Source organism: Hirsutella rhossiliensis (genome assembly GCF_020360975.1).
Source record: "Hirsutella rhossiliensis strain HR02 chromosome Unknown scaffold00001, whole genome shotgun sequence".
NCBI classification, from domain to species: domain Eukaryota; kingdom Fungi; phylum Ascomycota; class Sordariomycetes; order Hypocreales; family Ophiocordycipitaceae; genus Hirsutella; species Hirsutella rhossiliensis.
This window is the reverse complement of record NW_025408667.1, coordinates 11,488,058-11,554,632: the sequence shown is the minus strand read 5'-3', so window position 1 is coordinate 11,554,632 and position 66,575 is coordinate 11,488,058. Positions and strand designations below refer to the sequence as shown.

Sequence of the window (66,575 nt, the reverse complement as noted above, 5' to 3'; positions counted from 1 at the left end):
CAAAAAGACAGCTCGAAGGGATTATCCAACGGGCACAATGTCTTGGATCGTCCCGAATGAAGGAGTTACAGAGATGGCAAACAAGGAACGGCCCAGACTTCGCAACCTGTGTTGAGCGCGTGATGGCTATAACAGACGGCGAACCAAGGATGGGTCCGAAAGTGACTCTGCAAGAAGTTGACGATGTGCTCGATCGGATTGCAGCCTTGTCACCGTTCTCGTCCGCTGATCTACAAGCAGAAACTGAGCGGAAACATTGTCAATCCAGCAGCTCGGGTGATCTGCTTTCCAGTTTTTTCCGAAGACTGAACAGCTCTGAGTCTAAATGGCTGGTTCGCATGCTATCCAAAAACTACAATCCGGCCTGTGTCCCGGAAAGATTGGCGATGAGCAGGTTTCACCCGTTTTTGTGCAATCTCCTCCGTTTTCAGAATTCAATCCCAGTTGCCGTAAGTATCCTAGGGGGACCTAACATCCGGAATACACCCCTCCAGGCCGTGGTAAACCCCTGGCAAGCTTTGACGGAAGTTCTACAGCCGCAGGTTGGAGTCATGATTGAGCGACCAGCCTATGCGAAAGCAAGGAGCATCAGGCATTGCTGTCACTTAGCTGGCTCCAGACTAATGAGCGTGGAGCGGAAATACGATGGAGAATACTGTCAACTTCATGTTGATCTAAGCAAACCCGGAGCATGCATCAAAATATTCTCCAAGAGTGGGAGGGACTCTACCATCGACCGCATCGGCCTTCATCGCGCGTTACGAGACAGCCTCGAACTTGGCACGGCAGACTGCAGGATCAAAAAACAATGCATATTGGAGGGCGAGCTGCTGGTATGGAACAACGACAGAGAGGCAATCGAGCCCTTCCACAAAATTCGTAAACACGTCAGACGATCAGGACGGCTCCTTGGTGCGGCCCAAGACCCGCCCGCCAATGTGAATGAACATCTCATGATCATGTTCTACGATCTTCTGTTACTGGACGACACGGTCTGCGCTCGAGAAAGCCATGATAAACGGCGACGACTACTTCACTCTCTGGTTCGTCGGATCCCAGGTCTTGCCGAGGTCGGATTCCGCGAAGTGGTTGCATTCTCCTCAGCTAATGCTGCCGAGCGGCTCACTGAAGTATTCGCGCGAGCCATTACACAACGGTGGGAGGGACTGGTGCTGAAAGGTTGCAACGACCCTTACTTCACTTCCGATTGCGACAAATCATTCATCAAACTCAAGAAAGACTACATTCCAGGCCTCGGTGACTCTGCCGACTTCACCATCATCGGCGGAAACCACAGTGCGGAAGATGAGCAAGAGACCGGAATTGGGAAGCTCTGGTGGACGTCATTTTATATCGGATGCGTGGAAAATAAAAATGAGGTCTGCCGGTATAATTCTAAGCCACGACTTCGCATCATCGACATCATCGACAGACATGGCATCCCGAAAGACCATATGGAATATCTCAACCGACATGGATACTTCACACAAATACCCTTTATTGAGTCCACGCCAGATTTTGACGTGGTCTTAGACCCCAACCGCGGACTGCGCCCAAAGGCGTTATTTCAACATCCGTTTATAGTAGAACTCGTGGGAGCTGGCTTCGACAAGCCCGCAAATGCTCGGTACTATACTCTACGGTTTCCACGAGTGTTGAAGATCCATGACGATCGCTCGTTTACTACTACTACTAGCTTCGAGGAACTGCAGGAAATGGCTCAAAAATGCTCAGAGATATCCGACAATTGCGAAGGGGAAGAAAAGTCCTGGCTAAGAAGGTTGCGAGGTCACAGGCATTGGGTTGGGACATCAAGGCCATCCCCTAGCATCGACTCAGTTTCTTTGGACATTCGAGACACTAGCCGAGGTCAGAGGCAACAGGAAAATGGGGGAAGAGCGGTTGAGCTCCTGGGCCCTGATAATGTTTCCGTCGATTCATCGAAGAGAAAGATGAATTCGGACAATGCATGGCATGGTACAGTCAAACGCATAAAACAGGACTAGAAAATATGTGTAGCCATATTGAAGACTTAGGTACGCAATGGGTGAGTGGTCAAGATTTGGCGTTTGGCAAGAGAGCAAGTGGCTGGCTGCCTTGTCTAACAGCATTCAAACCCGGCAGGGCGATTGCTCTGCTACTGTACTGTACTGTACCGTGTTCTGTGAATGTTGGCCATGCGACGCAGTTGGGATTCCTACATCCGTAAATCTTCTTTTGGCTCTGTCACACATAGGATATCAGCCTCCAACAGTCTGACCCCCTATTCGCACAGTCCGTTTCCACATTTCCCCACAGAAACTTCTAGGAGGCATCATCGACGCATCAGTGGCTTCCAGATGATCTGATCAGATGCTTCCATTCACTACCATTCCCTTCCATTCTCATATTCAGGCAGTCTATAAAGATCTCGCCTCTTTCCCACCTTAGATAGCAGAATCAAGAGTCTTCCAGTCCCTGATCTTTATGCCCACTTGCTCATCCTCCGTGCGATAGGCTCCGAACACCTTGGCCTGGAACTTCACATAGTGTAAACTATTGTCATCAATTGACCACCTTCACACAGGACACATCTAGGCTAGGGATGTCCGTGTGAGTCTGGAAACGCAGTCCGAAACCTCCGGGCTGCTCATCTGTCGCAGGCTGAGTCCTATCTGTCAAACGATATTCCGCCCTTGCTGCTTTATCTTTTTATAGACCAATAATGCCCGAAGGCCTTGCTGCAGAGGCGGCGCGGATTTAAAGAGCAGGTCCAGGCGGCGGAGATGTCCCCACTTTACGGGGTAGAGCTGTGCCCGCAGACACGACACGTTTTCCCTAGGCGACACGTTTTCCCCTAGGCGACACGTTTGCCCTGAGCGACACGTTTGCCCCGAGCGACGACCATTGGCGACCTCTTCCCCTCAACGACGGCCTTATGCTTCCGCACAATATCCCCGCCAATCTCGGTCCTCCTTATAGAATGACTCTAATACCTTGCCCTTGTGGCAATTGGTGCCTAGGATGGCAATTGGCAAGAGAATCACACCGCACGAAATCAAGAGATCCGAGCCGGGCAACCACCACTACTGCTTGATCGACTTCGAGACCAAAGAGGAAGCCGGGGCTGTCAAGAGCTGAACGCTCGTTCACGGTGCTGCCTACTGCCTAGCAGGCAGACGCCACTAGTCGGGCTGCTGCCTACGGCAGCAGCACCATTGCTTTTTCTATCGGTGTATATAGGAAAGATGAACTTCCGCTCATTAGATAGAAACCAAGAGTTCTCCAGTCCTTGATCTATGTGCTTGCTTTGCTCATCCTCCGTGAGACAGTTATGAGCCCGGTCTGCCATTGACTGGGTATCTATTCTCGTTCACTTCCACTGCGCAGAATATGTTTCCACAATGAGCTTAGCTTCAGATCTCGATGGCTCTTCCAAGGGTGCCGTTCTCAACGGACCTTGCGACTGGAAACAGTGGATTTCCATCATCAAGAAATTCGCTTCATCTGTCACGAAAAATCAAGCCACCTGTTGTTCAGGTGGTATGTTCAATTGAACATCAAATCTGCTTCGCGACACACCCCCTCAGGGAGGCCGGGACGATCCCGGGATTCCTGGACCCTTATGCTTGAAATCTTCGCATCTGAACAGACACTCGCATCTTGGGACTTTTTACACAGCGGATCCCCTGTTCTTCCTGGGCCCCTACTAGGCAGACACTTCGGGGAAGCCAGGCGGGACTCGAACACCGACTCCGTCGAGTGCGCGCTAGCCTAGGTGGTCGTGCGCAGCTACCGGGAAGTTCCAGGAGGGGTAACCCCTCCTCCCGGGCTCATAACTGTCACGAAAAATCAAGCCACCTGTTGTTCAGGTGGTATGTTCAATTGAACATCAAATCTGCTTCGCGACATCATCTCACAACGTGTGGGAATACCTCGACCCTTCCATCAAGGAAGGTAAGCCGGTTCTTCAGCAGCCAGTTGAACCGACCTTCAGCCAGATCAATCCAGAAGCATCTGAACTTGTGGATTTGACCCTAAAGGAGTTTCGCCTTCTCGAGTTTCTTCATACCCAGTACCGCAGCAAGCTGCAAGGGCACAGGGATCAAGTCAAGGCCCTCGCCAGCCTTCAACAGCACATTGTCAAGACCATCGGCAACTACTACAGCACCATTGCCGAAGAACATGACGTTGCCAAGCAACTTTCTCTCTTGCAAGCTCGAGTAGCACCAACCGACTGGGCTCTCGAGAGAGAAGTGTTACAACGCTACCGCTCCACCCTACAATCGCCTGAACGAACCAAGGTCGAAGCTTGGATCACGCAGTGGCAAAAAGTCCTCACAGAGGCAAAGCAATTAGGGCTACCTGACGTTCAAGGTCTCCGCCCTACGCAAGATTTCCTACAGGCCGTCTCACTCATAAACGCCCCCTTCACGGACTATTGGGTTAACAAGATGGGGGACGATGCCGCATGCGGCAAGCCTACTTGGAAAAACGAGTTCCCTGATGGCATTAAGATCAGTGAGATCTTTGAGAGAGCTCATCGAATTAAAGCTGCCAACAACCAAAAGGGATCATTCGGCGCTTCCTTCCAAGGAAAGGAAGCAAGCGACAGCAAGAGCAAACACGACAATAATCAGAGAGAAGAAAACGGCTGGAAATCCAGCAGAAACTCCGCTGGAGTTCCCTTATGTGTTTGTGGCAAATATCACCGCTTCTCGGAATGCTTCTACCTTATCGAGTTAATCAGACCTGATGGGTGGAAGGCCAATGAGAAAGTCGAGAAGAAAATCCGAGATGTACAGGACTCCACTCCTTGGGTACGAAAGGTTATTGCCGATACACAAAAACGCATGCAGAAAGAGACCGAGGACTCGAGTCTCAAAGGTGCAGCTTTTGCAAGCTTTCACACAAAGTCGTCACCACACAATCCTCCATCACCTCCCCCTACCACTACAACGAGTTTCTCGGTGGGAAAGCCCATCTACCAACTCAGGGATTCCTTCATCCTCGATTTTGGTTCCGACACACACATCTGTAACGACCAGTCTCGTTTTCTTGAATATACCGCACTTGCAGAGCCAGAAGAGCTGTTCGCAGGCGATAGCCAACTTCAAATCCTTGGCTACGGCATGGTTCGTATGAGACTTGAAGACGGACTTTTTCAACTAAATGACGTTGCCTTTGTGCCAAACTTCCACACCAACATCGCATCTCTTGACCGCTTTCTGGCGAAAGGATATGATGCATTTTGCATATGGATGAGATGAAGTGGGATGGTTGTCTCTCCAAATAAGCTAGGACTGCCTCATCCTTATGTAGGAGGCAGCCAGGTCGGACTATCTAGGTGATCCGGCCGGTTTACCAGGCAGCCACATACCGATGCCTGTTCACACGGCTGCCTGTTTCACACGGCTGCCTGTCTCACACGGCTGCCTGTTCACACGGCTGTGCGTTCGGCAGCCGGTGTCCTTGATGCTTGGTGCCGTGCCCAACGCCCCAGTGTGCGTAGGGACACGCAAAAACGCATCAGGATACAACTGGAATCCATCATCTGGTTGCGTTTCTAAGGACGATCAGGAAGTATTTCACACCATTCGCCGATACCGACAACCGGTTATCGAGTACAACCCCATTGAGGAAGAAACACACTCTTCCAACTTCACTTCGTCGTCGCAACGACCGACTCAAACTGCGGATGCCACGCTCTGGCACAAGCGTCTAGGCCACTTGAACCCTCAAGCCCTAGAGAATCTTGTCGAGAACACCACAGGATCAAAGATCAAAGGCCCAGCCACTATTGACTGCAAGGCCTGTTCCCTTGGAAAGGGAAAGAAGGTTGTTTCACGCCGACCTTCTCAGAACAAATCACCACGACCCTTCTGGAGAATTTACATCGATATCTTCTCTATGAACACTGCCTTTAACGGCAAAGGAGCCGTTCTTCTTGTCAAAGATGAGTTCACGTGCATGGTATTCATCTATTTTCTCAATAATGCGACGCAATCTTCAGTCTTGTCTGCACTCAAGAACCACGAGGCCATGATCAAGCGCCAGTGGAATCTTAGCATCTGTGTTATCCATCGAGATAACGATCCAGCCCTCCAAACGGCCTACGAAGCCTGGGTAGAAGGTCAAGGAATTCAAGATGAGCCGACTGCGCCCTATACATCAGCTCAGAATGGTCCTGCATGTTACGATCAAGGCCGATATGGATAACCAGAAGGGACTTGGAAGAATAGTTAATTATCGACTTCTTAAGGAAGAAGGGAAGAGGAAGAGGAACTGAAGAAAAGGAGGAAGCGGTCTATATACGTAACGGTATGTGGAAGTGGATACCGTAAGGTATGTGGAGGTGGATACCGTAACACCAACTCGCCGAGAAGTTTTTCAGTTCTTCTTTTCTTCAATGCACTGACTTAGTTGGGTTCTAAGCACGCTTCTGGCTAGATAAACCCTGTGCCCCTTCCGCCACCGACATGGCGGCTGCTTCCCTTTTCCATCAAATCTACCAAACCCATCAGTTTGCTAACGGTACCCCCGCAGCCGATCTACCTCTCTGGATTCCCCTATTATCCTTCCTCCGGGCAAGCAGTACTATCTCCCCCTTCCCTAATCGTCTAGACCTAACCTAGCTACCTCACAGACAGCTTCCCTATCGAGATCTATCACGGTATTAGACCTCCAGGCTGCCAGACAAATATACGGCAAGATGGAGGACGATATACCCCAGGCAGTTCGCAACTGCCGTACTTGCAAGCAAGACTACCCGAAGTCGACTTTCGAAGCGTCAAGGACCCTACGAAGTTTACAGTACAGTGCACTAGCTGTAGGACACGCCAAAAGGAAAGGGTAACCGAATCTCGAGCCGCCGTTGCCGCGATGCGGAATATGGCCTTGAGGCTATCGCCACGCAGAGCCACGAAGAGGACGGATTCGCTAGCTAACCTGACGCCTCCAAGGCGGACTGTGCCATCGCCTTCGTTTGTGAACGGCTTACAACCTCCTGCCACGCCTGGTTTATTCCGTCGCCTGCCGCCCGCACTCCTGGGACGGCCTAGCCCTCCTCCACTAGGGCCATCTACCCCAAGCGTTGTAGAGGGACCTTCCCCTATCCCTCCTACCCTTAGCCTGCCAACAGTAGTTCTGGGCACGCCGATTCAAGACACTGCCCCTACAGCTCCTGTTGTGCAAGGCACTCCTATACCACGGGAATCGCTTCCTACCACTCCTTCATTATTGCCACATGGTCATCGCCGCGGCCATTATACGCGTCAAGGCACACAGCCTCAAGAGCGACAGTTTGATCAGAGTATTGACCCGCCTTTGACGGGGGACCTTAACTTGCCTGCCCTTAGTGAGGAAGATCAGGCCCTTGTGCGGGAGTTCTATACTGCCCTGAATGATGATGAGATGCATAGTTGCCTTCGTTGTCATGAGCGTTGGTTCGATATGAAGCGAAACAGCTTGAAAATCTGCAGCCGCTGCATTGGTCGAGACAGGAAGAAAGCCCCTAACGAGCCCTACTTCTTTAGCGCTGCGAATAACCTTGACTTTGGGGAAGTCCCCGGTAATCTACCCAATCTAACGATGGTCGAGGAGATGCTCATTGCTAGGGTTCACGTACACGTGAAGGTCCTGCAGGTACGTGGCGCTCAATATAAATATCGCGGTCACGTTGTCCACTTCCTTCGCAATGTTGGCAGGCTATTTGAAGAGCTCCCAGTCCTACCTGAAGAGCTGGATATCGTCCTCCTGCGGCCTCCTACTATGGAGGGCGACCCTCGCTTCTGGCAACAGTTTGCTCGCGATTTCCGGGTACGCCGCTCATGCCTGCTGGCCTGGCTGCATTACCTACAGTGTCACCACCCAGGCTATCGCGATATCGTCGTGAGCCAGAATCGCCTGCAACGGCTTCCTCTTGACGGCAGCATAGTTGCGTCCATTGCCAGCCAAGTGGCTGACATACCTGACGGCGAGGTCCCCCAAGGCCCCGTTGAAGAGGCTGTGGAAGAGGATCCTAGCGATGCCGACGCATCGGCGATCCCGAATTTGCAGGTTACCGATACCGAATTGAACGCACTGCAGTCCCGATTTCTTGACGGTTCCACTGACCTGAGCGTATGGCTGATCTGGAGTACATGCCGCGTAGCGCGCAGGCTCGACACCAGATGCCACTGCCTTCCATTCGCAGGACCCTATCGACGAATTCAACCGTTCCCAGCCGCTGTTAACGCTCGCATTCCCTACCCTCTACCCCGACGGCAAGGCCGACTTCGTGGAGCCTCGCCTACGGAGCATCACGTACCAGGACTACCTTGGCCATGCGATGAGATGGCAAGACGGACGTTTTGCCCGCCATAAGACGTGGCCTTTCGTGGCCCTCAACACGCTGTTACGTGCGCAGGTCCGAAAGCGAAGTGACTACTTCGTCAGGCAACGCGACAGCCGCCGTCAACCCCTTACACGGGCTGACCTAGAGGAAGCGATGGCTGAGCCTGACGAGCCAGAGGCTCAGGCCCTGATCCAGTCGATTACGCGCCAAGCCGCTGTAATCAGGGGCACCCGGCCATATTGGTACAAGCAAAGGAAGGAATTGGAAGCATATGCCTATAATCTAGGCAGGCCTGGCCTTTTCGCTACTGCAAGTGCAGCCGATTACCACTGGGAATCCCTATACCGTCATATGCCTCGATTCCACGAGTGGCAAGCAGCCCACGAGGCGGCGCGGATGGCCCTGTCCCGGCAATTGCTACGAGACAACGCCCACATCGCCGCTTACCACTTCCATAAGCGTTATACGCTGTTTAGGACTATTGTCCTGAAGCAGAAGCTCAACCTAACGGACTTTTGGGGTCGCTACGAGTGGCAGGGCAGGGGTTCCAGTCACCACCATGGCCTATATTGGTTAAGTGGCCACCCAGACTTGGATCCTGACGATAATCGATCCCGGGAGCGATTTGCCCGTATCTGGGGATATCACGTATCTGCCGTTAACCCAGAGCCTCAGCGAATACAGGCTCCTGGGAAGGGAATCCCCTGATCAGCAATCTATTGGAGCAGCCCCTTACCGTTCAGTTCCTATCGATGGTAGTCAACCGCGTGCAACGCCACCGCTGCAACAACTACTGTATGCAGCTCAATAAGCATACCAAGCAGGTCGAGTGCCGCTTTGGATTTCCTCACGGGCAGCGCCTACTAGCCTCCCTTGACAAGGTTCCTCATTCTAAGCACTGGAGCTCCAGGGGCAAGCGGAACGATGGCCAGATCAATCACTATAACCGCTTGCTTACCGTTGCGTGGCTAGCCAATACAGATGTCTCGCCCTGCACGAGCCTACAGCAGGTAATCGATTACGCGGCCAAGTACTGCTCCAAGTCGGAAAAGAAAAGCGAGTCTTTTGCCCAAATTGGGAAGGCCCTGATGCCCCGGGTCAAGGACCACAACCCCCTGATTTCCTTTACGTCAAAGCTACTAAATCAGCTAGTTGCTGAGCGGGATTACTCGAAGCAGGAGGTTAGCCACTTGCTCCTCGGCCTGCCGTTACAGGAGGGCTCACGAACCTGCCTATACGTTGACTGCCGTAATCCTGACAGGCATTCCCGCTCCCTCCGCATTAACGGCGATGAGGTTGACGAGGCCCCCAACGTCTACGAAAAGTACACTCGACGCCCAGAAGACCTAAAGGACCTAACCTACGTCTCCTTCCTTAACTGCTGGAATTTCCGCTCTAGGGACCCTTCCAAGTGGAAGCGATGGCAGCCAGGCAACGTTAACGGCAGGCCCCGTGTCTTGGTTTACTTTCCTCGCTATCAGGCTGATCCAGAAGGTCAACAGTGGTCAGATTACTGCCGTGTAAAGCTAACATTAAACCACCCACACCGGCGGGTTGATGAGCTCCTCACATTTGACGGCCGGCTTTTTAGTTCTTACGTCGAGGCCTTCTCCTATTGTTGGCAGCACCACAGTCATGGTGATGACTATTACGGCCGGCCAAAAGAGGCTCGACTACAGCCTCAAGATGATCTATACGAGGCTCTGCCTGTGGAGGAAGAATTTGATGACGAAGACTGGATTCGCCTCGCCGCCCTTTTACCTGACAACCCCCTTACCCAGGAAGATCTTGACCTACTTGGCCGCCGCGATATCGACGTCAATTACGACTGGACACGGCATGTCGGTACTTATCCGGAACTTCGAGACAGCTACTGGAAAGACCTTATCGCTAGCCACCCTATGGCCAACGATGTGGAGGTCCTTGACCCTCACTGGCGTGACCAGCTTAACCCACAACAACGGCTCGTGTACGACACATTCATGGGTCACTTCCAGGCGCAAAATTCTACTCAACTCCTTCTCCATGTCGACGGTGGTGGTGGAACAGGCAAGTCCTTCCTTATCAAGGTGCTTTCCTCCCATCTTCAGGCGGCCGCCCTACCGAATCCTAGCCCTATTTGCCGCGTGGCGCCAACAGGTGTTGCGAGTAACCAGATACAGGGCAGCACCATTCATTCGCTGCTACGCCTCCCAGTAGGTGGTGCCTTTACCGACCTTCCCCCAGCCGACGCAGCCGCCCTTCAGTCCCGCCTACGGCACGTCAAATACCTCGTTATCGATGAAAAGAGCATGCTGGGGATTGAGCAGCTCGCGCGGATCGATTCCCGTCTGCGACAGGCCTTTCCACAGCGTAGCCTCGAGTTCTTTGGTGGTGTGAGCGTCTTGCTTGTGGGCGATTTCTTCCAGTTACCACCAGTCCGGCAAAAGCCCCTGTATTCGACTAGCACCAGCCTGTCTTCGTTGGAAAGAAGAGGGCAGGTGGCCTACCGGTTATTTGACCGCACCGTCTTCCTGACCACGGTACAGCGCCAGGCTGGTGAGGATCAGGCTCAGTTCCGTCAGGCGTTGCAGGAACTGCGTGAAGTCAAGTTATCCATACCGTCCTGGAACCTCCTTAGCAGTCGGGTACAGGCCAGGCTAACGCGGAGCGAGGTTGACAGCTTCAGGGCCGCTTTGCGGGTGTATTCTACGAAGGCCCGGGTCAACGAATACAACCACGAGCATATGGTGCACCTCAACGCCCCGGCAATACAGGTGGAGGCAAAGAATCAGGGCAAGGGCGCGGGGCAGGCACCAAGCGACAATGCTGGCAATCTATCTAACAAGTTCCCTGTTGCTAAGGGCGCCAGGGTAATGCTCACTACTAACCTATGGCAGCCAGCTGGCCTAGTTAACGGTGCCCAGGGTACTGTATACGATATCGCCTGGAACGCAGGCGCCGAGCCATTGGAAGATCCCCTGGCCGTTATTATGGTGGACTCAATTTGCGAAGGAAATCGTGGCAGAATTTCTCTACGACGACTCAATGAAGCACGCAACCCCCATGGAACCTGGAGCTATACGGAAGCTCGTTGAGGAACCGGGACGGCCTCTGAACCATGACGAATGGTTGAAATACGTGGAATTGCTCGAAAGCTGATTTGGCTATGCAATACGAGGTTCGACATTATATTCGCAGTTAACAGAATGGCATCTTTCACGGTAGAGGCATGCTGGAACCACTGGAAGGCTTTGCTACGAATATTGGGTTATGTCGGCAGGACTATTCACCACGGTATCACATATGGCGGAAATAATGAGCACGCACAAGGAGTCGAAGGCAGCGATATCGACTATTATTCCATTGACCACAACATCGAAGGGCACGTCGGCTCTGCAGGCCTGCAAGATGGGGAAGCGTTCTCTGACACCGACTACGCTACTGATCCAAGGGACCGGAAGAGTATCCTGGAGTTCGTCTTTATGGTCTACGGAGGCGCCGTCATGACGTATAGCAAGAAGATGAAATCAGTGGCAAGATCTACGACAGAAGCAGAGTATGTTGGGATGGGTGATGCTAGCAGATGGGATGACCAAGCCTCTGCCTAGGGAGGCCTTCGAGAGGAAAAGGAGGAGGATTGGAATTGGACCCATACGCTATGAATAGCGTTTCCATTGTATTAGTTGAAGTCTGACAGCTCTAGGGGAGTGTTGACTTGATATGAGACATGGACCAAGACATGTTTAGGCAGCACTTACAAGTGGTGAGTCACTGGATAGTGGCACGGACGTGCCACTATGTATATATGTATGTTGAGAGCTGTCAGACAGAATTGAATAGAAGTAAGTTCAATCGCAACAGCCTGACCTCCGCCTTGGCCTGCATCGCGTGCAGATGTCGTAGATGGTGACTGTCTGGACAAAGACACGACTGAGCCAGTGTAGCCAGCGGAGCGGAGGATGACACCGCGTATAGTACGTTTTGACACGTGGTCGGTTACATCTTTCACAAACGAAGCATATTTCCCGCATGGAAGGCACGTTTTTTTTTTAATTCACTATGCGTGTGTGGCCGTCTAAGCTATGGCGCGGCAGGAGCCAGCCCCCTGCAGCTAGCTAAGTTAATAGCTAGCTTTACTAGCTAAATAGCTAGTAGTGTATGTAAGAAAGAGACAGGTAAGGAAAAATTAACAGGGTCAGTTCTTTTGTTCCCACGCTTTATTGTTTACCCCTAAGGACCTAGAGGTCCTTAGGTTACTCTTTCGCAAACCACTTCGCCGTTCCTATCTTTGTCTTCCCGAGGAAGGCTAAAAGAGCTTCTCTCCCTACCGTAGTTGTAAAGAGAATAGGAAAGGTTAGAGGCTGCCCTCTTAGGGCCTTTCTTAGCTGGGTTCTCTCCTTCATGTAGTTCTTACAACTAAGAATAAGGTGTGAGGCAGTATGTCTCGACGAGCCACACCTACACCCTTCTACGTCTGTCTTTCTAGCTCTAGCTAGGTAAGCTTTCAGAAAGCCTATCCCTAGTAGGAGCTGGTTGTATGCTGAAAACACCGGCCTAGTGGCTTTTGCGAGGATCCTATCTGGCTTATAGGAGAAGCGAAGAGCTTTTTGCTTAGCCTGTCGGTAGTGCTTCCCAAGGCCCTTAGCTCTAGGGCCTTTTTCTTCTTCTGCCTTCCATAGGGCTCGCCAGCTATCCAGGCTGGCGATACGGACTTGTTTTCGTAGATAGATAATAGAGACTGTTGGCGTCCCTACTAGCGGGGCCTTTAGCCCGCTCTTTGCTAGCTCGTCGGCTAGCTCGTTCCCAGGGATTTTAACGTGGCTTGGACACCACGCTATATTCAAATTAAAGGCTAGGCTTAGCCTCTTCAATAGCCCCCTAATCCTTATAGCTAGGTCAGAGTGGCCTTCTAGCTTTAAGATAGCAGCCTGGCTGTCGACAAAGATAAAGCTTAGCCTTTGCGTCTCTCTAGGACCTAGCTGTTGTTGGGGCCTTTTAGAGACGCTTCTAGGGCCCTAAAAATAGCAAACAACTCTGCGTCTGCTACTTCGATGTAGGGCCCTAGGTTCTCATATACTGCTACTCTAGGCCTATCTTCTAGGCCTATTTCACAATAAGAGCAAGCGTTTGTTATGGTGCCTTCTATAGTCCCTTGGGGCCCGTCTGTATAGAAAACAAAGGGATCCTCGAATTCTAGGCTAGCTAGCAGCTGTAGGTGTTGTAGCTTAGCCTTTTCTTTGGGCGCCTTAGAGATACTAATTGTAGCTCTGGGCTCTAGGAGCCACGGAGGGGCCCAGCTAGCCCTCTGCCTTTCCAGCTTGTAGTAGCCTTTTAATACCCTGCTTCTAAGCCTTTGTAAAAGGCGAAGGAGCTGTGTATTTGGCTTGACAAAGGCTAGGGCTCCTAAGTCGGATCCGCTGTCTGCTAACTCGTTCCGACTAGCTAGGCTGTACGCCTCTCTAATAGGGTTGTCCCGCTGGAATAGGAGGGTTCGGAGGCTATAAGAGTAGCAGGCCTTTTCAAGCCGTACCTCCGGAGGGGGGATTGCTGCCTCTAGCTCTAGGGCTCTAAAAGGTGACTTCTTAAAGGCACCTAGGATCCTAGGGAGGGCTTGGTTTTGTAGGCGTTGGTATGGTTTTAGAAGCCCTGTTTGCCTGGTTCCCGTATACCATAGCTGGCTCCCATAGTCTGCTATAGTAGTGATGCAAGCTATGTATAGCTGCCTTACTGCCTTAAAGGATAGTCCTTTTTGCGTGGAGGCTAGCCTAGCTAAGCCCTCAAACGCAGCTTGTGCGCTAGCTACTTTTTTTTCGATATGTCTCGCGAAGATGAGAGCAAAAGTGGGCATAGAAGTGGATAAAGGGACTTTTCGAAGGTCGAGTATCAAATGATCAGATGGTATGCGAGAATGCATGTGCTGATTGCTCTGCCCCCGGTTGCCCTTTTCCCGTCCAAACAGCCCCTTTTGTATCCCTCCAAGCTTCTCCCAAGTTGATATCCCGTTTTCAGGTATAGTATACATTCTTATCAGAAAGAGGGCACTTCTTGCCACCTACTGAAGGCCACGTAAGTCATCTACGTCAGCAACATCAGCTCCATCTCCCCGATCAAATAGCTCTTCTAGCTATTAGATAGATAGTTCAGTCTCTCGAGATCCCCGAGCCAGTAATAGTTATGCCGGACTCCTCAAAAGGTCCCCGTTCGAATAGGAGATCCTCCGGACCCCTCAGTGGTCTAGGAAGAAGAAAGAACAGTCTGCAGACTTCCCTTCTTACCTGGTTTCTAGCTGCATTACCTAGAGAGACCTAGAGACCTCAACTCGTTCGGACCTTCTTCTCGACAATATGCTGCCGGAATAGGAGCCTAGTGTCAAACCAGATGCCCAGCCATCGGTCTAGTTGTTTTGGTTTAAAAGTAGGTCCCCTATCGCACGAGGTATAGAGCAGCAGCAAGCATGAAGATCAGGAAGTGGAAGAACTCTTGATTTAGCTATCTAGAAGGAAAAAGAGCAACATCTTTATAGATGATATAAAGGAGTGGCTGGGAGATACTAGAAGCATCTGATCATATAGTGTAGGTGCCTATAACGTGTGCATAATGTTGATGGTTGGTGTGGGTGTTTGGCATAGTGTAGATGGTAGGGGTCGGCCTGTTGGAGGCTGATATCCTGTGTGTGACATCCCCTATTTTTATCCCCTCCTCTATAGGTTGTCTTTGCCTAGAGAAGTGGATAAGTTCGGTCTTTCCGAAGTCGAATTCGACCCCTTGGTCTAAGGCTTGTTTGAAGAGGCTAGCAGCTATTCTCTCTAGCTGTTTAACATTCTTTTTGGCTGAACCTGATGTGATCGAGACGCTAAAGTCGTCTATATAGGACAGCTGGTATCCTTTTTCCGCTAGGATATCTCTAACGTAGAGGAGGAAGAGGATAGGGCTAATATGGGAGCCTTGTGGGACCCCTATAGCTATGTCTCTTAGTGGCTGGAGTTGGCCTTCGAAGGCTAGCTGGAGCTTCCTTTCTGACACAAAGCAGCTAACCCAGCTAATAAAAGTTGTAGGAAGGCGGAGCCTTTCTAGAACTCTTATTAGCTGCTCCTTCGATACGTGATCAAAGGCCCCCTTTATGTCAAGAAAGAGAGTGCTAGTAGTAGCTCTCTTCTTTGCTGCTTTGTAAGGCGCACACACACAACGAAACAGAGAGTGAAGAACCGGGCCAATAATTCAATTCGTTGATCTCTGACGAGCTCCTCCAAGGGTTATGCTACCCTACTTTTATAACCACGAGATGCCTCCCAGCCCCGTGCTTTCTCTGGAATAGTCACTCCAGCCAGTAGTTGGAATCAACCAGCCATCTACCGGAGTCAAGCACTTTAGGCGCGTGACATGCTTGTTCTTTTTGGATGTAGTGCGTAAGGAGGAGGGCTGTGTCTATCGCAGATCTTTGTTTCCTTCCCCCTAGTTGCGTAAGCCCCAGCAGGCCAGCTGTGTTAGCTAGGTAGCTTAGCCGGGTTGCAAAAAGCTTTTCTAAGGTCTTGCCTAGACAATTGAGTAAGGCAATAACCCTATATACTTTAGGGATAGAGTAGTCCGGCTTATTCTCTTTAGGGAGGATAATGCCTATAGCTTGCCTCCATACCTTAGGGTGATACCCGCTACTAAATAGAGCTTTATAGGCTCTATTAAAAATAGTAGGTATAGCCCTATAGGCGTGTTGTAGTAGGAGGAAACTAAGCGTGTCTGGCCCGGGAGCTTTCTTTGCGGAGGATCCTAGGATCGCCTTTTTAACCTCTATATCCTCTAAGTCCGGCCAGTCTCATATTGCCCCCTTAGCCTTACTGCCCTTATAGCCCGGGGGCTGCTCTTTCCAAGGGCTCTGGGGTCTAGGGGGGTCTTGGGAGCTGACGTTATACGCTCTAGGTATTCTTGAGGCTGTTGCTGCTGCTGTTGTTGCTGTGGTGGGGCTGGGAAAAGTGTGGAGAGAAATGCCTCGCACTTCTCGTTAAAGGTAGTTGCTTTAGCCTCTACCCCTTCCTTCGTATACGAAATACTTGGAAGGGTAGGGCTAAGCTTATTCTTCGTATAGGAAAAGGCTGTAAAGATATCCTTTCCTTCAGCCTCTCCTAGGAATTCCTCCCAGAAGGACTTCTTTGCTACCTTTATAGCCTTTGAGTAGGTTCGCCTTATAGCTTTCCATTCCGCTTCTAGAAGATCTATCGCACGGAGGATGAGCAAGTGGGCATAAAGATCAGGGACTGGAAGACTCTTGATTCTGCTATCTAAGGTGGGAAAGAGGCGAGATCTTTATAGACTGCCTGAATATGAGAATGGAAGGGAATGGTAGTGAATGGAAGCATCTGATCGGATCATCTGGAAGCCACTGATGCGTTGATGATGCCTCCTAGAAGTTTCTGTGGGGAAATGTGGAAACGGACTGTGCGAATAGGGGGTCAGACTGTTGGAGGCTGATATCCTATGTGTGACATACCCCCCCAGGTTGTGCTGGCTAGTGGGCAGTGCAAACTGAAGAAAGAAACTAGATCCCTAGCAACGTAGAGATATCGATGAGACCGAGTTGTTTGACGAAAGTAGCAAATTTCTGGCCTGGCAGAGCTTTGGTGAGGCCGTCTGCAATCATCTGGGAAGTAGGCGTATAAGTGAGCTTATAGAGGCCTTTCTCAAATGCCTGCCTAGCCCAACAGGTGTGGATGTCAACGTGACGAAGGGCTGTGCGGAGGCGTGGAATATCCTGTGTGACAAGACGAATGGTTTGAAGGTTGTCACATTGGATCGTCGGAATTCCATCAAGCTTAAGAGAGCTGCTCAAAGAGACGGAAGGTTGCAATAGTCTCTTTTGCCGTGTGCGTGAGCAAGCAATTCAGCTTCTGTGAAAGAAGTGGTGACTGTATCCTGTTTACCGGCTTTCCAAGCAATAGGGCCGCCGAAGAGGGTAAGGATTGAACCCTGGGATGACTTGCGAGTCTTTTATCATCAGCGAAAGCAGCGTCGGATGCGCTTTGGAAATCGCTATGATGTTGAGCGTGGAGCTGAGGAACAACATCCTCGTCGAGGCAGGGTTTTCCTGAAAACTGGATGGCGAGATACCTAGTGGCGTAAAGGTACTCGATCAGATGGTCTGCGAGCTTGGAGTGATGCTCGGAAGGGTTGTTGAGGAATTCAGCTAGTTTAGACGCTGGCTTGGCTATGTCCGAGCGGGTGATAGCTGCGGCGTAGGTCAGTGATCCAACTTTGCTCTGGTATAGCTGAATTTGGTCTGGAGAAGCCTGCCCTGTGTGCGGCTGGACTTCGTTGCACGGGAAAGGGCTCCTCTGAAGTGGTCACGCCGTTGAAGGTCGAACCGTTGAACCATCCTTTCAATGTAGGAGTCTTGGCATAGCCAAAGCTTCCTGTTGGGTCTGTCACGCAGGACTCTGATACCAAGGAACCATTGTAATTCCCTTGGTCTGTCATCGCGTACTTCCTCTTGAGGGCTGCAACCATCTCATCAGCTGCGTCCTCGTTTTCCTTGCGATAGAGGAAAACAATATCGTCAACGAAGAAGAAAACAGTGAGCCAGTCGTTCTGGAAGATGCAGGGTTCGTCGGGACACTGTGTAAGACCAAGCTCTCTGAATGCAGCAGTGAGTTCCTTCTGCCAAAGAAGAGGGGACCGTCGGAGGCCATAGAGGGCTCGCATGAGGCGAAGAGCCCATCCCTGTCTGTAGTATCCGTCTGGGAAGGCTACATAGACCTCCTCCTCGTCTTCTAAGAGGGCGTTTGTGAAGGCATTAACTGCGTCGAGCTGTCGGGTCTCAAGGTCGAATTTGGCGGTGATGGCCATGAGAATCCGGAAAGAACGTCCTGCAAGGGTTGCTGCATAGGTGTCCTTGTCACCTAGCTGTTGAAGATCTCCTCGAACACAAAGACGGGCTTTGAACTTTGTAAGAAAGCCATGCTTGTCGAACTTATACTTAAAGACCCAGGTAAGTGGCAAAGCTTGCCCGTGACCTGGTCTCTGGGGACCGCTCTGAAGGTTCCTCTCTGTTGGAGTGCTTTCCACTCGGCGTGGGCTCCTTCTCTGAACTGAGGACCAAATCTGTGGGTGCGAAGTTCCTTATACGTCGTAGGTTCGGGAGGAAGGTGTCGTCTGTGAAGTTTTCTTCTCTGCCGAGAAAGAAAGAGCTGTGGAATTGACCCTTAGTGTTGGTCGAAAAAGCACTGAGCTTGCGAGGCTTTGGAGTGCGGGCTGAGCGCCGTGGCTGAGAGTCACTCGGACCGGGGTCCGGTGTCGGATATGGGTGCTGAATGTCATGAAACTCATCCTGATCATCCGAGTCCTCATGATCAGATGGTTCGGGTTGTACCACAATCGTGGTGGCGTCTCCTTGGTCTGAGGTTGAGGAGATTGCTCAGCGGGGTCAGGTTCAGGTTCATCGATTTGAGTGGGATTTCCTCGTAATCCGACTCGTCCTCGATGTGGGCTGGAAGCTGTACTTCCACGCGCTGCGGGATAGGTTCTGGTGGCTGATCATTTCCGTCATAGAAGATGCTTTCATTGAAGGTCACATCTCGGACCCTTCGGACTTCTGATGTGGACGGAATCCAGATCCTGAAAATGTTCGTGGAATCATATCCAAAGAGATAACCGATTTCTGTGTGAGGTCGGTCTTTAGGTCCTTCTTCTGTCTGTTCTGAATGGCCTGGGGTGTCAAGGGATAGGCTCTGCAGCCGTATGCCTTGAGAAACGTGATGTCAGGCTGGTCTTGCTGGTAGCCTATGTCTCTGTTGTTGTCTCGCAGCCACTGATGAAGCAGCTGGAAAGGCGTTCGGAAGCTGTGGTTCTGCATGGGCGATCTGTTGTGCAAAAACACTGCAGCTTTCCAGGTTTCTGGCCAAAGATCAGATGGTAAATTGGCATCAATTCCCATTGTTCTGGCCTGGGCAGATATTACCCCCCCAGATCGCTCTGCAGAACCGTTTTGAGCGGGAGTGTAAGGGGCAGAAGGTTCATCTTGAATCCCTTTCCTCGATCCAGCTCTCATACGCACTCTGAAGAGAACGATCGTTATCACGGTGGATAATGCAAATGTTGAGATTCCATTGGCGTTGAACCATTGCCTCGTGGTTTCTCAAAGCAGTCATAACGGACCCTTGTGTCGCGTCATTCAGAAGGTAGATGAAGATCATGCTTGTAAATTCATCTTTGATAAGAAGAACAGCTTCCTTGCCGTTGAATGAGGTGTTCATACTGAAGATATCAACGTAGATTCTCCAGAATGGTCTGGGGCTCGGTTTTGAGGGTTCGGCGAGAGACGACCTTCTTTCCCTTCCCAAGGAACACGCGGTGCAATCGATGGTAACTGGGCCTTTGATCTTCGAACCCGTCGTGTTCTCAACAAGATGCTCTAGGGCTTGAGCGTTCAAGTGACCTAGGCGCTTATGCCAAAGCGTAGCATCTGCTGTTTTCACCGCGCGAGTGCAGATGAAGATGTGAAGTTGGAGGCGTGAGAGTCCTCCTTAATCGGGTTGAACTCGATGACCGGTTGACGAAAGCGGCGTTTCGTATGAAATATAATCTGATCGTCTTTAGAGACGCGTCCAGATAGTGGATTCCAGTTGTATCCCTTCGCAAGAAAGCGGTCGAGGATGCGATGTTGGTGTGGAATTTTGGCACGAAGGCAACTTCGTTGAGCTGAAAAAGTCCTCCTTCTTCAAGCTTCATACGGACTGTGCCGTAGCCAAGGATCTGAAGTTGACTATCGCCTGCAAAGAGCTCTTCTGGCTCTGCAAGGGCGGTGTAGTCAAGAAAACGGGATCGGTTGTTGCAAATGTGTGTGTCTGATCCGGAATCAAGGATAAAGGAGTCATACAGCGGGTAGACTGCCTTTCCCGTCGAGAAACTGGTTGATGGAGGTGTTGAGGAGGCGGTGTGTTGTCAGGAGCTGGTAGAAGACCGGCAAACGCTGTACCTTTAACGGAGGAGTCGGACGATTTCTCCATTTCCTTCTTCTTGAAGTCTTGTGCTTTCTCCGTCATCTTCTTTGCCCATGGATTGGAGTCGAGGATTTCTTGATCTTCTTCTCAACCTTCTGATCAGGAGTCCAGCCATCAGGCCGAGCTGATTTGATGAGATAGAAGCAATCTACGAAGCGGTGATATTCTCCGCAGACACACATAGGAACACCATCAGCGTTCTTGCTTGAAGACCACTTAGGCTTGTCCTCTTTCCTCTCCGATTTCTCTCCCTTGCCTTGGAAGGCAGCTCCGAATGATCCTTTGCTGTTGTTGGCGGCCTTGATTCGGTGAGCTCGTTCAAAGATCTCACTGATCTTAATGCCGTCCGGGAAGTCGGTCTTCCAATCAGGCTTGCCGAATACGGCCTCGTCTTCCATTTTGTTGACCCAATAGTCTGTGAATGGGGCGTTGATGGACGAAACAGCCTGTAGGAAATCTTGGGTAGGGCGAAGGTCCTGGACATCAGGAAGCCCTAATTGCTTTGCCTCAGTGAGGACTTTCTGCCATTGGGTGACCCAAGCTTCGATCTTGGTCCTGTTTGGCGACTGAAGGGTGGAACGATAACGCTGAACAACTTCCTCTCGAGTGCCCAGTCGGTTGGGGCCACACGAGCCTGAAGCAAGGCAAGTTGCTTTGCAACGTCGTGTTCCTCGGCAATGGTGCTGTAGTAGTTGCCGATGGTCTTGACGATGTGTTGTTGAAGGCTGGCGAGTGCCTTCACTTGATCCCTATACCCTTGAAGCTTCGAGCGGTATTGGGTGTGGAGAATGCGGGACGGCGAAATTCCTCCGAGGTCAGATCCACGAGATCAGATGCTTCGTGGTTGATTTGTCGGAATGTTGGTTCAACTGGCTGCTGAAGAACCGGCTTACCCTCCTTGACGGCAGGGTCCAGAAAGTCCCAAAGACTGTGGGACGTGGCGAATTTCTTGATGATAGAAATCCATTGTTTCCAGTCGCAAGGGCCGTTGAGCACGGTGCCCTTGGAAGAGCCATCAAGATCTAGAGCTGAGCTCATTGTGGAAGCTATTCTGCGCAGCGGAATGAACGAGAATAAGATACCCAGTCAATGGCAGACCGGGCTCATAACTATCGCACGGAGGATGAGCAAGTGGGCATAAAGATCAGGGACTGGAAGACTCTTGATTCTGCTATCTAAGGTGGGAAAGAGGCGAGATCTTTATAGACTGCCTGAATATGAGAATGGAAGGAATGGTAGTGAATGGAAGCATCTGATCGGATCATCTGGAAGCCACTGATGCGTTGATGATGCCTCCTAGAAGTTTCTGTGGGGAAATGTGGAAACGGACTGTGCGAATAGGGGGTCAGACTGTTGGAGGCTGATATCCTATGTGTGACAAGATCTGTATGGTTCTTTTTATAGTGTTTTCCGGCTAGGGCTACTTCTTTTCGAAGCTCTGTTAGCTTCACGTCCCACCACGGCTTAGACCTTGCATACAGCTTCTTCTTAGGTATAGCTTTCTTAGCTGCCCTAAGAATAGTTTGTGTAAGGAGCTTCACTATTCCCTCTAGGTTCTCTTGGCTTATAAGCTTTGATAGGTCCTTAGAGAGGCGAGCTTCTATACTTTGGAGGTCTTTTTTAAAGTCTTCCCACCTAGCTTTCTTATAGTTAAATAAGGGAGGTCTTGCTAGGAAGGGAGGGCTAGGTCCTCCTGTGACGACTGGTGTTATTCCCAAGGGATAAACCTGTCGAGGGGTTTATGTTGGCAGATACAACAGGGCGTAGTCTGAGCAATGAGGTGTCACGTTGGTGATGAGTCGGAGGTCGTAGACCGTAGACTGTAACCAGGTGATCAGAATCAGAGATGGAATCGTGATAAAGATCTGTGTGTTGAAAGCTATCGAGCTATCCAGTCTAAAGGAGTGGAATTGGGTGTCCTTATATACCCAGTGGTCCTTCGTGGATCACCCTGTGCAACTGGTGATCCTGTCCTTGGATCACGGTTGGAGTCGTGATCCTTTCCGTGGGATCGTATGGAGCGTAGTGATCCCGTCGCTCCTGGATCACCTGGATCACTACGATCCTGTACGCTCCATCGTTCATCATTGGTCCGTCGTGCCGACCATTGTTCCGAGCCATCCCTCTCGTCACGTGTAGGATGACGCGGGCGTCTCGCGACCAATTGACCGTGGTCGTAACACCTCCTAAGCTCTTGGAGTAAGCTTTAAAGGCTATAGCCTTGTGGTCTGATCCAGTATGTTCTAGGAAGCGATAGTCAGCCCACTCTAAGCTATAGAAGGGGCTATAGAAGGCTAGGTCTATTATAGAGGGAGTTTTTAAGTTTCCTCTAAAATAGGTTCCACCTTGCTCACTTGCTAGCCCTATATCTATTAGCAGGCTAGTTTTATAGCGGTCTAGCCAGCTAATAAGAGCTGCTGCCCTATTAGCTTTAGCTGGGTCTGCTATTAAATTCCAGCGGGGGTGGTGTAGGTTAAAGTCCCCTACTAGGAGGAAGGGAATTAGTGGGCGGAAAGTAGCTAGTAACCTTTCCACTGTTCTTTCTCCTCTCCTCTGGCTGGGTCTCTGATTTAAAGACCCTTCTAGGCTCGTGGAGCCTAGAGGATCTTCTAGTACCTCTTTCTCATTATAGAGGTTAATAATCAGAAATGGTTCTAAGCCCTGTGCCCCTATAGCTTGGACATCTGGGTCTGAAAAGAGGTCGTACCGGGGCGTTGTTTCTAGCGTAGTGTCACGACCCTGCGCGCCAGCGTAGAGACACCAGCGCAGAACCTCACCAGCGTCACGTGCCCAAGCAGCATCACGTGCCCACGTGCGACCTCGTGCTTACCTGAGCACTGCTGAGGTAACCTCGTGCATATGCACATAAGGGCCAGCTCGGTCGTGTAGTCTAGTCTTTCTTTCTTGCTCCTTAGCTTTGAGTCTTCGTTCATAGTGCCAATACATCTTTATAGCCGTCAAGGCTCGTATGTGCCTGGCCGTAACACGTAGCAGCTTTTCGTATATATCCTAAGACCCTAGGCCTCCTTTCTAGCTTAGGAAAGTTAGATGAGGGTATAGGGGTTATTAGGTCATATGAAGGGTGCTGGATGGGAATATAGCTCCCTCCTATCTTATAGCAGTAAGGCTCTTGTATAAGCACTATGTCTGTACTTAGTAAGGGATTTTCCGGTGATCTGCCGGATCTGGCGATTCGCCGGATTTTGGGCTCATTGCATTCCAGCAAAGAACTGAGAATAACTTCACGAATACTATTTGAATTGTTCTAAAATCTTATAAGAGCAGTTAATAATGCTCAAAGATGCCACTCAATCTTTTTGAAGTCATCCAGCCATCGAGGTCGTCTTCTGTTACTCTCCGATCGCGCAAGTCCCCGAAATGCACCCATTGCCTCCCGATCACTATCAACAGCTAAAGAGGGCCTTTGAGGACAGGATATGTCGTTTGAAGTTATCATTGCCTTATTATTTGCGTTATTATATAGTGTGTTTGGTACCTGCAATGCTATGGCCCGCTCTGGTGTGAACGGAAGAGTGACAATTTTGCAGCGTGAACATCCTGACTCCTCTCGCGACCCTCAGAAGCCACCCGTCGCTCATTCTGCATTTTCTGTGGCTTTTCCACTTTCAAAATCTTCAGCTCTTGTTAATAATGCCAATTTATCTCCTTATTTTGCTTCACGGCCTCCGTCATCCGTCGTTTTCTCCCAATTTCCGCCTCTCATTGCTTCCTCTTCTCTAGAGCGAGAGCTTTTGCTCCGCTGCCTTCTGCTGTCGCTGAAGCTTTCGGGCCTCCTTCTTCAGAGCCTCCTCTTTCTTTTGAGTCCTTTCACTGTCATTTTTTGGCGAGCTTGAGCCACAATTTTAGAGCTAAACACCTCGTCTGCACTAGAATCTGTACAGCAGAAGAGATCATCTTTTGAAGCCTTACCGGTCTGCCTGCGCTGGTTCTTGTGACTACTTGTTCTCTGCATACTTTAACTCTCATATCAAGCACTTAAAACTCATATTGAGGGCTCCCGAGGTGCTGCTCAGCCTTCGGCTGTTGCGGCCAGCATCAACAGAGGACTTCTCGACTACTTCCTGAAATGCGTTCCAAAACACAGTCTAGATCTTCGATTTCAGCAATCCAATGAACCTTTTGATTTGTCTGTGTACTGGATAAGATCATGCGTATACGCTGTTGAGAGAGGCTGAATAACGATACATCAAGGGTTGCAGCCGATGAATGGATTGAGGAAACACCACAACGATCACTCGGTGCCGGTCACACCACTCCATAAATTCGATACTAAAATGGTTAAGTGGCCATCGGGAACCAAAGGCGATAAGCACAACCGTTTCGAGCTTTCACCCTGGTAAACCGGTCGAACGTACCGGTGAGCTGCTCATTTCAATATTGTGATTCGTCCACCTCGTTTTTGACGTGTTAAAAATATTTATTGACGACTTGATTCACGTTTCACGAACCAAAAGTCCAGAGTTTGTGCTGGCTTGTCTTGGTGGATGAGAAATGGGGGCAGCGATGCCATCTCTTGACTGACGCACATCTTGAACGTAAGGGAGGATGGGTTGCCATTTTTTAATACGCCGAGCAATTTTGCCTTGTTTTCTTATAATAAGAGGAATACCCTGTTCGTTCAAATGCTCATAAGGAATAGAAAGCCCATTTCATCCATGTTATACGTGTTTTAGGGTAGGGTGTCGAATTTCTCAATTTTCGTGCACGTCTTTCCTTGTCAGGTGTGAAAGCGGAGCCTCGCGCACTGAATTTCAAGCTAAAAATAAACCTTACATTCAGATGCATAGATAGGTTCTTTTCAGAAGATGCTTGTACCGTCGAATCACGTTCAATCTGGCTCATTACGGGTGCGTAGAATGAAGTTATCCAGCTCGCCCTTCCAACCCCATTTTTGCAGTATCCTGAGCCAAGTTCTGCACTATGGATAGAATGGGAGAATCCCACATGATTAAAGCCTACGATGAAAGCCAATAATGTTCTGTTTTGCTGTATTGGCTGAAATGACTTACACAATCTGTCGGCATCCTATTTTGGCCGTTGCTTGGTTTGATGTCAGCACCGCAGCGCATTGCCCCTAGATAAAAGTTCTAAATATATGCCAGACTTTCACTGCTTCTGATGATTCAGGAAATCAAAGGATACGTCAATTGGCACCGTTGTTGTTGAGCTATTGTCGATTGATGTTGAGCGTGCGAAGTCGCCGCAATCCGGCAGATCACCAGATCCGGCAGATCATCGGAAAATCCCTTATAGAGCCTTGCTCTAAGATAGTGAGGCGCGATGATTCCTGCCTATTAGTAAGGGAACACGTATCACGGTACGATCAGTCAGGTAGTAGAGATAGCTGGAGGTACTGCGCTGTGTGTATTGTGTTCTCTCGTCGCAAGACTGAAGCTTGCAAGAAGAGGGATTTTTCTCTCTTCGGTGGGCGTGGCGAGTTACCTATGACTCGCGAGCGGGGTACCCAAGTGCTTTGTCAGCTCGCACCTCCTAGTAGCGCTCTCACATGGAGGCCTGGCTATTAGCTTTTTGAGAAGGCCTTAAAGGCCTAGGTCCTTTAGGGTGTCTAGGCATTCGATATAGCCTTAAAGACTTCACATAGGGACTTATTAGTTGTAAGGTGGTTGCCCTTGCAGTTATAGCAGTAGGCCTGGAAGGCTGAGGATAGCTATAGCGCCTATAGCAGTGTTGGCCTGGTCTCGAAGCAGAAGGGGGTTAAAAGCGGGCTGTGGGTCCAGCTTTCTTAACTTAAGAATAAGCTGGTACCCCTCCTTAGGGTTTGTAGTCTTAGTCTTAACCTTAGCTTTAGCTGGTGTTTTGGCTAGGGCTGGGGTCTGGAGGGCCTGGGCGAAGGATTTAGCCTTAGGCTGGGTAGCTTTAGGCTGGGGGGCTTAGTCCTAGGTGTAGCGGTCCTAGACTGGGACGTTTCTTGGTTCGATGTCACGGCGAGCGAAAGGGGACTGCAGACAAAGCTAGCAAGATACTCTGTAACGAAAGAATACTAAGATGAAGAGGAAAGAAAACCACATAACTCCTAACGCCGTGACCTCCTCATATCCTCCCTGTCGCTTCGGACCTGGATGACGGGGCTGCCCGTACCTACCGTCGGAGCTGCCCGTGCCGGAGCTGCCCGTGCCGGAGCTGCCCGTCCGCGGTTTCCGTAGTAGTCCCCAGGTGTGTCACGGTAACCCAGGGGTCCCAGGTAGGGCCCTGACACTACTCCTCCTTCCGGAGAGCTCGCCCCGAGCTCTGACCAATGCCGTAATGCCAATACCCAGAGACATACCTACTTCGTTACCCGCCGTCGCCTCATTTTTGTGTTGTCTTGCCGTTGAGTCGGGAGGTCGTCATCTGGTGTGTCTAGGGCGATTTGGTCCGTCGCCGCTGCTTGGATCCATGCAGCTAAGCGGCCCGGAGGGCCAGGCTTATCGGGGTGGGCGTTGTGGAAGTGTTGTAGGGCTAGCGGAGCGTTTTGAAGTTACTCGCTAGATACCAATCTGGGTCCGGGTCCCAACCCTTCCAACTAACCTGGTATTGCAGCTTTCCCCTGGCAATCCTGGATGCAAGGACTTGGTCGATCTCCCACTCGGATTCCCCCTGTATGACTACCGGCGGGGGCGGTTCGTAGGTCTGTCCTGGTACCGGATCCGAGGGCGCTTTAAGTAGTCGGCTAGCGTTAATAACCCGGTGGATTTTCATCGTTGGTGGTAGGTCCAATTCGAAAGCGTTTGGCCCCTTAGCCGATAAGACCCGAAACGGGCCTAGGTAGGGTTGATCCAAGCCGTCACTCGGGCGTCCCGTTGACCAGTGTCCCTTTTTCAGGTATACCAGGTCGCCTACCTCCCAGTCGACCTCCTACGGCGTTTATCCGCCTGCCGCTTGTATTCCGCCTGCTTGGTGAGTAGGGTTTCCCTCGCCCACCGGACCCCCTCGGCGGCCCGGGAGGCGAACTGCTGCGCCGCTGTTCGCCCTAGCTGCTCTCTGGGGGGGGCCGTCGCTGTGGGTGGCGCCACGGACCAGTCGAACGACATTCGGGGTAAGTATCCCATCTCAAGCTCCGCAGGTGCTAGACCGATGCTCTCGTGTGGGTGGGTTGAGTGTGCGAAATCCAAGCAGGGAGCATTTCGGACCAGTTATCCTGGTAGTAGTCTAGATAGGGACGGAGCTTTGTCTGTAGGAACTGGTTTATTATCTCGGTCTGACCGTCCGTCTGAGGATGTTCGGCCGTAGATAGCTTCATCTTCGTCCCCACGAGGCGACAAAGTTCGTTCCAAAAGCTCGAAATAAACTGCGGCCCGCGATCTGACGTAATGGTCTCCGGTGCGCCGTAGGTCCTCCAGATATGCTCGTAGAAAAGCCAGGCCATATCCTGCGCGGTACAGGTCGTATATGTCGGTAGGAGAACGTCCTCTTGCTCAACCGACAGACCGTAACGAAGACCGCCGTATACCCCTTCTTGTCTCGTGGCATTGTCTTAAAGTCCATAGAGATGTGCTGCCAGGGGCGCTCCGGAATTGGCAGTGGCTGGAGTAGTCCTGCTGGTCGGAGGCGGGAGTCTTGGGACCGCTTGCAGTCCGCGCAGTTCGCGCAGTAACGGTCAATAAAACCTCCTATCCCGAGCCAGTAGTACCGTCTCGTTAAGATCTTCCTCATCTTATTCCGGCCGGGATGTGCCTGACTTCGCGGACGGTGCGCCTCGTGACAAAGGGCAGTCCGTAGGTTCGCCTCGTCGGGGACGACTAGTCGTCCATCGTAACAGAGGAGGCCACTCTGGACTTGGAACCGGGAGTCTGGTATCTCTGCTTGCTCCTTTCGGAGCGTAGCGAGGTGAAGCCCGGTTTGCCTGGAGGATCGCTTCGATAAGCTCGAATCCTTCCAGTAGGCACCCATCTCTAGAGTTTGGGGTCTCGGCTTGTCTTGCGGAACCGGGGTATATATGGCAATAGTAGGGTCGTCTCCGCCTGCGGCGCCTGCGGCTATAGCAGCCCTCCCGTCGTGCCCCTGCAAACTGAGTTGCTGGGATTAGGATCTGCGAGCGGTTCAACTCCTTGAGCGCCTTCTGTAACTGCACGTCCTGGGCCTTGCGGGAAAGAGCGTCGGCGACGACGTTTTGCTTGCCCGGGCGATAGTGGATTTCGAATCCAACCATAGCAAGGGTCTCGATCCATCGAGCTTGCCGTGCGTTTAGCATCCTCTTTGTAGCGAAGTACTGGAGGGCTTGGTGGTCGGTGAAGATCTTGATGACTCCGGGAGCGACTAGGGATACAAGGGCATCCATTCCTTCAGGCACACGATAATAGCCAGGAGCTCCTTATCGTGTATCTCATAGTTACACTCCGCTGCGTTCATCGTTTTCGTAAGGAACGAGACCGGGTGCCATTGTCCATCGTCCGCTAGTTGTGAGAGCACGCCCGCGATAACCCCATCCGACGCGTCAGTCTCTAGCTTCGTCTCGCGGTCCTCTATGAAGTGGACGAGGACTGGCGCGGTAGTTAGAGCTGTCTTTAGGGTCTCGAAGGCCTCAAGGCACCGGTCGTCGAAATCCCACCTACTCTCCCTGTCAAGCGGTTTAGGGGTCGGCAGATTCTACCGTAGTTACGGATAAACCGACGGTAGAAGTTGCAGAATCCGAGGAAGGACTGCAGCTCTTTTTTGCATCGTGGGGTCTGCCAGGTCAGGATAGCCGAGACTTTCCTAGGGTCGACGGAGATACCATCCGTACTAATAATAAACCCAAGGAAATCCGTCTTTGTGACACCGAATTCGCATTTCTTGATGTCTACTTGAAGACCCGCTTCCCGAAGTCGCTCTAGAACGAGCCGTACGTGTCGCATATGTTCCTTCTTATCTTCGGAGAACACGAGGATATCATCGAGGTAGGCCGTACAGAAAGAGTCGAGGTAGTCCCAAAGGGTCGTGTTAATAAACCGTTGGAACGTACTAGGCCCGTTGCATAACCCGAAGGAAGGACCTTGTAGTGGAACTGGCCGTAACGCGTGCGGAAGGCGGTTAGTTCGACTGAATCCGGTTCGAGCCGGATCCGGTGGAACGCCTGCCTAATATCTAGCTTCGTAAATATCTTCGCCTTCGCAATGCGGTCTAGGGTCTCGCTAATAAGAGGATAGGTACCGATCCTTCTTAGTTAGCTGATTGAGTTCGGAAATCTACGCAAAAACGCAGCTTGCCATCCTTCTTTTTGCAAAACAGACAGGGATCCGAACTGTGCGCTGCTTGGCTCAATGAAGCCCTTCTGGAGACTATCCTGTAAATACTCCTTCATAGTCTCCAGCTGTTCGCGGTTAAGGCTGTACAATGGGTGCGTTCGTAACGCAGCAGGCCCTGTTAGTTCGATCTTATGGTCTACCCTGGGCGGGACGGAGGCATCCTATTGCTGTCCTCGCGGGAGAACACGTCGGCTAGGTCTGCGAGCTCTGGAGGTAGCTTTTCTGCGAGGAAACGGTCGTCCTCGTCCTGTTGGTTATCCTGCTCGCCCCTTTCCCCGAGCGCCTTATCGATCATGTGAAGGTTGAGGAAAGTCACATCTTCGTAGGCATGCCGATGGTCCTTCCTGCGACGGATACCTGCGTGGAATGCTGGTGCCGAAATCATCAGTATATCGAGATCCTGCGCCCTCCGTTGGTACCGTGGCCTGATATCCTTCTGGCAGGGTCTCTCCACTCGATGCCCGCCAGTGCTCGGTTCATCTTCCCAGGTCATCCCCTCGATGAGTAGAGTACCGTGGACGATGTTGCCGTGGGCCGATGGTGCTCGTGGCCCCTGTTGGTTCCTGTATCGCGGAGAGATCTGGATGATATGGGCCGCGCCGTCTTCTTCCTGGTCCTGTCTTTCTGCTTCTTCCCAAAGGTGGTCTCGCCGCTCTACGTCGGCCTGAACTCGTAGGAAACTGGCTTCGGGTACATAAGACGAGAAGCCTTAAGTGCAATATCGGGATCCAGTCCTCTGGGCTTCCAGCTCAGGAGGGAAGATAAGGCGACGACGGCGGCAGTCGAGACGGATATCGAAATGGCTCAAGAACATAAGTCCTACGATCAGGTGGAAATCGTTCCTCGTCCCTAGGTCGGCCTCAAGGATCGGTTGATCGCGGAAAGTCCGCCCCTGGAGCTGGAAGTCTGCTTGGATAGAAGAAGTGATACACTGAGCACGACCATCAATTCCCTTAATATAACGCGGCGCTGTATAGCTGCGTCTAGGGAGGTCGAGTCGTTTAGCTGCTGGCTTTGTTAGGCGTGAGTTGCCTAATAGCCACGTTTGTGCTCCGGTATCCACAAGGATGCGTACTGAGATAGCGAGGCCATGTTTGCGAATCGTGCTATTAATCACAAAACTAGGACCGCCAATTAAGTGATCAATTGTCGATAAGTTCAAGTTCTCAGTAAGCTTGCGAATACTTAGGATATAGCCTGTGCGGGAGCCTTTGCTCAGGCTATGGCATTTCCCGCTACCTCGGACTCCTCATCTTGATCGTCCTGCGACTCGCTACCTTCGCTGTCCGATCCTTCCAATAACGCTCTCAGTTGGTCGTTTACCGTCCCCACTGCCGCCACAAGTGCGGCCACTCGTGGGGATCCCTTTGTCGGACAGACGGCAGCCTGATGGCCCGGTCTTTTGCAAACGAAACAGTTCCCCTTAAAGGTACCATCAGACGGCAACGTGGTAGTCGGCGGAGTCGAGGGTCGCTGGGCCCGTAACTCGGTTTGGGGAGCGAATCGGACTGCCTTTGACCGAGGAGGCGGATTATTCCTCGGTCTGGGGTCGGTATCCTAGTCTTCGCAACCTCCTCTCGGTCCTCCTTCAGTCCCTCTAACGCGTCAACCTGAACAAGATACCGGGCAGTCATCCGGTCACGATATTGAGCAAACGTAAGCTCCTCGTACCGCTCGTAGATATCTTGGCTGTTTAGGCGGATCCGACCGGTGAGCTTCTTGTGAAGCTCTGTGATCCGGTCTCGGTCATGGAGTCCTGCTTTTGTCGCAAGGGTTACGAACTTCGCTGCGAAGTCGATAAAGGACTCCCCTTGTTTCATTTTCAGGCTATCCAGCCGCTGCCTCGCCTCCCACTTGTGGCTCTTGTTATCGTAAACTGACCCAAGGAGCTCGAAGATCTGACCCACGGATCTGATCTCGAGGTCGTCCTGTTTCGCGAGGTAGGGCGCTAGGACCTCGTGCGCTTGTCCCTTGATAAGGGTCGCGATCCACGTAATCCTAGCGAATTCGTCGGGAAAGAAGTAGGCGTTTAATTCCATCTTCCGCTCCACTGCTGCCTTCCAGTCAGCGTAACGCGGATTCGATCCATTGTCCAAGGGCTCCGGGTCCTTGATCTTGATTGTATTGTGCCGGGTCCGGGCTGTGGACGTAGTCGACGATGGCGCCTGCGAGGGTTCGTTCTTCAGACGGGGAGATGGCGTGAGGTCGTGGGGTGTGTGGTGCTCCTGAGGGCCCGGGGTATCCTGTCGGAGCGCCCCAGAGTCTTTGATGCCTGCATAGCTCGCCTCGATCGCACGGATCTGGTCCGTGTAATCCATAAGATCTTGCTGGCGAGCTCTGGCCTGACGGCCTAGCTCCTTCTGGTTCGCGAGGGCTCGTTCGAGGATCTGACGGGCAACCTTCTCTCGGGTGCTGGACCGTTCGACCGTCCAACGAAGTAACTGTAACGCCGCGTTACGTTCGTTGACTAAGTGTTGCAGTTCCCTAGCAAGGCCCTCATGTTTCGCATTCGCGATGACGCTTTTCACCCAGGCCGCGTCTAGGGTCCCGCTCGTGCGGCCTGTCTTTGCTGTAAAGGGGGTAGGGTTCTCCTGCGCGGCAAGGACGGTGTGTGCGAACTGCTGGACGAGGTCCTGGTCGGAATCCGTAAGGAGGAGCTCGTGCAAGTCTGTTGTCAGTTTCTGGGGGACCTGGAAGTCGCGGCCCACTCTAGCCGTCTCTTCTAACGGTCTCTGCATTGTCGTTCGTCCCTCAAGTAGGGATCAGGTTGTCTCTCGTTCTTCTGACTAGCCATCTGTACTTCGATGCAGTCGTGGTCGTCGGCAGGCCCGTCTAGGCTGGCCGGAGTCTCGCTCGTCGTAGGAGCCATCGTACGCGTACTAGCGGACGGAAGATCAGTTTCTAACTGATATCTTTGGAATCTTCCACGTAGGGTAAGGTGCCGGGTGTGCGGCGTGACCGGCGGCAATAACCACTTAGCGCAATTGGCAGAGCAATTAACGCAAATGGGTATTGGGGTCGGTAAGGGCGATCTTAGTATTATGTCACGGCGAGCGAAGGGGACTGCAGACAAAGCTAGCAAGATACTCTGTAACGAAAGAATACTAAGATGAAGAGGAAAGAAAACCACATAACTCCTAACGCCGTGACCTCCTCATATCCTCCCTGTCGCTTCGGACCTGGATGACGGGGCTGCCCGTACCTACCGTCGGAGCTGCCCGTGCCCGGAGCTGCCCGTGCCCGGAGCTGCCCGTCCGCGGTTTCCGTAGTAGTCCCCAGGTGTGTCACGGTAACCCAGGGGTCCCAGGTAGGGCCCTGACATTCGACTGGTTCCACAGACTAGTTTTAGCCCCTGGGAGGAGGGGAGAGGCAGCAGCCTAGGGAAGGGTCCCTCGCTGACCAAGTTAGCTGAAGCGTGTGTAATTCCTTCTATAAGCTTTGAGAATAAAGGCCTTATTTTCTGCGCCTCTTTTAGTGAGACTGGGGCGGCATTTAACAGTCAGAGGGTCTGTTCTGTGTCTTTTAGGCCTCCTAGGGAGTCTGGGCGTCTCCTCTTATCCCCTATAAGAATAGGGGTGCAAAGAGGGGTGACTGGCTGGGGCGGTGTTTTAAATGTAAACCTTTGTGCTGTTGGAGGCCTAGATAGGCCTGCTAGGGTCTTATTTCTCTCTAGGGAGCTAGAGGGGGTCGTAGGGGCTTGAGTAGAGGCTGTAGCTAGGGCTGGGGCCTTAGTGAGGGTTAGGGTCAGGGCGACGGTAGAACCTCGGGCTCTATATCGTAGTCCGGCAGCTCAGGGTCGCTATCGCTATCGTGTATAGCATAAGTGGCTCGGGTAAGCGTATGGGGCTGACTAGGCTGGGGTGGAAAATTTTGGTGGTTTTGCAAAGGGGGATCCCCTCCCTTTTCTGCCATCTTTGCACGTAGATAACGCCGCCTGGAAGGCGTGCGTCTCTATGCACTTTGGTAGGCAGAAAGAGGTAGGCGAGACGGTTCAAATGCTACTCTCTATGTCTATTTTACCCTCGTATTCGCGAAGTTGCACTTGCGAGCGTAGGGGAAAACAGGAAAGAGTTTTTGGAAGGCATGTTAAAAGGGGTGGTCGGTCCGGCGCTCAGCAATCACCCAGGTTGTCTTCGGTCCTGTCGCTAGCACGACGAGTTTATACGATATGCGGTGGATAAAAGGAGCGGCCAGCGGCCACTTCGGGCCACTCGTGCTTACTCCTCCGCACTGCGTTGTTTGGTAGTGCCCGAGTTGGAACACCTGTACTGTTGTTACCTTGGGTTAAATGAGAATTTTCGGACGAGGTATGCGAAAAAAAAAACATAGAGGGAAAGTGCTCACAACTTGATGTCCTGTTCTTGCAATAAATGCACCCTGGCTTTATATTTAATACAATACTGTATCGCTATCTGGAGACCAGCTACCAATGCTTAGAGTCCAGTTGTGTTTGTAGCCAAGAGCTGACTACCTGCCGACTTAGATGGGACACTCCTGTCCGGACGCCGCACCACCCACCTAGCTACCCTCCGTTCGTTGGCCGCAAAGGGTGAAATCACCCGGGGGTTAGAGGATGGAAGTTGCCATGGTGATTTTGTCAGTTGCTTCTACACCTTCAAACGACATGAGCGAGGCAGTTGCATGTAGTACCATTTTGCCCCGGTGGGGCCGTGGCCTCTGGGATACCAATGAATAAGGCTGCTGATGGCAAAATTGGATTCTTCTGGTGCCCATGCAGCATCATATTCTCCTTGTTAAGTTCTGTAGACAAGCCAGGTCATCCATTGCTCGATGTGTCGCTAGTGTTTCTTGGACATGCCCTTTCTGTACCGAACCCGTAACCCTTGAAGGTCCAGGCTTTGCTTCAAATACTACAGCGCCATCTATTTTAGGCCGTCCGGAGCCGACTGGCCCTTTTCGGACTCTCATATCCCATCCCGTTTTGCGGCTGCGGACATGTTGACACCTGTCCGAGGCATCATCAATGGCCAGAAAGGGGTACTACAGGCTTTGCCTACAAGATGCAGAAGAGTAAGCTTGCTTCACAGGGTACGTGCCCTTCAGGGCAGCCATCTACTGCCCTGCAGTAATTACCCTGAAGATGAGTGCGGAGTCAGCATTTCATACGTCGTCTTGCGACCATTCTGGCCATAAGCGGCATCATCAGAAAAGACATTTTAGCCTATTCCGCGACACGAGTTGCACCCAGGCCTTGCACTGTACAGTAGCAAATGTTATTTTAGATTGCAGAAAAGGTTGGGAGGCTTGATTCCTATTCAAAAGGGGGTTTTGGAGCAGTTTGCCGCAAGCAAAAGAAACTGCTACCTGGCGTGTCATGGCCTATAGCTAACACCACTGCGTTTAGACGGCATGGTGGGGCTTAGCATGCGTGTCAACGGTGACTTACCGGTATTAAGCAGAAACTAGCCCACAGTGAGGCTATTGCTATGCTGGCTCCCTCAGCCAATACAGGAAATGCACCGAGGGCAGTACCGGCAATCAACAATACAACTTCACTCTGGGCATGATGCCGAACAGTAGCTTATGGTGCTCAGTTGCGGTCGGAAACTCGTACGGAACATCACGGAGTTGGACGATCTGGCAAGGGTGTTTTTAATGGTGACGTTCTGGGATCATACTCTCTCTGGCCCCCGTCGCGCTATAGCTTCCGTGTCACAAGTGCCACGTTACATGACTGCTCAGGCCAGAGACTGATCTTCAACTGGCTAGAAAGGCAGTAAAGATGTTACCGTCCCGTCAGTTTGGAAGCACGAAACACGGGGTTCTCTTCGGTCCCTGAACAGCCTTCGACCCGGAGGGCCGGGCGGCAAGCCCAGTCCTGCTTGGCGCAGATAAAGTATTTCTAAAATGAGTATTTTGGGCAGCATTGAGCTTGAGCCATATGAAGGGCCTTTGTTCCCGCTAAATAGAGATGATCTTTATCATCTGCGCCAGCCCAGCAAACTACCTAATACCGAGCCGCTGGTTGCTGAGTGGCAGTGCATTTGAGTTGTCACCTCCAGCTGAGCGTGTTTTCCACCAAAACTGGGCTGGAAATATCTGGGGCTCGGTTTCGATTTGTCTTCCACTGGCCACTGCTAGATTGCTTGGGCGGACTACTGTTGATATTATTTGAGAACGGACCTGGGAGCATAGACGGATTCACAGGAGGACTGGTCACAAGCCCCGCACACCGTATCTCCAAAGAACTTTGACTGGTCGTTGCAGAACCGAAACGTCGATATGACTGTTGGCGGTGTTTGTATCGTTTGGCGACAACGAATGTCATTGTACCGCACAACAAGCCAAGACCAACTGCGCCCATGGCGATGCCAGCGCTGGTGGCTTTTTGCTTCGGAGATTGGTCTCCTGTTTCATTGGTAGCAAATACATCGTTCTCTGGACTACTGCTAGCTGGTACTGTGGCAGTGGTGAACCGTCCATTGGGAATGGGTTCCTTATCACCGGCCGCCCGTCCGGGCTGCTGAGCCACAACAGTTGAATCAAGGCTTGTTTCGGGCTTAGAAGTGCTCGAGCCAATTAGACCAGCCGAGCTGTCAGGGACTGTAGGTGGCAAATGCAACTCCCTGGCTGTTGCAGAGTCGCCCAGAGACGGCAACACCGTGGCAGAAGAATATGTGGGCAAAGCGTTGCTTGCTATCCTCGAAATCGACCCACTGCCTCCAGTAACAGCGCTATTCTCCTTGAGTATTCCATGGGCAACCTTCTTGTCGGACGGCAAAGATGGATGAAATGCGAACTCGGAGCGTATGGGGATTGAAGAAGCCGATGACAGCAAACTCGTGCGATGCTGGACGTCAAGTGACGTCATATGGGCAGCGAGGCTGGATGACGCGACTCAGAGCTTCCACGAAGCTCGCCTGAATCGCCTCATCTTTGCTTCCTCAAATTGTGTCAAGATCAGCACGCTCATTCACTGTGCTGCCTAGCAGGCAGCAGGCAGTTCGTAATACTATATTAGTGATAGATTCGAACCTTCTAGGTGACAACGTCATCTATGCTGCCTGGGTGGCGACATCGCTACTCAGCCCAAGCTCACAAGTATAAGAAGCCAAATTTTCACAATCACTTAGATAGAAAATTAAGGGTCTTTCGTTGCCCGATTCACTGGGGATCTTCTCCCCGATCGTTGCTCAGCTATTCATACTGTGCATCATCTTGCTGTGCGACAGTGAGCCCAGGGTGGTTTTCCATATCTAAATATGGAAATACCCTTTCCATGAATGGCATGGAAAAGGTATGGATATGGATCCATGTATTTCCATATTATTGGCTAAACCACGCCACTAACAGGGTTCCCACAAGGGGTTATTTACAAGAGTCCTTGTTCACCGTAATCGTTGTAAGCCCATGTTTGCTGTACCTTATTCCAGGGGCTTGAACCCGCAAAAATCCCACATCCACGAAATCATCTTCCCCACCAACCCACACCATATTATCACCTCGCGACGATGGATTCTGAGTCTGTGTTATCCTTCTTCGATTCTGAATCCATTATTTCAGATTCTTCCACGTCTACATCTCGCAAGACAAGAGAAAAACCTGCTTTTGGATCATGAAAACATGCTCATCTGGCAGTGAAAGGGAAGCGGAGTTCAAAGGCAGGAACCGCCTCATGTATTGTCTTCATTGTCCCCAGGAGGATCCCTACAGCACTTCGGTTACCACCAATTTTCGAAAACACCTTGAGGGCAAGCACGACATCAATGTCGTAGAGAATTTATCTCCTCTTCAATCGTCCATCATCGAAGGGTTTGATCAACTCTATGGGCAAGCGCGGGATCTGGGCCGTGCGACAGAGATTGAGTCCCAGGTCTTCAAAGGCTACCTTGACGAAGAAAAGATCAATAAAGCGCTAGCTTGGTTAGTCGTCATACTAAACCTCCCATACCGAATAGTTGAATCTCGGGAATTTCACCTCTTCATTTCTACCTTGAATCCTGTCGCGAAGGACTTTCTCCCCTCAGCCCACTCAACTATTCCAGGAATCATTGATCAGCAATTCCAATCTGCAAAGAAAATCGTACGAAAGAAGCTCCAATCGGCAATGTCCAAGGTCCATCTTTCACTTGATATTTGGACTTCTCCCAATCGACTTCTTCTTCTCGGAATTTGCGCTCATTTTGTCGACCATGTTCAAGAAGCACGAAAAAAAACACTCCTTGCTCTTCGGCCGGTAGCCAACCACTCAGGAGAAGAGCAGTTTATTACTCTTATGCCAGTTCTGCGAGATTTTGGCATTGTGCGACGCATTGGTAGTGTTGTGGGTGATAACTCGAGTACGAATGATACCCTTTGCCGTGCATTCAGTACATGCCTCAAGGAAGAGGAGGGCATTGATTGGGATCCCGAAGTCCACCGTCTCCGATGTATGGGCCACATTATTAACTTGGCAGTTCAAGCGTTCCTGTTCCAAGGCTCTCTAGACTCGAAACGGTGCGAACAGTACGATAACGGAGAAGAACTTGAAGGAATCCAAAAACAGCGCGCCGAGTTTCGGCTTCTCGGCCCACTTGGAAAGCTCCACAACCTGGTTATCAATATTCGAAGTTCGTCAGGACGAACCAAGGAATTCAACGAGCTCGCAGGGAGAGGGATTCCACTTGATAATCGTACAAGGTGGAATAGTTGGTACCAAATGCTGCACGTTGCCACAGAAGGGAATTGCAGGTGCCCTGGACACCTACACCAAGAATCACTTTGCAGATCTCTCTGCCGATTTTCTATCACCAGAAGATTGGACTCGGCTCCGCACGATTAAAGAGATCCTTCAACCGTTTTCACGAGCAACACTGGCAACGCAAGGGGATCACGCCACGCTTGATAAAGTGCTGTTCACGATGGACGTCTTGATCCGATGTTTTGATGAGGCTTTGGTAACATACATTCTTGTCTGATATCTTCACGTGAACGCTAATATGGTGTAATAGATCTCATATAAATCAGACCCAGAACTTTCCCCCAGGATCCGGAAGGGGTGGGAAGTCTTCGATAAATATTACAGCAAGACAGAGAATTCGCCCTATTACGCGGCTGCTTTGGTCCTTCATCCAAGCTATCGTACGACGTACATTCACTCAAATTGGAAGAAGAAGTGGCATAAAACTGCTTTCAAACAGGTCAAAGACCTGTGGCACTCATACCGAGATACAAACGACGGTACAATTTCGTATCAGGCACTTGACGAAGAGGAAAACAATGATCTTGATGCATTTGATCGTATTTCGAGAAATCTGCAGAATTGTGCTCGACCTACAAGTCAAGACGAGTATGAAGATTACATCTCAGGTGATCCATACGACATTGCGCCAACAACTGCCTTATCATGGTGGCTTCAAGAGCGACATAGGAAACGATGGCCGAAGTTATCACGAATGGCAATAGATATCCTATCAATGCCAGCGATGAGTGATGAGCCGGAACGGGTTTTTTCAGGGGCTCGTCGTACGATCTCCTGGGAAAGGGCACAATTGGATGCGGACCAAATTGAAAAGGGAGAATGCTTGAAGCATTGGGTGAAGAACAATGTCTTGAAGGGGGAAGAAGGGGCTGTGGTGTGAGATTTCGTGTAAATTCCCCGTCTGATTTCCCTCCTCTTTTGGAATAAAACACGCAAGATTTGCCTACCCTTCTTTTTGACATTATCATTAAGCTCAATAAATTACTTCGTATTTTTAATTCACTATATGGTGTGAATTTGTCCATCTTGTCGGAGGCGTCGTCAGTGACATTTTGTCGTCGTGCACGGACCAAGTATGGAAAGGTGTATTGCAATACTTGCAATAAATGTGGGGCCGATACCGATTATCGATTGCAGGCCTTTCCATGTATGGAAAACCACCCTGAGTGAGCCTAGCGCCGGATTTTTGGGCGTAGAGAGAAGCGCTAAACCCAAAGTGGCGGTCCCCCGGGGGTTCTTTCATCGTGATACTTACATTCATCCCAGATCTGCGACAAAGCTGGGGACGCCGATAGGCTGGTTTAAAACGTTTCGAAAGAGCGCCTCGTGAGATTAGTGAGACTCAATCACGTGGATTGTGCAATTGATATGCCTGTGTTGTACTCTATTGATCTGGCTGAGAATCCAACTCCACCATCTCCATCTTGTCTGCTATAAGGTTATACCTTTGCACGATTCTCCGCAGCTCCGTCCTCGTTTCCGACGACGCGGAAACTTCTCATGGATCAGCAACATTGCTGCACCGGGTATCTGAGTAACTTACCTGTAACTACCATGTCTTCTCGAGCATTGGCTTCTTCTTGAACCCTCTTGATATATTTATGAGGCAAACCTTTAATGACCTTGGCGCGGGTACTGATTTTGTCGTCTCTTTTTGCATGCTCAACATAAACCGATTCCGAAGGAGCTTGTCAATGGTAAGCAAAAGGTCAAAAGCGTGCACCGTGAGTTCTCACATATCCGTCTTCCAAAGTGTCATCATTCAGGGCGCAGTTGAGCAGCCGTTCGATCGCAAGAGGCAGGTCTACACGTGTGAGGAAGGCGTTCGCAGGCTCTGGCCTATACGTTCTCACTCATGGAGTGACTTCAGCTCCCACACTAAGTGGATCCTGCGGGTCCGTACCCTGCGGCTGTTATAGCCGTATAAGAGCTGCTTCAAGTATGGCAGCTGGGCCGCTATGCCAAAGCCGCTCGCAATCATCAGAATAACGCCATACTCACCAACTGGAACACTTGTTCCATATGGCCCGGTCAAGATTGCTGGGCAGGGAAATTGTGGGTCTTTCCTGCTGCGAACGAGGAGCTGCTTCGTCAGTCCCCGTCGAGGTTCAATAAGGAGGTCCAGGGAGGACTGGGGGCGTCCGACCAAGATGCTACTACGAAAGGGCGGCTCTGGTATAAAGATCGGAAGCTTGTCGCCGGCATGAAAAGCCAGAGGTTGATCCGCTGTCCGGCCTTTACAAGAAGAGGCCGCGACAATGATACGGTTACGATAATGGCGCCGCGGTGTAAGAGGCTGACCCGGAGTTTATTCAACAAGCAGGTGCCTAGGTGTTGTCTATCTAGAGCTAAAGAGAAAAGGAAGCTGAACTCGAGGCTACGCCTCGAATGCGAGCTTATATTGCCCTTCACAGAATGTTCTCGCAGCTTCCGGGTCCGCGGAGCGGGGCCGATGCTGCCACCCGAGCACGACCCACCGGACCCGGCTGTACCGGGTCCACCAAGCCGGGCACAGCCCGTGACACGCGGGACTGTGTGATTGTCGCTTTGAGGAAGCCTCGAGTCAAGAACGCATTTCGACGGAGAATCAGGAAACTGATAAAGATACTGGACAATCCAAATATGCCTAAGAGCGAGTGAAATAGACGCGTGGCATCAGCCGCTTGCGGGTTAGGTGCATCCAGAGGCCGTGCACCAGCAGGACGGCTAGATTATGATGAAGACAAAGGAAAATTTCGTAACACTGTCTTTTGAAGAACGGGACGGACAGGAGGAGAAGTGCACCTAGTGATGACACAGACTTGAGTTCAGCCGGTCAGCATATATGAAGGGCCCCTAGACAAGGTCTTCGACGGGATCACTCGCTACAAGACCCAAGAGGTTCTCCGGCTTATCCAATGGAAACGGGCGGCGGTCAACTTGAATGCAAATAACGTGAACACCAGCCGCAGAAATGCCATGGCACCCACTGAAGCATGCAGACGACGAACAAATCGCCATTTCAGTCCCATTGCATTAGACAAGGAGTCGAGGCTTGGCGATGCGAACAATAGCATCATATGTATCAGCGAGATGTTAGCTGCGCGCATTCCTGCAGAGGTAAGATTGCTGCTCTTGAAGTAGACGCAGAAAATTGTCACGCTCAAATAGGCAAGTTTTGCCAACAGGTCCGCACGGCTCCATTCTATAAGGATACGTCTTCCAAGCGCCGGACGGTAGACCAGGTACTTTAAAACAGGGACGCGGATAAGGTCTCGGGCCTTGCTTAACTCTGAGCGGAAACGGACACACGCAAGGAATAGAAAAGCGGCCCACAGTGCAAGCGAATATGCCACGATAACGTGGGAATCGATATCATGCATGGCGGCTTGGTGATGCGCAGAGGGGAAGACAGAAAAAAAAGCTCGGCGTGGTAGGTGCTTATTTATGTAGCAGTGTCCGGCTGCGCTAGCCATGGGCTATACCCGACTGAATCTGTGTAGTGGCGGTTACTTCCAGAGAGTGAGCACAAACCACAACATGACGATTGCCTTGTCGCCGTCCCGACAGTTGAGTATGGAAGGACTGCAAGGGCCAGGCTTGAACTTGTAGTGATAATGTATGAAAATAATATGTGTATGCAGGTTTTGTAGCTGGCATGACGAAGTGAGGGACCACAAATGCAGCGAATCCGACCCAGCAGCAGAAAATCTGGGCAAGGATTGTGCCACATATGGTGAGGGATGTGCAGAGACAGGTGCAATCAACCAAGGAGAGGATCCCCCGGTGGTTTTCGGTCAAAACTCAAGTGCGGGGCAACGCGACGGAGGCGAAACCATCGACACAGCACATGATGCGGCACTCCAGAATATCGCTTCTTCTATGCCACCCAAGGTCTCGGAGGTAGCAGCAGGCGATGTGATGCCTGTCTGCGACCGCCCTATTGAGTCTGCTCCGGTCTTCCTCGCAACTGGGACCATAGGTAATGGTCTCTCCTCTGCCGGTTATCGCATTGTGCTCCATCGACCAATATCAACGCCAGAATTGTTCTACTCTGAGGATGCTATGAGGGCGATAAAGGTGATGGAAACAATAATGCTGGATTGTGTAGAGCTGGATTCCTCTCTTGGCAAGTACGCGAGTGTGACCAGCACGGGCACAATGACAACAAAGAAAGAGAAGATTCGGAGCATTGCAAAGAAGCTAATTGAGCTGGACTATGACGAGGCTGTGGAAGCCGTCAAGAAGGTGGAGGCGCATTTGGCGGCCAAAATGATCCAGGTCCGGTATGACGAAACGATGTTCTGGAATATCATCAAGAAGGCTGCGGCTCGTCTCGACCCGACGACACTGCCGACACCAAAAGGAGTTTTGGACGAGTTCAGCAGGGAAGAGAAAGCTGCCACTGAGAAATTTATCAAGGAGGCCGGACAGGGACCAAGTCAAGGTAACCAACGCCGATGTCGCAGACTGTGGAAAACCCTACATGACATGCGAGAAGCTGGCGTCGACAACATACTTTTATATCGCACCAAAGAACTCGATCGCTTCTGTACTGGATACCCGATGGGCCAGGAATCTGCTGTGGTGGAGAATGTGCTGTCATGGGAAGAGATATATGGTCCGCACATCGTCCGACTTGAAGCCTGGGCAACGGGACTGCGTAGTGGCGATTGGAGTGGGACTTCGTGATTGAAGCAGCGACATATAGCAAAGAGGCTGGAAGTTCCGGATTCGTCGTGGAACTGCGCTAACAATGCCTGGCTTTTCGACGCGGAAGAGGCTGAATTCACTTCTCTCCCAGGCTCCACTCAAGCGCTGTCAAGCGACGAGCTGGGCGTCCCACTCGACATCAAAGGATTGAAGAGTGGGAGCAGAAACAAGTCAGTCTTCGTCAGCCTTCTCGCCAAAGATGAAGCGTTTCTTTGGGTTTGTTCTGTCACCACCATGAACAAAGATGATCGCCTGGGCGTCTTCGTGGGGCACCTCCGGCATTCGGAAGGCTTCGACACCACGTGGGGGATCAAAGGACCAAGAGAAAACCTGTGGTTGGATTATTCGAAAGTCACCGGACTGCTGAATCAGATGCGTGTATCGCAACAGGGTGGTGATGCAAACGTGCGCCTTCATTGGGAGCTCTGTGATGTTGAGGGAAGGTCAGAGCCCACTTGGACGGTCTCCGCTTGGGCTCTCAAGACGATTCGACCATTCGAAGAATTCGTCCGTTGTGCAGAACAGGAAGCGCAGTTCCGCTTGCATCAAGATCCAGCTTGCGCGAGGAAAGGGTTCCTCAGATGAGGAGAGAGGCTCGTGTTGAGGAGACGGATAAAGAGGTGGTGGTTGAATCTGTTTAGTGATGGCATTATAATTTGAGGTTTAGATGAGCGAATATTTAGGGTCAATATAGCCCGCGTTGACGATTGATGCCACATCATCTAAGTTTATTACATAGTTGGTACTACCACGAATGCCGCGTATTTTGCGGACTCGACTGCGACGCTGGAATCTTGCTCTGAGCCGCACATGCTCGCAGTGCACATCCGAAGTTGCTGTGTTTGCGAAATCAGACTTCATGTGGGGATTTCGTTGGACCAGCCGAACAAGCATCACATGGAAGGTCGCCAAGTCATCGCATCACACATATGTGATACTGTCGCACAACACGATGACGCACAGTATGGATGACTGAGCAATAGTCGGGAAGAATATCCCCTGTGAATCGGGCAACGGAAGACTCTTGATTTCTTCTCAAAAGAGCGAATATATATCTCTTATATACATGAATAGAGAAATGGAAGGCGGCGGCGGCTGCAGGCAGCAGCTTGACTAGTGGCGACTGTCTATTAGGCAGTGGGCAGGACCGTGAATGAGCGTCTGATCTTGACAGATACATACTCCCACCTCGGGACTCAAGTCCCCCAAGTAGTGTTCATTTGGCTGGGGGCTAGTACGTTGCCGAATGTCTTTTCAAGTTTAGCGACGAACGAATACGTGAGTGAGCACGAACTACCTATCATCAATATCTCAGCAACAGCTACAACGTAACTCGTTATTTCATTCTTGGTACGGGATCGCATTGCCCTGCCGGTCAAGAATTGAAACGAGTCTAATGCATTTCGGACGATGAATTCCCTGCGTGTGTACTCATCTCGAGCAATCGCGGCACGACCTGTCTAGACACTGGTGTGGCGGTGCGTATGATGCTGTGCCGTTTTCGACTGGTGCTTGGTCTACTCGCTCAGCACGTCGTATTGGTCGACGATCTTGACCTCGCTCTGCGAGACCTCCTCGCCGGTGGGGCTGGCCATCGCCTCCTTGGCCTTCTTCTTCCCCTTCTTGATCCTCTTGGAGAAGGCGATGGTGGTCGTTATGCTGTCGTCCTTGCTGTCGGTGTCGGGTCGCCTGAGGACTAGCCCCAGGCTCTCGTTGCCCAACTTGGCGGCCTCCTTCATCAGGCCCATGTACACATACTTCCTCGCCTCGGCGGACCTGACGACGTCCTCCATCGACTTCATCCTCACACACGCGTACACGATCTCGAACGGGCTTAGGCTGACCAGCGACCTCGTGTCCGAGTACACCGTGACTAACATGTCCACGAACCACTTCGGGGTGACGGACTTGACTATGGCCTCGAGCGAGGCGAAGTTGATGGTCATGATGGAGCACTCGATGTCCGGCTTGGTGACGCCCCAGGTGGTGAACCACCCTGCGCTGTCGTCCCCGTACACCACCAAGATGGCGGGCTCGTCTTTGCACCTGATTGAGACTGTGTTGACTATCGCGCTCGAGCTCATGATCGCGGTGACGGCACTATGATTTTCGAGCACGGGCTATTTGGCGACGTCGATCCACAGGACGATCTCGATGACCACGACGACCCTCGTGTTCCCTACGGAATCGCCGTAAGAGGGGCGGAGAAGCGAAGCACCCAGGTTTGTACCTGTCAGACGGAGCTGTGTGGGACAATATGAACGGGGCATAAGGAGCCACCGGCCCCTTTGTGCATTGACCGGCGATGACACTGTCCCTTCGAGTGCGTAACGAAGTTTTCCGCTGGACGTGCTGGTGGAGGAAGAGAAACGGGGCTTTCTAGTGCCGAGAACCCCGCCACCTTGGCCACAGCTGAGGCAGCGCGAACGACTTTGCCTCACCGTGCGGAAATGGCTTCGATGCAGCTTGTGCTTTTGCAGGCGAATTCAGTCTTTCAGGATCACATGTCTGTCCGATGGTGATCTTCGCGATGAATCCAAATGTGGTGTCTTTATTATGCCTCATAGCATGTGTGCTCCAGAACTCGCTGCATTTGGCGAAAAAGCTCCAATCGTCTGTGGTGTGGCGCGATGGCAGATAAAAGCGGCTGCTTTTGGTCGCTAATAATGGCTGATGTGCGACTGTCGAGTCATAGCCTGGCAGAAAAGATAGGTAGTCCGCCATCCCCCGCGAATTTTGATCTGAGCTCGTCCCAGCTTCCTCGCGCGATTTACAGTATGAATAGTTATCTTGCACGGAGCCAGCTCGTACCCCAACTCTGCAATATCGTGAGTAAGCAAGGTTTTATACGTATCTTATCACGTAATTTTTCACGTGCGTTCATCGAGCGCGCCACGGCTAGAGTCCCTCGATCGCTCGGAAGCATGCGTCCCGGGTTCTCCGGTATGTTACATCTGAGGGCCGCATTTTATGGAAGATTCTGAACACCGCCATCTTACTACCTCTTGATCACACTCACACAACCCCACGAGCCAATATTTCGCAGTGTTGAGCCGAGGCATTCCAGCAGTCGTTGTCTTTTTGTCGTTTCTCCGACAGACATACACAGTACTTTATGGCATCATTACTACTAACAGCAAGTGTTGACATTGAACTGGAACAGAACTATGCTACACGAGTCCAGGCTCTTCGCACGAATTGGAAACGCGGGCGACCGACCAGCGGCCGGCACGACGAAATAGCAACGGTGCCTCACGGCACCCCAACCCAATCAGCGGACAATGGTGGCAAATAAAGAGCTCGTCGACGAGGCTACGAGGCCATCATTTGCTCGATGCTTCGAGAGAAGCCATGTTCAACCGCATGAATCGTTCGAACATCTCCGCCATTTCCGCCATTGTCTTGTTAAGGACCTGCTGTGCCTCACCCATTTTGACCATCAGGGCTTCCAACCGTTGCAACCGCTGCTCGGTCGCACCCAAATGGCTAGGCGTTCCATTCGAGCTCGCACTAGGGCCGCGTTGCCTGCTCGGTGGTCGCTCTGAAGTCGATAATTCTCTTTTCTCTTGCTTGAGCGTCTCTGAGAGCCCTCCGTCGTGTGGCGGCGTCTTTCTCGATGCTTGCAGGGTTCACACAAGAGCTCTCAAACCCGGCTTGTCGTGGTGGGGGTATTCCATCCCTTATGCACACCTTCTCTATTTGAGCATTCGCACTCGTCGCTCCAAGGACTCTCCTCAGGCTTGTCGAAGTCAAGATGTTGATGCCGTTCTTGTGAAACCTGACACAACAGTCCGCGGGTGGATCCCTGCTATTTGCCGCTAGATTCTTGCGCTGCGTTTGCGACTTCGTCACCCACACACAGCAGCTCATCGAAGTCACCCCTATCCTTACTAGACCACGCCGACTGCCCGTCGGCCAAGTTTTTGTGGTCTGCTGCGGCCTTGTACTTCACCTCGAGAAGCCCAACCTCAGACGCTGATTCGTGTCGACGAGTTATCTGCCCGGTCTCCTCAACCCTCTCGACGCTCAACCGGGTTCCCCATTTACCATGCTGTCGCACACCAACGATCATACCTCCGTCTGCGGCACTGGCAGTGAGCCAAGGGTACTCGATATGTATTTTTATCACTTCAGGCACCCCGGGCGCCACGGTCGCTGTCGTGGTAGTGTTGGTAGACTTCTGCCTGATATAGTCATCGGCAGACATGACACCCCACTCCGTCGGGAAATGATGCCTGCTGATGAGCTTGTCGATGAGTTTCTTCTCTGCAGAGACGCGGTTCCTCGCGGTTTGGTTCTCTGGGTCGTCTCGGAGGACGGCGTACTCTTCCAGCACCACCTTGTAGTGAGGTCCAAAGAAAGAAACCGGGATCAACCATTGGCTGCCAGAGACTCTTTCGCTCTCCTTTTCTTTGGCGTCTTCAGATCTGTTGCCTTCTGTGATATTATCATTGATCTCCTTCAGCTGCTTGAGCAAAGCATTATCGTGAGGGTCTTCACCCAGCTTGTGAAGGAGTGGTGTCGCTTCACGGTATGCGTCTATTACTCGCAAAGGCGGTGTCGGTATTTCGTCCTCGTCCATTTCTTCGTCCTCTGCCTCTTCCCTCTCCAAGTGTCCATCCGCTTGCAATACCATCCCAGAGGCAAACTTCGTCAATGAACGGCTGGTCTACACCCATTTTCTTTGCGGCATCTTGCACCTCTGCCTCTCATGTTGGTCCAGCAGGCCTACTCGATGTGTGCCCACTTACTTTCGAAAGCATCTTTGGCCTTCTCCTGCTGGCAATAATACGGATGCGTCATACACCCCAAGCGCCTCATTAGATGCAGTTGTTCACAGCCGGTAGTGCCAGATGCGTGGCTTCGCGACACGGTTGGATCTTTTCGTGGGCGTTGGAGCGGGCGGCGCGCCCTGCTCCACCATGATCACGGCCTCAACTGCCTCTGCCACGATAAAGCTCGTTCGTGTGCTCGCACTCGCCTCGACCCGAGGGCGGCCGTTCGGCACTGGCCAATGGATCCTTAGGCGTGCGCACTGACTAATCTCCCACAGGGCGCTCTCCTATTGGCGCGTGGTGAAATACCGGCGAAGAATACCTCCTTACCATAGATCATTTAGTGCAGTGGCCCTCTAGGAGATTTCCTCCGGGCATAATACAATGGAATTCCCACAGTAATCGTACTTTAGGGAACGAGATTCGACGACAGCATCGCCTCAAGCTCCGCATACTTTGCCCCATCATTCCACGAATACTCTAATGTCTCCAGGACACGGCTGACATGCTGCACATCTGGTAAGCAAAGGCCAGGGAGTAAGGTGAAGCGATCATACCGCTAATCCAAAGCATTTAATTCGTACCAATTGCTCACGCAAGGTTTCTTGCTGGTATGGCTCAACTATAGAAATGCCCACACTGAGGAGCGGCCACAAAGTTGCCAGTTGGTTGATACCCGTCGAAAAGCGGCGCATTAGTGTGAATCCGATCGCCAGCAGTCTTTACTTCAGGATCATATGCCGCGCTACCGATCCTTCTCGTGGAAACTCTCTCGAGATAAATGGTGCATGCGAGGCCGTAACACCGAACGGACTTCTTTTTCTAGGTCTGGACAGTCCGATGGTTGGAAATTCGAACCCTAAACGGAAGGCTCTTCTCAAGGGACCCCAGTCCCGCAGCTGGACCACTTTTATAGAGGCCATCACCGCTGACGGGCGCGCCTTGACTCCAGGCATGATATTTAAAGGCAAATACCTTCAGACACAGTGGTTTAAGGAGGAGTTTTGGAGATTTGCGGACTGGCACTACATTACTTCACCCAATGGGTGGACGGACGACCATATTGAGTGGCCTGAAGAGGTCTATTTGCCTCAGATCCGACCTCTCGATAACTCTGAGGCCAGACTTATCATTCTAGACGGCCATGGGAGTCATGAAACGGTCTGTTCTTTGCGTATGTTATAATAGAGCGCTGCTGATTTGACAATAGCATGACTGGATGGCCATGTGCTTTTGAAAAATGTCTACTATTGTTATCTTCCATCTCACTGTTCTCATGGTCTCCAGCCACTAGACAACGGTGTTTTCAATGCCATAAAGGCAGCCTATCGGAAGGAACTAGACAAGCTTGCTTCTTTAACGGACTCTGCGTCCGTTGATAAGGTTACTTTTATACGTGCCTACGCCAGAGCACGTGAAGCGGGAATGACCGCAAAGAACATCCTGTCCGGGTGGAGGATCACTGGCAACTGGCCAATCTCGCGGGACAAGGCATTACGGCACCCTGAAATCCAGGACGACAAAGTTACGGCCTCACCTGAGTATAGGCCATATTTGGGATCTGACGACACGCCGAAAACTAGCCGCTATATCCGTGGTCTTGGCAAGAACAAGACATCTGCGACTAGAAGACGATACTCCAAGATTGCCAAAGGCTGGGAAACCCAAGAACAGAGGTTGACAGAGCATAGTAGTAAAATTGCCAGGCTGGAGGAGGAAGTGGACAGGCTCAAGAGAGGAAGAAAGAGAAGGGCCATTCCTAACCCAAATAGACGCTTCGTGAGTCTCGCAGAAGCGTTGGCGTTTGGAGAGGCCGTACAGTATCAACACTTGGGAGTCCGAAGAGGGTTGTTGTGGTGGATTGCGGCTCGTCAGAGAAAGAGGTGGAGACGTAGACGGAGATGGCTTCGGTGATTGAAGTCAAGTTACCTTAGCCTCCTCGGCGCACCACCAGGCTGAGTTTCGTGATAAAAAGACCAGAGGCGAGTAATATGTTCAATTCTATTTCCAATGAGGTAGTTCTTATGTACATATCATATTTCGTCGGAATACGAGCAATTCAAGTTTGGGAAATTTTGTGAGGCTAGTGTCGTTTACCTGAGCATAACGGGGGTGTGAGCCTAAGGTGGGGGTAAGATGGTACCTCAAGGCACCATCGTTTTATCGTCTACTTTGGATTGTGTGAATCGTTTAGTTGTCTGGGTTGCTGCGACGCGATTGCCTTGCGAACTTACTGTGGCCAGAGTGCAGCTGTCTAAGTGCCAGAGCGTACTCGTGGATGGTCTTTACTCGCTCCGTGTCCGACTTCGCAATCATTGAGGCAATCTTCTGCATCGGTGAGACGAATTGCTTGCTCACTTTGATCTTCGATGATGCCAAAGGGTGCGTCTTAGGGTGCGTCTTAGGGAGCGTCCGCAGGCTAATTCAGAATCTTGTCGCGGCTTGACCGTGCCGTTCTCGAAACGATGCGATGCCGTCGTTAGCCTCGGCTATCACCGCTGCAACTGTGTGGAAAGCTCCCGTGACAATCTTCTGGGCCCTGTCCAGACAAGCCGCTTCTCTCACGCCATACGTGTGCATCCACACATTGGAGGCGTAATCCATGGTTGGGGCTACCGTCGCGACAAACAGCTGTCTCGCCATTCGCGGGGCGGTACCTTTTTTAAGGAGATATCTATTAAATCTATTAGTCGATAGCTTATACTATTATAGAGTAAGTAAAGGTATATATATAAGTACTATCTATAGAATATTATTAATAAGCTATATAGAGCTCTTTTATATATAGCTAGCCTATATATATATATATAGGATCCGGCCCTTATATATAACTATATAGCTTAGGCTATAGCCTAAGCCTATAACCTATAATAGTTAAAGACTTTTATAGTTAATAGGCTATTACCCTTAGGTACCGTACTACTTATTAGCCTAGGTTAAGATCCCCCGCTACCTATACTATATATACGCTTTTAAGCTATAGCGCTTATATATATACGCGCTTATCTAGCCTTATATATAGGGACTTAAACCTATAACTAGTAAGTAGCTTAGTAAAAATATTATAGAGTAGACCTAATAGGGTATAGGCTATAGTCGCGCTATTACCCCCCTTTACTATATAATAAAAGGTAATAAATTAACTAAGCTACCTAGCTTATTAATTAACTATACTTATTAACTATCTAGGCAATACTTAGATACTTATACTATATAGCGGTATACCTACTTAATATAATACCCTTTAAATTATATAATTATAGCTAGTAAATCCAATATAAGCGTTAGTAGACCTAGATAAAAGATAATAATCTACTATATTACTATATTAAAAATATTAAGCTAGATATTATATACTTATAGGTCTTTAGCTATATAGCGTTCTTAAAAATAAATATAGTATTAGAATATATTAAGTTATATAAGATATAGTTACCCCTTAAGTAAAGGGCTTATATTAGCTACTTAGTAACCTATAGGTCTACTTAATAATATATTATATAGATACTATTAATTAAATAAAATAAACTAATAGTATTAGTTAATATATAGTTTAATAAGTTTATAAGCTATAATATAAAAAGAGAAGAGTAAGCCTAGCTAGTTTAAATATATAGCTATAATATCCTTAGTGTAGGAATGTATCTATCTAAGTGGTGTGACCAACCATGGTTGGCACGTGACCCGTACGGTCACGTGTGCGGCTGAGGGCAGCGTGCCCCCTTTCTCCACGCTGGCCTCTGCCTCCTTAGATAGAGAACAAGACGAATACAACATCAGGTTAACCCTAGTACCGTCTCATTGCAGCAGCTGCCGCAGGTGCCTACCCACACTGATCAGTGACCGGCCCACGCCCGTCACAGACAGCTAAGTAGAAGAGACAAATTCCTCAACCTTCGAAGGTGCTATAGTCCGCGTCACTTTACTGTGGCCCTGAGTAGCGCTCAGAAGAAGGTTATTTGTGCTAAGAACAAGGAATCTCCCGCTGGTTTGCCCAGCCGCGCGAGAGTCCTTCCAACTGTTGATTACGATCGCCCGCTAGTTTGCCTAGCCGTGAGCACCGGAATCGACAGGCGACCACATCGCAAACAACTAGTAAGAACGTTCGACCCTTGACGTTAAGTAGCAAGATCCCCGTCAGTTCAGTCTGGCCGCGAACGACCTACTTAGTACGCGACGCTCGACCTCCTATTAGCGACAACTCGTATACGAAGAGACCAATACGAACCCCACATCGTCTCATTCATTTGATCACGATAGCCCCGACCGCCCGAGCTATGTCCCCAGAAGCCCAGCTCGAAGAAATATGCGACCAGATGCAGGCACTAGACATCCAAGCATCCGCATTCCGACAAATTAATATCGACCTTTGGGACAACGATATCACACACGACGAAAAGGACAAGATCGCAGTAACGACATATGTGGCAAAGTTCATATTCATCGTTCAATCTGGCAGTGATCAAGGATACGACCTCCTTGGTTACTTCCAACAGCATTTTGAAGAATGGACCGAAGACACATGGGACCGCGCCCCGAATGAATACAAGAGAGCCCTCAGAAACTACTAAGGAAAAGAGGTATCTACACAGGTTCACAAAGGGGAAATTCGCAACACAATTTCTCATATTACAAACTATCGAGAACCACAAACCTGGCCAGAGCAGGAGTTTACGGAGATGGTGTTTGATGAGAGGACTGCTGCCTTCAGGAGGCAGACAGCATTACTAGGATCAAATGCTTCCACTAATCCCCATCCGTCTCAACCTCCTTCACCATCAGTTACGCCCTTAGCAGCACCTCATCAAGGTCTTAACGAACCACAACCTATTAAGACCCTAACGAGCCCTCCTAACGCACCTACTCCTGCTCCGACTATCCAAGATAAACCTGCTCCGACCTCTCTTACTATTCATCCGACTTCCTACCGCTTCCAGAACCCCGATCTCGTCCAACCTTTCACCAACCCCATCCCCGAACACTTATCCGGCCCTGCAACCTTTGGAGAATACATGAAACTCCCCCCGGATAACATCCCGAACGCTATCGTCGATAGCGACATCCAGCAGAAGTTTATGAAGACCTGGAACAAAGATCGGAACTACACAGGAGAGCCGTACGATCTCCTTGATGATAAGCTCCGCCTCTTCTTAAGCAACTGCTCTCATATCCAAGTGAAACCGTCACAATTTCACGCACTCTTTCCCGGATCCTTGATGGAAGAGCCCAAAGATTCTATCTTGATAAGATCACATGGGCTACGACGTTCCGACAAGCGTATGATATCTTCAAACAACACTTTGACACGGAAGTCAACCATGTCCACTACCATACTGACTGGACAACAATAACCTTTAACTCCATCCGTGCCCAAGATGCTTCGAAGACCCCCCACGAAGTGCTTCAAATCCTCTTTGATAAGCTTCAGCTCTGCCAACGAGCCCTTGGCAGGGAGTACGCAGGAGACCTTCTACTGCGTACAACGCTTATGAAAGCATGCCGTGGAGTACCCGAACTCCAATACGCTCTTTTCAAACCCGCCGATAACGTCGAGCACCTTCTTGCAGATCTTCGTGCATCCGTTGAAACCCATCTTGCCCTCATAACAACTTCTCAATTTCCCTTGACTTTGCTGGATCATTCGATCATAACGATCCACGCCATCAGTACTACCTCGACCGTCGATACAATAACAACCGCTCTCGAGGCAGATACGGATATTCAGGTCAACGACCCAGCCGCGGATACGGACAAAGCTACAACCGTGGAAACTACCGGCCTCAAAGCCGTAGTAACTACAATCCTAGCTACAATAACCGCAACTGGACAAAGAAGTGTTTTGTTTGTGGACAAGAAGGCTGTTGGTCAACTAAACACTCTACGGATGAACGACAAGAGGCCAAGGACCAACATATCACTCAATGCCACTTCATAGGTGTACAACTCACGGACATCGGAGGCTATATTCTAGACTACGAAGGTCATGAGATGAGCAGCTTTGATGACACTGAAGATACATGGGAAGAACATGACAATAGCACCAACGATCACCCGGAACAATGGCAAGCAAGCCAAATGCTCTGTCAACAGGCATTCAATCATTTGATCACAGGAGAAGACGTCTATCAGACGGATCAAACCGTTGTTCCAGCCTCGCAATTTATTATTGAAGATCGCTATTCAAGGGATAGATTCCAAGGTATCATGATCGACACAGGTGCAGCAACATTCTCCACAGCAGGATATTCTCAGTACATCGCCCTACAACGAGAAGATCCTTCTGTAGCTCTCGACAGCTCTACATCCGGCCAGGCCTCCATCAAATTTGGCAACGGCGACACGATTAACTCCTTGGCACAGTTGCCTAAAACACCCCTCGGAAGGATCACGTTCCACATCCTTCAAACCCCAACTCCTTTTGCTCTGCCTTGCTGATATGGATCGACTTGGTATCTATTTCAATAACATCACAGATACCATCAATTGTAGTAATCATTGTACTAATCGCCCTACCAGCATCCCAGTCATCCGCAAATGGGGACATCCCTGGTTCTTCCTTACGAAAGATGAAGAGTCTATCTCGTTTCTTACGGAAACAGAGATTCGTACACTTCACCGACGCTTTGGACACCCAGCAGTCCCTAGGCTCCATCACCTCTTGAAGCAAGCCGGGCACAGTGACGTCTCGATAGACACATTAGAGACTATCTCTAAGTTCTGTCACCACTGTCAAATGCACTCACAAGCCCCACGCCGCTTCAAGTTCACCCTTAACGATGATCAAGAATTCAACTACGAAATCATCGTTGATGTGATGCACCTAGGAACACCACAACGCCCTGTTCTACACGTTGTGGACTCAGCTACTGCTTTCAAGGAGCCAGATTTTTACCGTCAATGTCAGCTAAAGATACATGGGAGACCCTCCGGACCCTCTGGATCGACACGTATCTTGGACCTCCTGATACCCTCCGTCATGATGCAGGAACTAACTTTGCTTCTCTCGAATTCCGGAACGAAGCAAAGATTATGGGAATCAAATGCTCTCAAGTACCTGTTGAGACGCATTGGTCCATTGGAAAGATTGAACGCTATCACGCACCCTCCGACGCGCCTTTAACATCCTCCATGCTGAGATTGGCCACACCACTTCCGCCGAAACAGTCCTTCAAATGGCTGTTAAAGCAATCAATGATACGGCAGGACCTGACGGTCTTGTGCCTACGTTGCTTGTTTTCGGCGCATACCCTCGCGTATCTACAGACTCGCCCCTTCCGCTTCTACCCTCAAAAGATCGGAAGCTATGCAGAAAGCGATGAAAATGCTCCGCCAACTCTCGGCAGAAAGACGAGTTAAGGATGCCCTCCATGCACGCAACGGCCCGAGCACGACAGAAGTGCTATCCTCCCGCTGCAAAGTGAAGTTCGCGTTTGGAGAGAAAGACGGTTGGCAAGGACCCTTCAAGATTGCATCGATTGATACCCATAACATCACCATTGACACAGTCAACGGCCCCAAGTCTTTCGATCGACCCTTGTACAACCGTATCTGCGTGATGATACCACTCTTTCCGACCCTACACACGACACAGACCCTCAGGCATTCGTTCAGATCTTAATGAACAACCGGCTCAAGACCCCGTTAAGACCCTAACGGACCTGCCTGCCGACCCGAACCCCGCCCCCGCAGAGAGGACGCCCACCAGGATCAAAGAACAAGCCAAAGGATTTGATCATGATGGCCCAAGCCGTAGACCAGAGCTTCTTGACCCAAAGGAGGAAGATGCACAAGCTCTTTCCTCAAGCTACGGTCTGATGGCATAATCACCTCTCCTGGTGACCCCTTCGAAGAATCCGATAACAAAGAGATTACTGACCTCGTTGGCCGCGGTGTATTCCAATTTGAACGATACGATCAAATGAGTCATGGAAACTATAGAATCTTTCGCTCTCGAATGGTTCGTGAAGTCAAAGGAATCAACACTAAGCCCTACGAAAAGTCTCGACTTGTTATTCAAGGACATAACGACTTTGAGAAGACCACCCTCCTGACGCAATCTCCGACAATTCAACGCGTTAGCCAGAGACTCATCCTCGCTATTGCCCCGGACTTCTTCAAAACTACGGCATAACCTCTCCCTCCGTGATATCACTCAGGCATACCCGCAATCCCAGACCAAGCTTTCCGGACCATTCTTACGTATTTGCCCACGGAACTACAAGGCAAATACCCTAACGGAACAATTATTCGTGTTATTAAGCCCCTGTACGGTATCGCAGAAGCCGGAGTCCATTGGTTCCGCACATATCAGCAGCATCACCTCGAAAAGCTGGATATGTCTACCTCCACCTATGACTCCTGCCTACTGATTTCGAATACTGGCCCTGACACGCTCGGTATTGTTGGAATGCAAACTGATGACACCCTCATCCTTGGAACGAACAACTTTTCTACCCGTGAAGAAGAAGAGCTACAAAAGGCAGAATTTCGTTCCAAGCCCAAGACTGACATCACATACGGAACAACGGTTGACTTTAATGGTGCAAGACTGACGTTGCTGAATAATAACCCCCTTAAGAAAGGATCCCTTTTACTTCAACAGAAGGGACAAGCAGCAAAAATGACCACCATTGACCCTAAAGCAATTGATCGTCACCAGCGCTACGTTGAGGAACGAGCGCGAGCCTCATACATTGCTTCAATTGCTCAACCGGAAGCTTCTTTCGATGTTTCAGTCGCCGCCCAAGTACAGACCCTGAGGATAAAGATTACGCAATTTTGAACAAGCGACTGCAATGGCAAATGGATCACCAACTACGTGGCCTCACGTACAAACCAATTGATCTAGCTACTGCAAAGCTGATGGTTTTCACCGATGGTTCTTTCGCAAACAACAAGGACTTATCCTCCCAACTAGGATTCGTCATTACCCTCGTTAACGAGACAAACCACAAAGAAAAACAGTTCGAGATTAGTGGTAACATCGTACACTGGAGTTCAACAAAGTGCAAACGTGTTACCCGTAGCGTCCTAGCATCAGAGATCTACGGTATGGCCAACGGATTCGACATAGGCATCTCCTTGCGATGACTATGAAGATAATTACGGAACGACTCAACCTTCCTCCTATCCCTCTCATCGTCTGTACGGATTCGTACTCTCTCTACGAATGCCTAGTCAAGCTCGGTACGACGAAGGAAAAACGATTGATGATTGATATCATGGCCCTTCGCCAGTCATACGAGAAGAGAGAGATAACAGATATTCGTTGGATCAACGGCGCAGACAACCCAGCAGATGCAATGACGAAAGCATCACCAAACCGAGCCCTGGAACGCTTCATCGATACCAATAGTCTGACAATTCGAGTCGAAGGATACGTACAACGTTCCTAACCGCTCCTTATCCCTATGATCAAATGATTGCTCCTATCAGGAAGACCCTTCACTTCTTCCCCGATATCTACAGCTAAGAACAAGACGTCGGACCCACTTTTGGCAATAATGACACACGCCCTCACGGCACATTCCTTCACGGCCTTAACGCTACTATCCTTTAGACCTGTTCAAGGTGTTGCTGTGCTTCTCACAGCAAAAGAAGAGTTGCCTGTGTAGGAATGTATCTATCTAGTGGTGTGACCAACCATGGTTGGCACGTGACCCGTACGGTCACGTGTGCGGCTGAGGGCAGCGTGCCCCCTTTCTCCACGCTGGCCTCTGCCTCCTTAGATAGAGAACAAGACGAATACAACATCAGGTTAACCCTAGTACCGTCTCATTGCAGCAGCTGCCGCAGGTGCCTACCCACACTTAGAGATATAGCTATAACTAACGTTATAAATAGTAAGGAACCTAAAACCTTTAAGGTACTAAGTTTATCTAACGATAATATAGATAACGGTTAAACGCTAAAAGAAGTAATTACCTTTATATAGGACCTATTACCTTTATATACTTTAGAAGACTAAGAACTAAAGACACCCTTATAAGGATTATATAGATATATATATCTTCCCCCTTTAAAAATAGTAAGCCTAAGGATAAAGATTTTAATATTACCCCTCTTACTTAATACTATATATAATATAGAGTTACTAAGCTCTATACCTTCTATGCCCGCGATAGATACTATAGTAGGTAACCCCTCTTATATCTTATTAAAGAGATAGCTTAAAGATATAATACCTATATTAATTAACTTATCTCTTTAAGATAAACGTAATAGTATACCTCTTACCTTAAGAGGTAAAGGACCGATTATAGTATAGGTTTATAAAGATAACCCTTAGTCTAAACCCTATACCTTTAATATAGCAGTTAGTAGGGCTAGCTTAAGGGCATTATAAGTATAAGAATAAGGAACGATTATATTATAGGTTTATAAAGATAACCTTTAGTCCGAACCCTATACCCTTAACCTAGTAGCTAGTAGGGCCGGCTTAAGGGTATTATAAGTATAAGAATAATATAAACGAAAGGATACGTTATAAGGGATTAACCTAAGTAACGTTATTAAAGGAAAATAGGCTTATAGGCTTAAGAGATCCTTTATTAATAATATTATCGTAAAGGTAAGTAAGTATAAGCTTTACGTTAAAGATATACCGCCTCCCCTTACTTCCTTTAACGCGGTAATAGCTTTAGAGTTTATATATAAGTAGAAAGAAGCTATAGACTATAAAATAAAAGAAACCCTAGCTAGGGGTATATAAAAGACTATCTTAAAAGCTATTATTAAATAAAAAAGGTACTTCCTAATCCCCTTATATTAAGTCTTTATATATAAGACTAATAAGTAAGGGTATATTATATACTTTAAGGTATATATTATAGTTTATAGAGACTTATAACCTAAAGATAATAAGGATATATATATAGCTATACTATAAGTATAAATATTCTAACTACTAATAGCCTTTTACTACCTTAAGGACTTTAAGACGGAATAATATAATATAAAAATAGTATTCCTATATATTATCCTATACTAAAAAGTCTATTACTAGCCTCTACTAAGATTTTTAATACCTAGGCTATACCTAAAGCTATTAAAAGTACTATATAGGCTCTATATCTCCTTAAAGCTATAGTTTAAAGAGATATTTAGTTTCTTTATAAGACTAAGTATAAGGGTATTTACCCTTAGTATAGGTCTAGGCATTAGCCTAGACCTTAGCCGATAGCGTTATAGGGTAAGGTAGGCCGTATATATAAATACGTATTTAGTAGCGGTAGGCGCGGCGTATAGTTAGATCCTATATAGCTTATTATTATAATATAATAAAAGGCACTTATAGTATAACCCTCTACCTACCTTATAATAGTATAAGCTATCCTTATATTAAACCCGATATTAGAACCTTAGTAGTACTAGCTAAGGTAGTAGTAGTAGTAGTAGCTACTATAAAAAGAAGCTTAGTACTAATAGCTATAGTAATAGGCGGAAGAGCTATACTAGTAATACCTATAAGAAGAGACCTAGTAATAACGGGATAAATAAGCCCGATTTATAAAGCTATTTTACTAAATATTATAAGACCTAGACTAATAAGTAACCCTATACTAGATCCTTAATACCCTCTTAACGCTAGCTCCGATAAATACGCCTCCCGCTACTAAGAGGTCGGAGCGCGAGGCGGCCCTTAGTAGACGGAAGCTACCACCTTAGCCTACCTAAGATAGTAAGCTAGAGACCTTTTACTTCTTCCTTAACCGCTTAATAGTAAAATACTATATTAACGAGAAATAGGGCCTTAACGGCTATAAGGAGACAGCTTAGTTCTCGCTCCTATATACGCTACCGGAGCCTTAGATATAGCGAGTAGCGGGCTTTTAAGAGTAGGGCGGTCCTAAGGGGACGAAAGACCCCTAAGTATTCTTTAACTACCTAGTCTATACTTTCGGCAATATATAGGAATAAGAGAAGGTATAGGATAGGCTATAGACCCTTACTTAGTAAAAGGGGCAGTCCTTTAAGGAGTTCTTACTAGAATTTAAAGAGACCCTAACCTAAGCGGTAGGTAATACCGCCTAGGAGGACGGCGCTAAGCTTACCTAGCTATAGAACTTAATCTCCTTAGCACTCTAAGAGCTACTTATCCCTATTATAATACCCTCTACCTACGAGGGCTACGTAGCCTGCCTTATAAAGGTAGCCTAAGGATATAAGTAAACGCCGCGCTTTTAAAAGCTATATAAGCGCTTAGCCTCGAGCGGGACTAATAGGCTAGATAGTTCCTCCTTACTTAACCTATCTATGCCTAGGCCCGCTCTTAAGTCGGCGGTCGATATAGACGGCGACGTCTAGATAGTAGCTATACGCCCTAGGGGGCGCGGTAATAGTAAGACCCCGGCCGCTTTACTAGCGGCGTAGTCTAGTAAGATAGCTAAGTAAGTGCCCTACGAGGAAATTAGTAAACGATATAAAGAAAGCTACTATATACGTTACGGCGTAAGTATATATATAGTTAGGTCTTGCCCCTACCTCTTAGTAAGGAGGCCGGTAAAGATATAGGTTACCCGCGCCCTATTAGAATCCGACGATAAGGGAGATAGGGGAACCTCCGCTATATATAAAGCGGAGGGAAAAGCTTAGCTCTAGTATAAAAGCGGGCCCTAGAGCCTAGTAAGCTAATACTAGCTAAGGAGGACCTAGTAAAGCGTATTAAAGAAGAACCTACTTTAATACTAGTTATTATTAACTAGACTTACCTCTTCTCCGCCCTTATAGATAAGGGTTATTAGTATTACGCTATAATTAATAAAGTAAAAGCCCTTAAGCTACGCTTACTAATAGAGAAGATTCGCCCTAGGTATATAAAGGGCGCCTTAGCCGCGATAAAGGGCGCGGTTATTAAAGGCGTTGCTTAAGTAGCTATAGAGGTTAATAGCCTCCCGCGGCTACTAGTAGTATATATAGTCCCTTAGCTTAAGTTTCCCTTAATTCTTAGGAAGCTATAGTTAATATATATAAAGTTATATTTAGTACTATATAAAGGGAGGCTATAGTTTAGCCCTACGTAGTCCTAGGTCTAGTATAATAGTAAGGAGGGAGCGCCGGACGCCCTACCTAACTTATAAGACGCCTAGGAAGTCTTAGCCTTAGTATTCGTAGGCACGATACGGTAAATCTATAAGCGGAAGGGGCCGGCTATAGCTATAGCGTCGATCTACGCGGTTAGCTTAGTAGATATTAAGAAAGCGCTACGACTAAAGCGCCCTATATCGGAAGAGGAGCTATAGTAGGCTATCCTACCGTAGTTCTATAACTTACTACCGCTCTTTTAAAAGAGCGAGGCCGATAAGTTAAACCCTTATAAGCCGGGTATAGACTACTTAATACCGCTTTATATAAGGGATAACGGTAAGGAGCTTCCCCCGCTATTTAGGCCGCTATATAGTATATTATAAAAGGAACTACTAGTATTAAAGAAGACCCTTATAGACCTCCTTAATAAGGGATTTATTAGGGCTAGCTCCTTTAAGGTAGCGGCTCTAGTTTTATTTATATGAAAGCTAAGGGGGGGACTTCGCTTTTATATAGACTACTAAGCGTTAAACGCGATTATACGCCTAGACCGGTACCCCCTTCCGCTTATAAGAGAGACCCTCTATAACTTAGTAAAGGTAAAGTAGTTTACGAAGCTCGACGTCGTTTAAGCGTTCTATAAGGTATAAATAGCGTATAAGGAGGAGTAGAAAACAGCGTTCTATATAAGATATAGCTTATTTAAGTAAATAGTTACCCCCTTCGGCTTAGTAAGTGCCCTAGCTACGTTCTAACGTTATATTAACCGGGTACTTAAGGGTTTCCTTAATAAGTTCGCGTCTATATATATAGATAATATTCTTATTTATTTAAGCGGGAGCTATAAAGACTATATATAAAAGGTATAAAAGGTACTAAACCGCTTAGCGGAGCACGGCTTATATCTAGACCTAGATAAATACGAATTTAGCGTTAAGCGCGTTAAATACCTTAGCTTTATTATTATCGCGGGCGTAGGCGTATAAATAGACCTAGCTAAGATCTAAGCTATCCGCGACTAGGCGACCTTAATATCGTAACGAGGCGTACGGAGCTTCCTTAGCTTCGCTAACTACTACTAAGTCTTTATTAAGGGGTTCTCGCGGATCGTACTACCGCTTAACGAGCTAATAAGGGATAGGGCCCCCTTCTCTTAGGGACCTATATAGGTAGAGGCGTTCTAAGCCCTTAAAGACTTATTCTTATAGGCCTTAGTACTACTATAGTAAGACTTCGATAATCCCTTAACTATAGAAGCGGACTATAGCGGCTATATACTTAAGGGAACCCTATCTTAAGAAGTAAAAGGGTAGAGGAGGCCTATAGCGTTCTACTTATATAAGCTTACTATAGTAAAGAGGAACTACTTAATCTACGATAAGGAGATATTAGCGATTATTAGCTACCTTAAGTAGTAGTAAGCGGAGCTCTATAGCTATAAGAGCTTTAAGATCCTTATAGACTATAAGAACCTTAAATACTTTATAACTTAATAGTATCTCTTAGAGCGGTAGGCGCGCTAAGCGGAGTATCTCTCGCGCTTTTAGTTCTATATTAAGTATAGACTAAGTAAGGAGGCTATAGTCCTAAACGCCTTCTTATAAAGAGAGTAAGATCGACTTACCTTTATAGACCTTAATATATAAGATATATAGATAATCCTAGATAAGGCGCTCTAGACTTACCTCGGCGCTACTCTATTAAGGGTAAAGGGTAACCCCCTAAGAGCGGCCGGGGTCCCGGCCCCCCCTAAGGGTACGCCTAACGTCCCTCGGCGTATCTTCTAAGATAAGGAGCTCTAACGCTTATAGGACTAGCTAGTAGTATAGGATAGTATATATATAAGCGTACGCCGCGCTATAGAGGTAGGGGCACGCTCCCTTAACCGCGGCCTTAGGTTAAAAGTCTAAGTAGGAGACTACTATATCGACCCCTATAGCTACCTTCGCTATAAAGGTAGGCTATAGGTCCTAGGCGCGCCGGCGATAATAAAGGCTATAGCTAGGGCGGCCCCCTTAAAAGTTAAGGAGTAGGATAGGTTAAGAGGGCGGATTATATAAATAATCTACGACTTAAGCATAATCGGCTATCTTAGCCGCGAGGGCACGCTAGTAGCGATTAGCTAGGACTTTTACTAGCTACTTATAGTACTATACGTCCGCTATTTCCTTTATAACTATAATATCTATAGCTACTTAAAGATCTAGTAAGCGCTTAAGAGGGGGCTATTAAAGTTACTACCGGTCCTTAACTAGTTTTATATATATATATAGATAGACTTTATTACGGACCTCCCCCTTATAGTAAGTAGCAACTATAATCTCTAGGTAATTAAAGACCGTTTAAGTAAGGAGGTAGAACTAAAGCCGATACTATCTATAGAAGCGGAGGCCTACGCTAAGCGCTTCCTTTAGTACTACGCCCGCTTCTATTAATAGCTAGCCTCGATTACTAGTAATAAGGGCACTAATTAATATTAAAAGACGCGGTTATTAGATATATATTATTTATAGCGCACCTATCGGAGCGCGCGTTCTACTTTTACCTACGTAGCGTAATAGTCTTCGCGATAGTTATAAGCCCGGGAGGGGATAGTATACTACCCCTATAACTTCCGGTAACTATACGCGATACGGGGTTTAATCCCCTATAGACGACTACCTCTCTTAAATTTCCTTAGGTTATTAGCGTGGCGCTTAGTATTCGACTCCCGCGTCTTACTTTATAAGGTCTAGGGCTCCCGGCGGAGCCGCGATCCCTAAGGGGGTATATCGGAAGACGCGGTTATTAAATATATATTATTTATAGCGCACCTATCGGAGCGCGCGTTCTACTTTTGCCTACGTAGCGTAATAGTCTTCGCGATAATTAAACCGGCCGCTTTTAATAGTACCTCTATAAGCTACTCTAAGTTACTTAGTTACTAAGTACGGCCTACTACCTATAAACTAATAGGGGGCCCGAACGCCTTAACTAAGAAGTATAAGCTTACCTTTAAGGGGTAATAGCTTATAACTAAGCGGACTAAGATAAGTAGCTTCTAATAGCTTAGATAGCGCTTAATAGTAGGTCGAACTCCTCTATTAATATATCCCCCTTCCTCGCGCTATATAGGTTTAAACTACCGTTAGCATAGCTTATTACTATAGATATAAGCGTAGAGCGCTACCTAGCTAGCTCCCTAGAGGGTAGGGCGTCTGCCTTTATATAAAAGCTATAATAAGTTATAGAGTTCTACTAATCCTTAATAGCGTTTACCGCCTAAGACTAAGAGCGGTAGGCTAATAAGTCGAGGGATCCTATAAATAGGTTCGTAGTAAGGGATAAGGTCTAGCTAGACCTCCGTAACTATAGGTCGACGAGGCTAAAAAAGAAGCTTAACTAGCTATACGCTAAGTATATAGTAAAGAGGGTACTAAGTCTATAGACTATAGAGCTAGAGGGGCTACCCTTTAGTATCTATAGTATAATTAACGTTAACCTCCTTTATCGCGCTACTATAAACCCTTTACTAAGCTAAGAGATAGCGGATCCCTAACTAGCTACTATTCTCGTTAAAGGGGAGGAGGCGTTCTTAGTAAAAGAGTTATAGGTAGCCTATTAAAAGAATATAGGCTATAGTAGGAGGCGCGAAGTCCTTATTAAGTAGCGCGGCTACTAAGACTTAACGTAGGAGCTAGCTTCTAAGTTCGAGGGCGCGGTAGCTCTAAATAAGTTTAAGGCCCTTTATAAGCTAGTAAAGGAGAACGACGGCTTAGTAAGAGAAGCTACCCCCCTTAGTAGTAAAGCGGCTAGTACCCTAAGATATAAGGGAGACTATGCCCCGCCCTTAAGAAAGTAGCGGGGCACTAAGCCCGCGGCGGTCGCTACGCTAGTATAAGCTATAGGTATATATTACGGATACTATAACTATAGATAATAAGTAGGGCGTACTTAGGTCGGCGGTAGTATAAATAAATCGTATTAGCCCTTACGGGCGCGCTTAAGGGCGTATAGACTAGGCCTAGCGGGCCTTTTTCTTTAGCGGGGTCTTAACTACTAAATAGTTATCCTTATCCTCCTCCTCGTCCTCCTCCTCGTCCTCCTCTTTAATATAAGGCGCGGCCCCGGCCTTAAGGGCGCGGATCTAGCCCTCTAGGCTACTTAGCTAAGCGGCGATAGCGGCGGCGTTAAGGATAGCGGCGGCGGCGGCGGCGGTACCGGTAGTAGTAGAGGCGGCGGCGGCAAAGGTAGCGGGGGCGGCTATAGCGGCGGCGACGGTGCCCCTAAGAGAGAGGGAGTTAGCGCCGTAGGGAGTATAGGAAAAGGAGCTTACGTACTTAGGTATAAGGGCGGCGCGCTCGAGGAATCGTAAATTATAATAGGCGGCGGCGGTAGCGGTTAAAGCGCGCTTAGCCTTATTTTAGTCCCTACCCGGCTCTATAGCGCTCTAAGCCGCGGTAGTATAAGTAAGAACGGGCGGCGTAACCTTATAGGCGCGGCTAGCCTAGGCGTATAGGAAGTAGCTGCCCTAAGGGCGGCCGGCCTAGTTAGCGTAAGGGAGGGACTACGAGGTATACTATACGTAGGAGGAACCTTAGGTAGCGCCCTAGGCTATAGCGCGCTTATACTAGTATAAGGAGTTAGTAATACTTACGAGAATAAGGGCGGAGGGGCTTATAGAGGAGGGTAGTAAGGACCCACGCTTATTATTATCGTCGTTATTATTATCGTTATTATTATCGCGGCGGCCGGTAGCGGAGAGTATAGTAAGGGCGGCGGCGGCGTAAGTAGTAAAGTTAATAGCTAAGAAGCCGGGTAGCGGGTAGCGTAGAGCGGTAGTAGGCGCGACTAGGGCGGCGGGGGCAGTAGGTAGGGTAGTAAGCGAGGTAAGGGCGCGATCGATAAAGTTATCGATCTTAGCGGAGAAGTAAGATAAGGCGGGGGAGGATATATTAAATTATTTAAATAACTAGTAAGGGTATAGGTTAGCTCGTATATAGGCGGCAGCGCACGGCTAGGCGCTAGGAGACTTATAGTTATTATCGCGAAGCGTAGCTTAATTTTATAGTTCTCGGAGATATCCCTTAGTATAAGGGACCTAGGAAGCTAAAAAACCGATATTAAAGAAGGAGCTAAAAGGAGGTATAGAGAGGAGGGTAGGGAAAAAGGGGGAAGTAAAAGTAGCGATAGCTTTTTATAGAGGTAGCAAAAGATAAGATAGATATACTAGCAACGGCTAAAAAAGAAGGGAAAAACTAGTAAAAAAGCTTAGTAGTTAAAAGGATATTAGTAGCTTCTTTAAGTAGGATCTTCTTTATTAATTAAGATACTAGATAGGTATAAAGAGGGGCGTTAGATAGAGGAAAGAAAGAGAATTAAGGTAATATAATAATTACTCCCTTACCGTAATTACTGCCCCTATAAGATTTAAATATCTCTGCCCTACCTATCCGACCCCTTACTTTTAATTTCACCTTTATATATTTTTATATACTTCTTATATCTCTCTTTATAAGAGTTATAAGCCCGGGAGGAATAGTATTCCTATACCTTCCGGCTACTATAAAAGGCACCTTTCTTATATCCCTTATAGCTTCCTTTTACCCCTCTTACTAGAAAAGCTGATTTTTAACTAACTTTTCTACCCCCTTTCCTATAATAATATTAAAATACGATTCCTCTACCGCCCCTACGGTCTAGAGGACGATTCTTATAGAGCCCTAAGATTAAGATAAGTAGGTAAAGGAGCTATAGGCTCGTATAAATAGAACTATCTATAATTTAGTCTTCTTTAATAAGTAGGACCCTCTTAAGCCCCCTCTTCGTCCTAGGGTAACGGAATTTATAGAGGGAGCATCCCTCTTCTTCGAG

General features: G+C 49.3%; 7 protein-coding genes across 7 annotated transcripts; 3 read left to right on the top strand and 4 right to left on the bottom strand.

The window, feature by feature from the left end:
- Positions 1 to 7,749: 7,749 nt before the first annotated feature.
- Positions 7,750 to 11,455, top strand: HRG_01481 (PIF1-like helicase domain-containing protein; the record flags this gene model as incomplete). Its single annotated transcript, XM_044859952.1, has 11 exons — positions 7,750 to 7,797; positions 7,840 to 7,869; positions 7,960 to 8,100; positions 8,174 to 8,378; positions 8,460 to 8,847; positions 9,225 to 9,370; positions 9,467 to 10,736; positions 10,785 to 10,836; positions 10,888 to 11,016; positions 11,071 to 11,166; positions 11,309 to 11,455. The coding sequence occupies 11 exons, from the start codon at positions 7,750 to 7,752 to the stop codon at positions 11,453 to 11,455; spliced, it is 2,652 nt and encodes an 883-aa protein (XP_044726352.1).
- An 8,866-nt stretch (positions 11,456 to 20,321) lies between these two features.
- Positions 20,322 to 21,321, bottom strand: HRG_01480 (uncharacterized protein; the record flags this gene model as incomplete). Its single annotated transcript, XM_044859951.1, has 3 exons — positions 20,322 to 20,849; positions 20,918 to 21,090; positions 21,177 to 21,321. The coding sequence occupies 3 exons, from the start codon at positions 21,319 to 21,321 to the stop codon at positions 20,322 to 20,324; spliced, it is 846 nt and encodes a 281-aa protein (XP_044726351.1).
- A 9,642-nt stretch (positions 21,322 to 30,963) lies between these two features.
- HRG_01479 (uncharacterized protein) lies at positions 30,964 to 32,266 on the bottom strand (the record flags this gene model as incomplete). The annotated part of the gene is made up of 2 exons (XM_044859950.1): positions 30,964 to 31,001; positions 31,048 to 32,266. 2 exons carry the CDS (start codon positions 32,264 to 32,266, stop codon positions 30,964 to 30,966), a joined length of 1,257 nt encoding a protein of 418 aa, XP_044726350.1.
- Positions 32,267 to 42,369: 10,103 nt separating this feature from the next.
- Positions 42,370 to 43,506, top strand: HRG_01478 (uncharacterized protein; the record flags this gene model as incomplete). The annotated part of the gene is made up of 2 exons (XM_044859949.1): positions 42,370 to 42,655; positions 43,013 to 43,506. The coding sequence occupies 2 exons, from the start codon at positions 42,370 to 42,372 to the stop codon at positions 43,504 to 43,506; spliced, it is 780 nt and encodes a 259-aa protein (XP_044726349.1).
- Positions 43,507 to 44,438: 932 nt separating this feature from the next.
- On the bottom strand, positions 44,439 to 45,005 carry HRG_01477 (uncharacterized protein; the record flags this gene model as incomplete). The annotated part of the gene is made up of 1 exon (XM_044859948.1): positions 44,439 to 45,005. The coding sequence occupies one exon, from the start codon at positions 45,003 to 45,005 to the stop codon at positions 44,439 to 44,441; it is 567 nt and encodes a 188-aa protein (XP_044726348.1).
- A 1,984-nt stretch (positions 45,006 to 46,989) lies between these two features.
- HRG_01476 (uncharacterized protein) lies at positions 46,990 to 47,724 on the bottom strand (the record flags this gene model as incomplete). Its single annotated transcript, XM_044859947.1, has 4 exons — positions 46,990 to 47,001; positions 47,060 to 47,460; positions 47,555 to 47,623; positions 47,673 to 47,724. 4 exons carry the CDS (start codon positions 47,722 to 47,724, stop codon positions 46,990 to 46,992), a joined length of 534 nt encoding a protein of 177 aa, XP_044726347.1.
- Positions 47,725 to 48,326: 602 nt separating this feature from the next.
- On the top strand, positions 48,327 to 48,933 carry HRG_01475 (DDE superfamily endonuclease domain-containing protein; the record flags this gene model as incomplete). The annotated part of the gene is made up of 2 exons (XM_044859946.1): positions 48,327 to 48,857; positions 48,907 to 48,933. The coding sequence occupies 2 exons, from the start codon at positions 48,327 to 48,329 to the stop codon at positions 48,931 to 48,933; spliced, it is 558 nt and encodes a 185-aa protein (XP_044726346.1).
- Between the last annotated feature and the right edge of the window lie 17,642 nt (positions 48,934 to 66,575).